This window comes from Lipotes vexillifer, unplaced genomic scaffold, assembly GCF_000442215.2.
Source record: "Lipotes vexillifer unplaced genomic scaffold, Lipotes_vexillifer_v1.1 scaffold333, whole genome shotgun sequence".
Classification (NCBI taxonomy): domain Eukaryota; kingdom Metazoa; phylum Chordata; class Mammalia; order Artiodactyla; family Lipotidae; genus Lipotes; species Lipotes vexillifer.
The window spans coordinates 668,820-739,096 of record NW_006790633.1 but is presented as its reverse complement, the minus strand read 5'-3'; the positions used below and the strand labels follow the sequence as shown (position 1 = coordinate 739,096).

At 43.9% G+C, this 70,277-nt stretch overlaps 2 protein-coding genes and 1 pseudogene across 2 annotated transcripts in view; all 3 read left to right on the top strand.

Moving 5' to 3' along the window:
* The first annotated feature begins 11,278 nt into the window (after window positions 1-11,278).
* Window positions 11,279-28,756, top strand: COIL (coilin). Its single transcript, XM_007463879.1, has 7 exons — window positions 11,279-11,540; window positions 19,451-20,549; window positions 20,673-20,759; window positions 21,250-21,297; window positions 23,190-23,259; window positions 25,847-25,935; window positions 27,807-28,756. Exons 1-7 carry the CDS (start codon window positions 11,296-11,298, stop codon window positions 27,915-27,917), a joined length of 1,749 nt encoding a protein of 582 aa, XP_007463941.1. The 5' UTR covers window positions 11,279-11,295; the 3' UTR covers window positions 27,918-28,756.
* Window positions 28,757-43,680: 14,924 nt separating this feature from the next.
* LOC103070762 (regulatory factor X-associated protein pseudogene) lies at window positions 43,681-46,466 on the top strand (annotated as a pseudogene).
* Window positions 46,467-53,491: 7,025 nt separating this feature from the next.
* The window catches only part of TRIM25 (tripartite motif containing 25), a 17,947-nt gene continuing 1,161 nt past the window's right edge, over window positions 53,492-70,277 (top strand). The window contains exons 1-8 of the mRNA XM_007463878.1: window positions 53,492-54,097; window positions 58,304-58,399; window positions 62,559-62,792; window positions 64,874-65,045; window positions 66,575-66,640; window positions 68,836-68,862; window positions 69,186-69,269; window positions 69,348-69,446. Coding sequence (XP_007463940.1) covers window positions 53,501-54,097; window positions 58,304-58,399; window positions 62,559-62,792; window positions 64,874-65,045; window positions 66,575-66,640; window positions 68,836-68,862; window positions 69,186-69,269; window positions 69,348-69,446 — 1,375 coding nt within the window. The 5' untranslated portion in view covers window positions 53,492-53,500. The remainder of the gene's footprint in view (window positions 54,098-58,303; window positions 58,400-62,558; window positions 62,793-64,873; window positions 65,046-66,574; window positions 66,641-68,835; window positions 68,863-69,185; window positions 69,270-69,347; window positions 69,447-70,277) is intronic.

The following is a 70,277-nucleotide window of genomic DNA, read 5'->3' as shown; positions in this document are numbered from 1 at the left end:
CTGGGCGGGGCCGAGCCGGGACGGGGGCGGAGCCTGGGCGTCGGGGCGGGGCCTGGGCGTCGGGGGCTGGGGCGGGTGGAGAGGCTAGCGACGTCTCGCGCGCCCTCTGCCCAGCTGGCCCACTAGGATCCCTGCAACGGCGCTCGGGGTGTTCTTTTTGCCCCACTACGTCGTTCTTTGCCGTTTTGGGGACAAGCAGAAAGGAAGAGGCGTTTAATGCATTGATTTGACTTGGGTTGTGCGACAGAACTGAGACGCTACAGAGAAATAACCACGAGGACCGTCCTTCCTGCCCCACCCATCTCTTCCTTCCCCAACAAAAGACCTGGCATTTCAAACTGCTGCATCTGCCCCAAATCAGGTTAAACCTGCCCAGCTTAATCTGGAAACTGTGGGATTCCATTTTCATAGATTTGTTCTTAAAATTATTTTTCTTATAAAATTACGAATATAATGGACGTTTTGGAAATTTGGGGGGGAAATTAGATACTACATAAACTGTTGAATTTTGGGATTTTTTTTCCTCTAGTCTTTTACGTTATCTTTTTAAATACGATAATAAAATTTTTTATTCTGTTTTTTTTCTCGATAATTTGTCATTGGCATAATTCTGTGTTGTTAATGATAGGGATTGAGTAGGATAATCAAATAGTTAGCTTAGAAACCCCGTTAGGGGGATTGTTGATAGGGAACTTTAGGGAGCTTTGGGAGACCACAGTAAGATTAATGATCACTCAAGAAAGTAATGGGAAAATCCTGAAAAACTGTGGGCTTCCTTGACTCATAAAGCAGAACAAGTGGTTTAGCATCAAAGCCAGATTGGCTTGCTTAACAAAATAAAGCTAGCTTGATTAGCAACAAAATAATGCAACAGAAGCATGAGACATGCCCCGGAACAATACAACAATGGTGGCAGGAGACCTATATCCTGCCCAGTGGTGTCATCAAGTTAATGACAACCGGCACGTGCTCTGTGCACACAAAAAACAATCATTTAGGGAAAGGTGACATATCAAAGTGAAAGGTCCTCATTGTACTGAGACCTGAAATAATTTTTCCAAAGTGCCATGACAGTCCTGGCCTGACTATGTAGGGACAAAAAACCCAATCTGGAGGAGGAACTGATGAGGAAAGCATGACATCTACTCAAGAAAGACAAAGAAGGTCTTCTCCCCCTCCTCTCTCTTCCTCTGATTATAAAAATGTAACCCACTAAGTACTCGGGGCATCGCAACGCTTGCCTGACTGCTTGTTAAGCCTCGCAAGCGTCCTATTCTAATAAATCACTTCTTATCTATCAGTTTGCCTCTCGCTGAATTCTTTCTATGCTGAGACATAAAGGACCGGGCCCCCTAAATAACACCTAACCGTTTCGTTAACATGACAACAGTCATTTTAAAGAGGCAATTAGAGGTTTGGGAAGGGGAAGGGAGGAAAAAGGATGGGAGAGGTGTTTTCTTGTGTGTGTGTGTGTGTGTGTGTGTCTAAATGTCATTTTTATTTTAGGGTGTACAGAATAACTCACCTCAGAGCTAGGAAACAAGATTGTGCAGGGCGGTATGAGGGTCAGGTTACTTCTAAATATTCTGCTTCAAAGGTGCACATGGCAAAACAGAAAAACGAAGTGCGTGTGACAACTCTCTCTTTCCTGTTCCCTTCTCTAACCTTCTGCCCCTGCAAGTAATTAACGGACAGATGTTTTCATCTGCAGCCTTGTGAAATGGCAGAGTGCTGCAGATGAAGGGGGAGGGTGCTGAGATTTGGGCTAGAGAAGAGAAATATGCAACCAGGTTCTCTTAAACTTTAGCATGGGATGCTCCAGAATGAGTAAAATCCCATAATGCTGGTATTGGGGATGAGCCTCTGGAGAAACATTTGAAAGATATTATTTATATAAAAGTTACACCGTTAGTCAAACAGAAGTAATGATGTAAAAAAGATTGTCCTAAACTTTTCCTAGCTAAACATTCAAAGTTGTTCTGTGTCGCCAGAGCCTCAAATACACTTAAACCCTTCCATAATTAGACTCTAGGGCTTCACTTTGTCACAGAAAAATAGCACTATGATAAGTATCTATATTTTGCCTATGGTATTTTCCATATTTGGGGTTATTTCTCTAACTATTGGCTGGTTCCATATCTGTGGATTCCACATCCGTGGATTCAACCAACAGGAGATCAAAAATATTTGGAAAAAATTCTAGAAAGTTCCTAAAAGCAAAACTTGAATTTACTGCATGCAAGCAACTATTTACATAGCATTAACATTGTACAGGCATACCTTGGAGATATTGCAGGTTTGATTCCAGACCACCACAATAGAGTCACACAGATGTTTTTGTTTCCCAGTGCATGTAAAAGTTATGTCTACAATATACTGTAGTCTATTAAGTGTGCAATAGTATTATGTCTTAAAAAATGTACATGTCTTAATTAAAAAAATTTTTATTGCTAAAAAAAATACTCACCATCATCTGAGCCTTCAGCAAGTCATAATCTTTTTGCAATAGTAACACCAAAGATCACAGATCACAAATCACCGTAACAAATATGGTAATAATGAAAGTTTGAAATATTGGCAAATTGTGAAGAATTACCAAAATGTGACACAAGATACAAAGTGAGCACGTTATTGGGAAAATGGCACCAATAGACTTCCTTGAAACAGGCGTTGCCACAAACCTTCAATTTGTGAAAAATGCAGTACCTGTGAAGCACAATAAAATGAGTCACGCCTGTATCTACAACTATTTACATAGCGTGTATTAGGTATTATAAGTAATCTAGAGATGATTTAAAGTGTATGGGAGATTATATGCAAATACTACACTATTTTATATGAGGGACTTGAGCATCTGTGAATTTTGGTATCTGTGGGGTGATTTGGAGCCAATCCCCTATAGATACTGAGGGGTGACTGAATATAACATTAAAAGTGTTATTTTTAAATCATGGGATGGGCTTATTCAGCAGAACTAATGGAGGGGAGGGAACTCCCTGATAAAATGACAGAGTAAAAATCAACTAGAAACTGTGGTTGATAAAAGGCAGGGATCAAAGGGATAAAAGGCAGGCATTAACAGGGAAGGGATATGAAATTTCCTGGGGGTAGTGGTAATATCGCACATTTTGATAGGTGTGTTAACAAAGAAAATTCAACTGAGTAAAAAAATTTTTTTTTTGGCCACGTCTTGCAGCATGGGGGATCTTAGTTCCCTGACTAGGGATCAAACCTGTGCCCGCTGCATTGGGAGGGTGGAGTCTTAACCATTGGGCAGCCAGGGAAGTCCCCTCAACTGAGTAAATTTTAAAGATCTTATTGGCTTTATTCAGTGATTCATGAATCAGGCATCGTTCAACCTAGCAGATAGAAAGGAGCTCCAATGTACAAAATGAAAGACTTTTATAGGTAGAAAGGAGCAGAATGAGGAAGTTATACAGACAAAAAAGTGGATTGGTTATTGCAAGTTTACTTGCCTTTACGGGATGGCAGGGGTCTATCAGGCAGATTAACTAGTGCTGAATAGGCAAATCCTGATGGACTGGTTTAAGATTCCATTTCTGGGACAGCCAAAACTGTAATTAAGTCTCGATTTGGTGATGTGGGGCTGAGCATAAGTGACTTCATTTGGGGCCTGTTGTCTTGTTTTTAACAGGTGTTTGGATTACAAAGATGTATATATTTGTCAAAACTCAGCAAACGTACACTTGATTTGTTCATTTCATAAGAGGCAAATTTTGCTTGAAAAGGAAAACAATTGTAAACAAAACTTCACCTTAGTTAATCATATGGGTTTGAAGTGTTTAGGAGGAAGTGTATGCAATCTTTAAAATGTATCCAAAATATACGATGGAATGATGGGTGGAAAGGGCAATGAATAGATGGATAAATATGTGACAAAGCAAGTATTATAGTAAGATGTTAATGGTAGAATACGGGTGGCAGGTATAAGGGTGCTCACTATATATTTTTTTCAAACTTTATATGTGTCCGGAAATTTTTATAATAAAATATAAGGAAAAAGCTAGGAAAAAGTAGGACTAGACCTCTGATGGATTGTAGAAGTCCATTCTTAAAATGCCTTAGGACTTGAAATGCATACTATTTCATCTGTTTAAGTTTTTGACGATATAAGCAAAGGCTAACCAAATAAGGGAACCCCCAAAATGCTCTTATGACACAAGAATCACCAAACAATGAGTCACTTACAGTGGCTGTGTAGATAAATGTGGTGTTAAGTATGGCACACTGTGAGTAGGTGCGCTATAATCTCCATTTTAATCTGGCCTTCAACACTGGGTGGTCTTTTATGAGGGCAAACACTAACATATCCCCGTTTCTTTACAGTTTATAATCACTAGAATCAAAGCAACAAAACACACCTGGGAACCAAGTGAAAGACTATTATTCTAAGAGCCAGCAGTAAAGTTCCTCCCAACAACTGGAATCGTCTTTGTTTAAGAAAAATATCTTTTTGAATGAAATAATGCCATTTGCAGCAACATGGATGGACCTAGAAACCATCGTACTAACTGAAGTAAGTCAGAAAGAGAAAGACAAATATCACTTATATGTGGAATCTAAAATACGACCCAAATTAACTTATGTATGAAACAGAAATAGACTCAGACATAGAAAACCAATGGATGATTAAAAAGGGAAAAGGGTGTGGGGAGGGATAAATTAGGAGTTTGGGGTTAGCAGATATGAACTACTATATATAAAATACAGAAACAACACGGTCCTACTGTATAGCACAGAGAACTATATTCAATATCCTGTAATAAACCATAATGAGAAAAAAGAAACTTATTGGTTCCTTGACATTAGGAGGTGGGAGCTGAGAGTATAGGGGCATGAGCAAAGGCAACAAAGAATTGCTAAACTGTGCTGCACAGGAGTTTGAGAGGAATTTGGTTTCCTTCTAGGAGAGGAAATAAGCGAGATAGATGAAAAGAAGGGGACTGTGCAGAAAGACCAGCAAAAGAGAGTTAAGACTGCAGAGCCAATGGAATTTTCTCTCATGGAGAGAGTGGCAAAGGCACATTTTTTAAGGTGATGCTTGTGCTTGTGGTTCACTTTGAACTTGCATTTCTGTGCTGTAAACTCGTCCTCTCGGGACAGATCAAAAACGTAATAGAGCTTTGGGGGAGGCAACAGGATTGGAAGAAATCTATTGGGAACTTATCTCAAAACTGTTTGCAACAATACTTTATTTTTTAAATTACGTGTTGGGGAAAGTTATAAGAAGCTGATGGAGGCTCATTGCCTGGGGGTTCGTTAAAGGCCTTCCCAGTGAATTGTTGGAGAATAAAGTACAAGGGGTCTTGGTTGGTCTGGATCAGAATGCAGCTACTGCTGACAAGCTACTAATTCAGGCTTCACTGCAGGTGGTGTGAATCCCGGGAAGAGGATTCGGCAGGCAGTCACATGATCAGATCTGCGGGGGGTGGGGGTGGGGTGGGGGTGGGGGTGGGGGGGCAGGCAATTTTGTTTCATAGTTGCAACAAAAGTGTTTTTTCTCTTCTTCAGGGCTAATTTCCTGAAGGAACTGGGCTAAAGGCCATAGCAATTATTTCCAAAACTCAAAAAGGATGATAGCAGGCAGGGAATCCTAACAAAGCCCCCCAGGCAAGGAGGAGGGAAGATATAAATGTGCTTGACAAAGCTGAGTGAGAAAGGAAAATATGAGAGAAGAAATGGACTAGAAATAATTCTTAGAAGCAAGGAAAACCCAGAGAGGCCAATGCTATTTTTCATGCTCCTTATTTTCAGCTTCAGTTTCTAAATTTAAATCCTGTAGGTGCAACAACAGGAACTCAACGCTATATGTGGGGTGTATCAGAATGCACCTTGTTTCTCAAATTTCCAAACTCAGATAAAAATAAATCAGGGACCAGAGACAAATGAGTTTGCTTGAGTCCATTCTTACATGTCAACCAGGATGGGAACTCCCACCAGTGACAGCAGCAAGGAGGAGCTTCTCTGCTACTTGCGCCTTCAGGTGTTAACATAGCCCAAGTAAGGAACTTGGACTTCAATCCCCACCTGCCGTACCTCCCCTGCCCCACCAGAGCAGTGTCAGAGAAAGACAGCTAAAACAGAATAAACAAGATCCAGAATCTCAGACCATAATATGAAAATGTTCAGATTTCAACTTCTTCAGTTTCATACCCAGAACCAGGAAGATCTCAAACTGAAAAAAAGACAATTAACAGATGCCGACACGGAGATAATGGAGATGTTAGAATTATCTGACAATTTTTTTTTTTTTTTTTTTTTTGCGGTACACGGGCCTCTCACTGTTGTGGCCTCTCCCGTTGCGGAGCACAGGCTCCGGACGCGCAGGCTCAGCGGCCATGGCTCACGGGCCCAGCCGCTCTGCGGCATGTGGGATCCTCCCGGTCCGGGGCACGAACCCGTGTCCCTGCATCGGCAGGCGGACTCTCAACCACTAGCGCCACCAGGGAAGCCCTATCTGACTAATATTTTAAAGCAGACAGGATAAACATGTTGAAATTGAATGAAAGAAAAGAAAGACTCAGCAAGGAAATAGAAAGTCTCAGCAAAGGAATAGAAGATGTAAAGGAGAACCAGAAGGAAATTTTATTTTATTTTATTTTATTTTATTTTTTAATTTATTTTTAACATCTTTATTGGGGTATAATTGCTTTACAATGGTGTGTTAGTTTCTGCTTTATAACAGAGTGAGTCAGTTATACATATATATATGTTCCCATATCTCTTCCCTCTTTGTCTCCCTCCCTCCCACCCTCCCTATCCCACCCCTCCAGACAGCCACAAAGAACCGAGCCGGTTTCCCTGTGCCATGCGGCTGCTTCCCACTGGCTATCTACCTTACGTTTGTTAGTATATATATGTCCATGTCTCTCTCTCGCCCTAACACACCTCACCCTTCCCCCTCCCCATATCCTCAAGTCTGTTCTCCAGTAGGTCTCTGTCTTTATTCCTGTTTTACCCCTAGGTTCTTCATAACATTTTTTTTTCTTAAATTCCATATATATGTGTTAGCATACGGTATTTGTCCTTCTCTTTCTGACTTACTTCACTCTGTATGACAGACTCTAGATCTATCCACCTCATTACAAATAGCTCAATTTCGTTTCTTTTTATGGCTGAGTAATATTCCATTGTATATATGTGCCACATCTTCTTTATCCATTCATCCGACGACGGGCACTTAGGTTGTTTCCATCTCCGGGCTATTGTAAATAGAGCTGCAATGAACATTTTGGTACATGACTCTTTCTGAATTCTGGTTTCCTCAGGGTATATACCTAGTAGTGGGATTGCTGGGTCATATGGTAGTTCTATTTGTAGTTTTTTAAGGAACCTCCATACTGTTCTCCATAGTGGCTGAACCAATTCACATTCCCACCAGCAGTGCAAGAGTGTTCCCTTTTCTCCACACCCTCTCCAGCATTTATTGTTTCTAGATTTTTTGATGATGGCCATTCTGACTGGTGTGAGATGATATCTCATTGTAGTTTTGATTTGCATTTCTCTAATGATTAATGATGTTGAGCATTCTTTCATGTGTTTGTTGGCAGTCTGTATATCTTCTTTGGAGAAATGTCTATTTAGGTCTTCTGCCCATTTTTGGATTGGGTTGTTTGTTTTTTTGTTATTGAGCTGCATGAGCTGCTTGTAAATTTTGGAGATTAATCCTTTGTCAGTTGCTTCATTTGCAAATATTTTCTCCCATTCTGAGGGTTGTCTTTTGGTCTTGTTTATGGTTTCCTTTGCTGTGCAAAAGCTTTGAAGTTTCATTAGGTCCCATTTGTTTATTTTTGTTTTTATTTCCATTTCTCTAGGAGGTGGGTCAAAAAGGATCTTGCTGTGATTTATGTCATAGAGTGTTCTGCCTATGTTTTCCTCTAAGAGTTTGATAGTTTCTGGCCTTACATTTAGGTCTTTAATCCATTTTGAGCTTATTTTTGTGTATGGTGTTAGGGAGTGATCTAATCTCATACTTTTACATGTACCTGTCCAGTTTTCCCAGCACCACTTATTGAAGAGGCTGTCCTTTCTCCACTGTACATTCCTGCCTCCTTTATCAAAGATAAGGTGACCATATGTGCGTGGGTTTATCTCTGGGCTTTCTATCCTGTTCCATTGATCTATCTTTCTGTTTTTGTGCCAGTACCATACTGTCTTGATTACTGTAGCTTTGTAGTATAGTCTGAAGTCAGGGAGCCTGATTCCTCCAGCTCCGTTTTTCGTTCTCAAGATTGCTTTGGCTATTCGGGGTCTTTTGTGTTTCCATACAAATTGTGAAATTTTTTGTTCTAGTTCTGTGAAAAATGCCAGTGGTAGTTTGATAGGGATTGCATTGAATCTGTAGATTGCTTTGGGTAGTAGAGTCATTTTCACAATGTTGATTGTTCCAATCCAAGAACATGGTATATCTCTCCATCTATTTGTATCATCTTTAATTTCTTTCATCAGTGTCTTATAATTTTCTGCATACAGGTCTTTTGTCTCCTTAGGTAGGTTTATTCCTAGATATTTTATTCTTTTTGTTGCAGTGGTAAATGGGAGTGTTTTCTTGATTTCACTTTCAGATTTTTCATCATTAGTGTATAGGAATGCCAGAGATTTCTGTGCATTAATTTTGTATCCTGCTACTTTACAGAAGGAAATTTTAGAACTGAAGAATACAATTACAAAAGTAAGAAGCTCAGTGATGGACTCTACAACAAAATGGAGGGGAGAGAGTAAATAATCAGTGATCTAAAAGAGAACAATAGAAAATTCGCAGTCTGAACAATTGAGAGAAAATAAAGTTAAAAAAAAAAAGAGAGCCTCAAGGATCTGTGGGACTATAATAAGACACCTAACGTTTAAGTGATTGGAATCCTAGGAAGAGAGGCTGAAAAAGTACCCAAAGAAATAATGGCTGAAAATGCCCCAAATTTGGCATGAGATATAAACCTACAGATTCTCAAAGCTAAGTGAAACTCCAGCAGGATAAACCTAAAAAAATCCATGCCAAGACACAGCATAATTAAAATTTTGAAACCCAAAGACAAAAAAAAAAAGATCTTGAAAGCAGAGAAAAATGACACCTTACCTATAAAGTAAAGACAATTCCAAGGATAACATATTTCTCACCAGAAACCACAGAGGACACACTCGAGGTTCCGATAATAGGGGGAATGGTGGTGTTTTGTGCATCTCCAGAAAGGAAACAAGACTAGCCAGGTAAACACTGCTTAGGTAACTTTCCATGTTTTGGAGTAGCAGTCTTCAAGCTGGGCGTAAATGTGTCCTGAGGAGTTGCACGCACTTTTTAAGGAGAGGTGGGCCTGCGTGGTTTTAAGAGAATTCAGTTCATCTCCCTCTTTCACTGGGACTCCTTCCTACAGCTGATTGCCTGAGAATGCGCCTGTGCACTGTTTCTGTTCTCCTCAAAGTGTCTTTCTTCCTCCTGACCCCATCCACATAGCCTTACAGCACCTACTGTACTTGTTTGTTTCCTCCAGCTATTATTAAATTTAGATTAACTTTAGGGAAACATGTAGTGGATTCTGCTGTAAATCATGTCCATAACAGCAATCATTCATACAAAAAATGTAACAATGCCCTGAACTTGAGAACCCAGCTTCATTTTATTGGGATTAACTCTTCTTTCTTAGATGTTGATATGCTCTTCCAATTCTATCAAATGAATATTTATAAACAATTGATTTCAACTATCAGATTAAATTGCTAATAAATCTATATGTAAGAGTTTTATATGGATGATTATATATGGATGATTTATATATAATCATCCATCTCTCTATCCATCTGTCATCAATATACAGGTCTTTGATCATAATCCCCATTTTTATGAATTGTCATTTTTACCCCCGTTTCATCTAAGTTTAGCGCCATAGACAAGGCACCTCTAATTGTAAAAGTAAGTGGTATAATAATCACATAATCTTAGTAGAGCCTTCCCAGATATTGAGAAAGTGAACAACTCTAGCGTCTGGGTAAACACTTTCTTTGAAAGTCAGGTGATTCCCAATTTTTTGTTTTTAACATTATTGAACCTAACTGAATTGTTGACTGAAGGAGTACTGAAAATAATTTTTAACGAACGATCTCTAGGTGATTTTAGCATGTAAGTTGGAAAGAGTTTTAAGGAATTGACTGATATAGCCAATAACATAAGTCCTTCCATTCTTATCTACTTACATAAATGAACATGTTTTCTCAGGGCGTCACATCTATAAAAACAAAAAATAGGTCCAGAATTGATGGGGAGCCCTGTCTCATTTAGCAATATCCATTCACAGAGACTTGGACTAATTAAAAAACCCCACACAGAGCTCCATTTATTTTAGTAATAGATATGGTCCATGTCCATTTTATTTTCTCCATTTAATAATTATGTAACAAAATGTGTGGCATTTTATGCTATTTTGATCAATTGTGTACCTCTAATAATAGTAATAACTCAATCCAGAAGACCTAGAGCATTAAGGTCACAGGAAAATAAAACTTAAAAAAAATTTTTTTTAACCTATCTATTGACTTCAAGGTATTAGCCACGTACTTAGTCCAGTGACCCTGGGGAAGTTACTTAACCTCTCTGAACATTTTGTTTTTTTTTTAAATCTTCAAAATGGGAATAATAATAGCTCATAATTCATACCTTTGTAATGAAAACTAAAGGAGTTAATATACTATGTGGAAGAAATGGAATGGAAATTCAAGTGATGTAAAATTTCTGATTCACTTACCTAAGAGTTAATAAGAGGACGTATTTTTTATATTTAAAAATTTGCATGGTGGTAGGTATTAAACTGCTAAGGTATTTAAATTCCACTGGATACTTTTAAAAGAGTGATTAATGGTTTTATTTTAAAATGTCAATATTTACAATACATTAGGAATTACATCTTTTTCAACTCTGTATGATGAAACATTTTGTAAACTAGATGCATTGGGAGTTATGTTTTTGAAATTATTTTATGTATATGAGCAAATATCTTAGAAGACCACAGCTGAGCAGTGCTTGTTTATCTAGAGAGTTGCCTAAATTCGGACCCTACGTAGGGCTCCGCAGGAAAGGAATAAAGGCATTTTGCTTATTCTCTTCCCTAGCCCTGTTTTGAGCGGACCTGAATCAATCCCGCTCCGCGTCCTCGTCATTCACAAAGCCTGAAGCAGCCATTTGCCACCAACAGGTGGCACCCGTTAACAGGCTCCAGGGGGCGGGCCCCGAGCACGCCTCTCGGCGGCCCCGTGGAGTCTCTCGGCTTCCGTTGCGCATCGAGCAAGATGGCAGCTTCCGAGACGGTTAGGCTACGCCTTCAATTTGATTACCCGCCGCCAGCCACCCCGCACTGCACGTCCTTCTGGCTTCTCATCGACTTGAACAGATGCCGAGTAGTCACGGATCTCATCAGTCTTATCCGCCAGCGCTTCGGCTTCAGTTCTGGGGCCCTCCTGGGCCTCTATTTGGAGGGGGGGCTCTTGCCCCCCGCCGAGAGCGCGCGTCTGGTACGAGACAACGACTGCCTCAGGTGCGCGGGCGGGAGGGGGGCGCGGCGGGGGGGCGCCGGGGACGAGCCTGCGCACGTCCGGGGGCGCCTCCGGCGTCTGGAGACCGCGTGTGGGTGTGGGTCCGGGTGAGGGTCGGGGTGAGCTGCGGGGGGGGGGGCTGTCAAACTGCACTTCCGTGAACCCCGGAGATTCTGATTGGTCCAGTCAGGTTTGGGGCTCAGGAATCTGCATTGTAACGAGCATCTTTTCCCGGGAAGCTTCTAATGCAGAAGGTTGGTGGACCACACTTGGAAAAACCCTGATCTTGGGTGTGGGCAGGGCCCGCGTTTCTTCCAGCCTTGACTTAGCAAGCGCTCACTTAGCCGGGCACTGTGTTAGGTGCGCGGGGTGCCGGCCGTGCCTGAGACCCGGCCTTCCCCTGGCAGTTCGCAGGGTCAGGTGCCGGAGACCCAAGCAAACGGACCCGCAGTCATGTTTTCTTCACCACTTGCAGCGTGTCCAATCTCAGAGCTCCTGCGATACCCCCTGGGACTGGTGGGCGTCGTTCTGTGTCTCATCTGGGTTCACTTAAATAGGTGTTTGGAACCTTTTGGGTCGTGAATTGGGAAACAAAATAGTTTTAAATACGCTTTTGGAAGTTTTAAAAGATGATACTGAGATGAGTATCAAGGAGCAGTTGTGGTGTAAATTGCTCACTTGTGGCTGATTTATCTCAATAAAATGGTAAGACATGATTTCAGTTCGGATTCATATCTTGGACTGATTTATTCAGGGCTTCTTTTTAAAAGCTTCATCTACAGTGAAAAAAATTCTAGAGTTGGGAACCAGGCTACTTACTTCTGCTTGCCATTTGTTGCCTGTTGAATATTCCTTTCTCCAGAGTATGTCAGATTCATAAGATTTCTTCAGAGCATCAGGGAATTTAAGTTGGAACAACTGCTACATCTTTGAGCATATGTGTGTCTTTCTCTCTTTTAAAAGCAGGAACACTGATTTACTAATAATGTTTAGATGTTTCCAGTGACAATTTGAAATAATCCAAGTTTCAAAAAGAGGTCTTTTTCCTTTTTATTCACTGGGAAATAGACTCCATTCTCTCTGCAATTCAGGGACTATTTAAATATTGCAGTTGTAAGGACTGCATCCTCTCCTGTTAAGTTTACTTTCTGATCTGTTCCCTGTCTAATGAATTAATAACTTGCTGATGGCTAACTGCAGTTACACTTCATTTAATGAATCGTCTGGAAATTAGACTCTTTATAATGAAGTCAACAATGTCAAAAGCAAACCATGAAAGCTGTGATGGGAAATAAATACAGCACAATGGCAGGCAGAATTCCTCCTAAACACCAGAATGAACGATCGCATATGGCAAGAAATACCTCTGCAGCTAGCTTCAGTGGTAAATGGGGAAGACCTTAGGAAAGAGTTGAATTTGGAAAAGTTTTGTACGTTTTCGTGGTTTCACGTCCATAGTCATTCTCTGTCTTCCCCTGACACTTTTCTTCAGAGCTACAGAAGAAAACAGTTTCTTTTCTCAAAGGTACCCAATATTGTTGGAGTAGACCAAAATAACTAGTTTTGTGTTTCTGTATATTATCTTCTTGTGTCATGTGGAGTGGATAATTATCTGACTGCATAATCATACCAGGTTTTGCTGCTAAGTGCAGAAGATGGTTGAAAGGAAGAGATCATCGTGGAACACAAAGGGTCAGGGAATTTCACAGTACCTTGAAGGTTGGATAGCCTCGTACAGTTGTGGAGGCAAAAGCTACCCTGACTTGGTGAAGGGATGAGTTTGACCAGCAGAAGAATTCTGTTGGGATTGCCGGGAGTGCTGAGAGAGCTCTCACGAGGAAAAGCGGAGCCTGGTTGTGGGAATCCTGAGAACTAGCCCTGGAGGCGCGAGCATCTCCACACTTGTGTGCCATGGCCACTTGCTCACAGCCCCTTCTTTTGAGCCCCCAGTCTCTGACTTCCTCTGCCCCCAGGCTGCTAACATGGAGCTCCTCAAGGCGGTCTCCATCTCCCCTGGGAGAAGGAAGTGCTCCCATTTGCCTGGAGCTCCATCCATCTGCTGGGGCTGCTCTAACAAAACACCACAGGCTTAAGCAACCGAAATTTCCCTCTCACAGTTCTGGAGGCTGGAAGTCCAAGGTTAAGTGTTGGCAAGTTTTGTTTCTTTTTGAGGCCTCTCTACTTGGCTAGTAGGTGTCTCTCTTCTTACTGTGTCCTCACATGACCTTTTTTCTGTCCTCAGAAAAAGGCACGTGACCTGGTGTCTCTTTGTGTGTCCAGATTTTCTCTCTCATAAGGACACCAGTCAGATTGGATTAGGGCCTGCTCTTAATGGCCTCATCTTAACTTGATTACCTCTTTAAAGGCCCTGTCTCTAAATACAGTCACATTTAGAGGTACTATGGGTTAGGGCTTCAGCATAAGAATTTTGAGGGGACACAGTACATCCCATAACACCCCCTGAAGAGAGCTTCACAGAGGCCTGGCTGCAGCACCTGGAGAGCGACCAGCTGGAGTGAGATCTCCCTGTTGAAGAGTCATTCTGTGAGGAAACAGAATGCCTTCTCTCCTCTGTCACTCTTTTGACTCTGTGGCATTTAATACTGATTATTAAATGCTGAACATTAGAGATGAGCTCTCATTTCATGTTGCTGTAATCAGTGGCTCCTTGGATAGCCAGCCAAGCCCCTCTTGGCATGTCTATGAGGCTGGCAGTGGGAGTGAAGAAGACAGAGCGTCTGAGCCAGGCTGAGGGCAGTTTGGTTTCCTGAAACCTCGGGAGCCAAAGAAGATACTTGCCATTAAGGCTGCCGATCCTTATGCAGCTCTGGGTCTCTTGACGCTCAATCTCGTTTTGTAGCGTGCTGATGGTTTTGGGGATATAGAATACTGAGAGCTCTTCTCTCATGTTCAGGAGTGTGTTTGTCCAATGCCCATGGGTGAACAGAGACCAGTGGAAGTTAGGCCTGGGCTGCTTTCATTGTGGAACATTGATAGTCCCTTCCTATTCTTTTATTAAAACAAAGCAAACAAAAAGGCTTATTGTTAAAAAAAAAATTGTACTTCAAAATAGTTCAGGGTACAAAATCCCTTATTTCTTTTCTCACGTACTCTTCCTACACCCCACTCTCCAGAAGTATCCTCAGTTAAATTTGGAGTGTCTTTTCCATACATATGCAAACATATATACTTACACTCTTTAAATACACATGTCATTATCATATACATTTTTTCCTGCACCTCACTTTTTTTTACCTAATGTATCTTGTGTATCTTTCATTTTAGTATATACGATATGTGATGCAATTGCCACGTCATTCTTTTTAAATGCTATATTTTTCCTTTGCATGGCCATGTTAATTTATTTAACCAGCCCCTTATTAATGGACATTTTAGGTTGTAATCTTAGTTTGACTGGGCTTCTATAATAAAAATACCATAAACTGGGTAGCTTATAAACAACAGAAATTTAATTCTCACAGTTTAGAGGCCGAGGAGCCCAAGATCAGGGTGCTGGCAGACTTATGGTCTGGTGAGGGCTTGCTTTCTGGTTCACAGATGGTACCTTCTTCCTGTGTCCTTACATGGTAGAAGGGGACTAGGGAGCCCTGGGGGTCTCTTTCATAAGGGCGCTAATCCCATTCATGAGGGCTTTACGCTTATGATGTAATCACTTCCCAAAGGCCCCATCTCCTAACACCATAACATTGGAGGGTTAGGATTTCGACATATGAATTTGGGGGGAGCACCAAAGCATTCAGCTCTTGGCAGTTGTCATCTGGTTTTCACTGTTACATATACCGCTGTGGTGAGTATTCTTCTGTATCTTTGTGTACTTGGGCAATGATTCAGTAAGATACATTCCCAGAAGGGGTACTCGTTGGTCAAATTTTAAAATTTGATAAATACTGTCAAGTTGGCCTCCAGAAGAGTTGTACAGGTCTGTATTTATGCCAAAAGTATGAGTTACTTTTGTTCAATATTGTGCGAAAGGTAAGAGAGCAGAGTGATTAAGAGCTCAGGGTCAGGAATCAGAACCCTGGATTCAAATCTTGGCTCTGTGACTTAACTGTGTGCCCTTGGTCAGGTAACTTACTTCTCTGAAGGTGGTAATGCAGGGCACTGCAAGCAGCAGCTAGACAGGAGGGAGGCTGCAGGGAACAGGTGGGACCCAGAGAGATTGCAGATCCCTGCTTTCACCCTCTTTGTTGAATTTCACCTCCATTTGATGGGACAAGTTCATTAAAAACCCATCAACTCCTGCCCTCAGAGGACTAACAACATTCACTGTATTAATAAAAATTAGAGCTAACATTTAGATAGCACTTGCTCTGAGCCCAGCACGGCTCTAAATATATATGATAGCTCATTTGAGTACTATAATTAGTACTGTTACCCCCATTTGTACAGATGGGAAAAGTTGAGGTAATGATATTTTAAAATTTTAACTAAAGGCAGAAGAAGGATTTGAATCCAGTCACTTTGGCCTTGGCAGGCAATGGCTAGTGGGAGTGGGGAGGTGTCAGGCAGTGCGGATGGGCATGTCTGTATTTATGTATGATAGAATCCTAGAGGTGAACTTGCAAATTTAAAGGGAATACCTTGCATTTTGATACTAGTGCCCAGTTTGCCCTGCAGAGAGTTTGAATGAACAGTGGAGAGTCTGTTTTAAACATTTCTTGGGATCAAATCTCTTTCATTGCTAATTATACAGGTAATTCACTTTTCTTTGTAAAAGGACAGCTACATTCACTTCCGTTTGTAAAAGGACTGTTACATTTGTTGTCTGTGATCCAAGTGGGGAAATGAAGAACATTGCCAGGGAAAGTGTCCAACCTGAAAAGAATGGTAACTGAGCAGACCCAGGTGAAACGTTTCTTGTTCTCTGGATGGTGTTTTGTTTCTCAGTCTTAATATGTTCCAAACTGAAATTATTCTCTTCAGGAGTAGCAGATAGTGAGGCTGCAGCAATCACAGGTCAAGTATCCACAGATCCATGATCTTCAGAATGGGTGAGGTGATGACAAGAGCTGCTCTTGAAAGCATGATGCTGTTGTAGGCTCCTTTGAAAGCCAGGCGTCCTGCCTACACGGGATGCAGCACGTGCAGTGTTCCAGTGAATTAATGAACCACAGTGACTGAACAGAAGGTCTTGCATCCATTTTCAAAGTGTGATGGAAAGTTTGGTACTAATTGTCATCTCAGAATTGAAACTTGAATCATAGCATTGCTACAAGTAAAAACAAAGTAATCAAGAATGTTATGGAAACTTCCATATCCAGGAAGTTCCTAAGTATTTCTTAGATTCACAGGATGCCAAACTAGCTTTTGCCCGTTTAAGAATTACTTTCTTGCTGCTAGGTGCCAAGGTCCACAGCTGAGAATAGGGGGTAGTGAGTTTTATTTAAGTCCCTGCTCTTTCAGAGTTTTATTTCTCTCTTCATCCTACTCCTGGTATCAATAGCTTTTATTTTATCTTCATTTGTATGTGTCTGTGTATTTGTGTATTCTGAAGAATAATTGAGGATTTTTTTCAACTACCACATTGAGATAAATCCACAGGATTACTATACCTTAAAAAAATTAAAGAATGCCTATACTCTATCTTATTACTCACCAATTATACTTTATTTTCTATTTTTTTAAAATAAATTTATTTATTTTTGGCTGCGTTGGGTCTTTGTTGCTGCGCACGGGCTTTCTCTAGTTGTGGCGAGCGGGGGCTACTCTTTGTTGAGGTGTGCAGGCTTCTCATTGCGGTGGCTTCTCTTGTTGCGGAGCACGGGCTCTAGGCCCGTGGGCTCAGTAGTTGTGGCTCCCGGGCTCTAGAGCGCAGGCTCAGTAGTTGTGGCACATGGGCTTAGTTGCTCTGCGGCATGTGGGATCTTCCCGGACCAGGGCTCGAACCCGTGTCCCCTGCATTGGCAGGCAGATTCTTAACCACTGTGCCACCAGGGAAGCCTTGTACTTTATTTTTTTTTATTTTTTATTTTTTTTTTTGCGATATGTGGGCCTCTCACTGTCGTGGCCCCTCCCGTTGCCGGACGCACAAGCTCAGCGGCCACGGCTCACGGGCCCAGCCGCTACGCGGCTCACGGGCCCAGCCGCTACGCGGCATGTGGGATCCTCCCAGACCGGGGCACGAACCCGTATCCCCTACACCGGCAGGCGGACTCTCAACCACTGTGCCACCAGGGAGGCCCGCCTTGTACTTTATTTTTAAATATGATTGTCCACATCTTTCCCTGGTCACTAAAAGTACTTGATGAAAGATACAGCTGGATGTAAATGTACTGAAAGAATAATGTATGTTTTTAGGAGACATTTTTAAAAAATAAATTTATTTATTTTTGGCTGCATTGGGTCTTCCTTGCTGTGCATGGGCTTTCTCTAGCTGCGGTGAGCGGGGGCTACTCTTTGTTGCAGTGAGTGGGCTTCTCATTGCAGTAACTTCTCGTTGCAGAGCACGGGCTCTAGGCATGTGGGCTCAGTAGTTGTGGCTCACGGGCTCTAGAGTGCAGGCTCAGTAGTTGTGGCTTACGGGCTTAGTTGCTCCATGGCATGTGGGATCTTCCTGGATCAGGGCTTGAACCCATGTCCCCTGCATTGGCAGGCAGATTCTTAACCATTGCGCCACCAGGGAAGCCCCAGCAGGCATTTTTAAACACCCACTATGTGCTTGACATTGACGACACTCACTCAGCTCTCTGTCACTGGCCTGTGCCTATTAGAATTAGCTGTTGCCGGTTCATGGAGGAACAGAATTCCTTTACTATAGTGAAATGATTTTGGATGAACTGTATATTAGTCAGAGTTCTCCAGAGAAACAGAAACAATAGGAGATGATATAGATATAGACATAGCTATAGCTCTAGGTACAGAAATGAGATTTATTATAAGGACCTGACTCATGAGATTATGGAGACAGAGAAGTCCCGAGATCTGCAGTCGGCAAGCTGGAGACCTGGGAAAGCTGATGATAAAGTTCCGGCCCAAGTGCAAAGGCCAGGAAAGCAGATGGTGTGTTTCAGTCTGATTCTTAGTCTGAGGCAGAAGTTCTTCTGACGTCCTGGCTCAAAGACAGGCAGGCAGGGAAAGCGGATTCCCTCTTGCTCAGCCTTTTATTCCGTTCAGGCCTTCAGTGGATTGGGTGAGGGCCATTCACACTGGGACCATCTGCTCACAAAGGCAGTCTATTTAGTGTACAAATTCAAATGTTAATCTGATCCTGAAACACCCTGACAAACATGCCCAGAACAATGTTTAACCAAATATCTGGTCACCCCAGGGCCTAGTCAAGTTGGCACATAAAATCAGTAATCACCAGATGTTATGGAATTTTACGATGGCTTTCAGTACACCAGAGAACATAAATTATAAATTGTTCAGTGTTTTCCTAAATTTAAACAAAATAAAAATGAAATCTGATTTTTAAAAAAGTAGATTACAGTTAAAAACAAAAATGGATAGTTAGCATTATCATCATTTAGCATAGGCACATAATGTAGTGGAAAGATTGTGAATGTTGACGTTACACAAACATGTTTGAATCCTATTTCTGTGGCTTATTAGCTGTGGATCCTGGGCAGTTACTTGTCTGAACCGTAATTTTGTGATCTGTTTTAAAATGAAAGATACTTACTTCATGGTGGTGTTTAGATGAGAGAAAATCTATAGGAAATGTTTAGGATGCAGTAGCTGATCAATAAATAAAACTAGTCATTTGAAAGTTGACCGTAAGTGATGCCATATAGGCCATTTTGTTAAAAAGAGTCTTTTGTCCTTAAGCGATTTGACATTTTTTCATTGCCTGATAACGGTGACACTTTGCAGTCCTCTTAGTATATAACTACATTCTGGAGACATGCTTATGAATTACTTACTAAAGCTTTCTCTCTTGTTCTTTTGATAGAGTTAAATTAGAAGAGAGAGGAGTTGCTGAGAGTCCTGTAACAGTTAGTAATGGTGATAGTACTCGTTTATTACCTAGAAAAGCAAAGAAGCGGGCATTTAAGTTGGAGGAAGATGAAGAAACCGAACTAGATTACAAAAATTCAAAGAAGCGTTGGAAGAGGCATGAGAACAATAACAGTGAGAAGACCTTGGATCTAGAACCCAAAGCTGTCACAGATCAGAGTGTGAGTAAAAAAAACAAGAGGAAAAAGAAAGCCACATGTGGTGTAGTGGATGCTGATGGTGGAGAGACAGAAAGAAAATCACCAAAGAAAACGAAGAAATGTGAATATAAAAAGCAGGCAAAGACTCCCAAGTCTTCTAAAGCACAGTCAGTGAAAGAGTGGACCATCCTGAAGTACAGCCCTCCAAAAGGTCCTCCTACTAGAAACAGCCTCGTGAAAGCCCAAAGAAAAGGTGGCCCAGGCATTCGTACAAAAGAGAGTCCCGACTCCTCCTCAGAGTCTGAGTCTTATCGTGAATCAACCAGTGATGGTCTCAGCAATGTCGTCTTGGAGGTCACACATTCCCCAGAGAAAATCTCGACTGAAGTTTCAAAGGAAGGATCCTCTATGAGAACCACAGCTGCAAACAAAGGGGCTGCAAAAACTGGTTCTAGCCCCATCAAGGGCAAGACCTCCAGAACATCATCTTCTAGCTCCGACTCTAGTTCAGAGTCAGATGACCAACGTGTGATGTCAAAGAGTACCCCGGTGTGTACTGCAGATTTCTTAAAGACTGTAGGTCTCTTTGCAGGAAAACGTTGTCCAGGGCCATCCTCACAGGTTCCAAATGCAGCTGGATGGAAGCAGTCAGACTCAAATGGTGGCAGACAGGCCCTTGGTCCTCCTCCCAATGTGACTCTCCCCATCACTTTGGGAAGAGGTTGGAGTAGGGGAGAGGACCTTCTTTCTTGGAAGGGAGCGAGGGGTCGGGGTATGCGGGGCAGAGGTCGAGGACGAGGGCATGCTGTTCCCTGTGTTTTAAATAGAAATGCTGATTATCAGAAGCAACAGCAGTTGAATGAAATGGTGACAAACTCATCTACTGTTATCCAGGTAAGTATTATTTATCGTGAGTTTACCTCTTCCCCTTTCCTCACGTAGTGTTCCTGGAATTGATGTCATGGGTTCACAGTTTCTCAGTAGTAACAAAATCACATGACTAATACTGTTTTTCAGAATCCCATAGAGACACACAAGAAGGACTACAGTCTCTTACCGCTTTTAGCAGCTGCCCCTCAAGTTGGAGAAAAGATTGCATTTAAGGTATATTTTTAAAAAACAACAATAGTTACAACAAAAAAGATTATTCCCCCCTAAATAAACTTACTCATTAACATGTCAGGTTACATTTATATTTATAATTTAATATAATTTACATTAATAAAAAATTTATTAAACTACTTTATATTAAATCATATTTATAATAACTCTTCCTGGATCATATCTTTCGTGTTCTCTTGCCTAGCATGTAGTAGGTGCCTAGTAATTGTTTTCTGAATGAGTAGAAATGGCTCAGCCTGGTGTCTGGAACATAGCAAGTGCTCAGTAAAAAAAGCCTCTACATATCACCCCAAAAGCCTCCGAAACCCCCCCAAAAACTTTCCTACTGGAACCCCTGTTTTGCCACAGGCTCATGGTAGGGCTCCCAGAGAGGCGGAGTGGGCACCCCAATACTGCATGTTTTGTTTTCTCAGGAGTAGGGGAAAGGAGCCACAGGGCATGTGTATTTGTGAGTTTTTTTCTTCTTTTTTAGCTTTTGGAACTAACATCCGATTATTCTCCTGATGTTTCTGACTACAAGGTAAGGTTCTTTATTTTAAAGTAATCAAATGTCAGTATATTAAAGAAGCTAAAGCCATGTTTAATACTGCTAATATGGATAATATGGATTTTTATGGAGTAAATAATGTCATAAAGTAGAAAAAATATTTTCAAAATGTAAACTTCTTGATAGTATCCCTTTGAAGTCTCCCAATGTTATTTTTCTTAATACTTGGGAAGAATATATAAAATGAGAATGACAAATTTAATTTTTTTTATTACTCATTTATTTCTAATCAGCTTAGATACACAGAGTTATTTGAGTACCCCTCTCCCATGATCCTAAACTTTGAAAGAGAAAAATAGATAGCTCTCAGCCAGAAAATTTGATTATTTTCAGCATAGGAATCTACTTCATATATTTGTGAATTACTACTGGTTGTTATCATCTAATATGGTTTGTTTTGCTTTACCAGTTAACCACGGGTAATTCACAAATACTGTCCTTGGAATTTACTCACTTAATATTTGTATGGGACTTCATGTTGGCATATGAACTTTATCACAGTTCAGTAAAAGTTTGACTCAATCAGTAATTACATGTTTCCTTCCCTTTCTCACCCATTCAAAATTTTGCTGAAAATCTTGTTAAAATGCATACTTTCTTATTTTGATGTGAGATTCAGAATGTAAGTTCATTTTTTTAAGGGAATAATTGATAACGTTAATATAGTGATACAGATAAGGTATGAGAAGATTTGATTCAATCTGAGTTGATCCCTAGGTAGCCTTTTAAAATCTTGGTAAGAATCTTTCTTCAAAAGCAGGCTAGAAGAAGAATCAGTTCATGAAGGGATTTGGTTGGTTGGTTCTGGGTAACTGGTGTTTTATCATCTTTTTCATCTTAGCCCCTTAATATAGGTGACCACATAACTTACATAAATCAGAACGCTCATGAGTGAAAAGGATGAATATTGTATTAATAATTATACTGAAAGGAAATGTAAATGGACCTGTCTTGGGCAAACCAGGATGTTTTTTCACCCTACCATAGATGACTAATTTAATTCTGTGGTACATGAGGAAATGGAGATAAACATGAATTGGTATGTCCCACAGCCTCTACCAATTGTTGATTCTAGATGATATTGATTTTTTTTCAAACTCATACTAAATGGATGTTGGTCATTATAGTTATCATCTTGGCGAGCTATTTGCTTACTTTATTTCCCAGTGTTTTTAGAACTTTTTTGAAGTTGCTTTCAAAACCGTTTCGAGGGTGAAAATCAGTACCACTTTTTTGCTTTGATGTCAAGTACTTTTGTCCAGCTAGATCATCAGCTTTATTCATTAAGCTTGTCTTTAAAAGTCAAATCTACCTTCAAAGAATGTAGTCTCCTCAGCCCCTAACCTGTCTCATTTGTATCCGTGGAATTTTAATTTATGGAGGTGACTGAGTGATGACACAGAGAAGTCAGTGCTACTGAGAAAGGAATTTATTACTTACATTTCCCGAGAGAAGAGGGGGATGCCACACCAGGCAGGACCACAGGGGACAGTACCTGGTTGTGGCTGGGAGGCAGAAGCAGGAGGGAGGAGCATTTATTGGGGTTTCCTTGGTGTAGGCAAGGCAGGGTGAGGGAGACAGCTTAGGATCAGCTAGTCTGAATAAGTAGCAGGCTGTGGGCTATAGGGGCTGTCCCTGTTTGGTACCTGCTCCTGGGATGATTGAGACCAGGGGAAATGCTGGCTTGGTATGTGGGAGTTTTATTTCAAATGCATGTTGATTTATTTAAAAACTTTTTTTGTTGAGATAAAACCCACATAACAAAACTCACTATTTAACTGTTTTAAAGTGTGCAATTCAGTGGCTTTAGTATATTCATAATAGTTGACATGTTGTCTTTTGACTTGAACTTTTGTTTTTGAAAGGAAGGAAAAATATTAAGCCATAATCCGGAGACCCAGCAAGTAGACATAGAAATTCTTTCATCTTTACCTGGTGAGTGTTCTAGAAAAGAATTTGGCAATGTAGGCTCTTCACATCTACACTGGTTTCTAAACAGCTTTCATACACAGGCGCTGCTGTCTTCCTTGGCCCCCATGGCTGCCTGGCGCTCTGCATACCTCTGTCAGCACAGGGTGGCCGGGAGGGTGGGTGCTGCACTCCCACAAGTGGAGGTGCGTTCCCAGAGCTGTCAGGCGAGTTGTTCTTGTTACTGTAGTTATGTAATTTCATAAAATTACATAAACTGATGAAAATTGATGGCCAAAAAAATTATGTCTGTGAAACCTAAGTTGAATGCTGACTCAGGATTGTTACTGAAAAATTTGCTTTTGAATTATATGTGGTGGGTCAGCTATAAGAGATTGGGAGGAATTTGGTAAAAATCTGTGAAGAGTCTACACAATTGTGTTGCTAGCTTTTGTATTTTTTAATTCTTGCATCACTTAAAAAAAAAACCTCAAAACTCAAAAATTGTGGAAATTGCATATATACATTAAGGATATGATTTATAAAAGAAAGACAGCTCTAGTTGGTGGACTCATAAGACCTGCTAGCTCTGTTTCAAAAGATTGGCAAATTAACATACTTCTGTGTGTCAAGTCAAAATAAAATGCGTAAAGTATAAGTGTATCCACACGCTCACACATTATTTTAAATGGTTCCCTGCTTTATCCCTGATTCACCCCACCCATTATTGTTTCTGAAATCCTGGAATAAGAGGGCTTTTACTGTATATGGCTTAACTGGGGTTGTGTTTGCAGGGGTCTCTGGCCAGGGAGTAGAGGAGATCTCTTTTTCTTTAGCAGACTCTAAGGAATTTATTATTTTCTGTTCGTGTTTAAATAAGGTAGTGAGTAAAAGATTCAAAACTCCAGTACATAGAAATCATTCAAAAAGGTTTTTCAGAGAAACCCCTGGTCGGGGAACAAAGATCACACAAGCCGTGCGGTGCAGCCAGAAAACACACAGACACACACACACACAGACACACACACACACGCACCTTCCACTGGTTTTCCAGCTTTCTTCTGATTAGGTTTCATTTGAAGAAATCCCCCTTCTTTGGAGTGGTGGACAGAGGTTTGTCCATGATCAAATTTTGTGGACACAGCCTGATCACTTCTTGTCAGGTGATTGACAGTGATGACATCCAATTAGAACTTTTCTTCTGGGGAGCATCAAGAAACACTTTATCTGTTTTCTAGCAAAAGTACAGGTAGTCCTCACTTTGCATGGTTCTAATATACATGAATTTCAGTTACCATGATTTAGTTAAATAAAACCAGCTCCCCGGTGACATTGGTATGTTAACTCTTAACTGTAAGTAACTGTATAGAGTACCGCTAGCTCTCCCGTCCACAAATCACTGCATAAATAACACATGGCCATATGATTAGTGACAAGTCACATCACTTCTTTCAAAGTCTGTTGGTGGTTGGTCACTGTGCATCTGTTACTCAATTCCCGTAACACAGCAAAGTGTGTAGTTGTGCTGCTTCCTTGTCTCTCAGTGACAAATCCACGTAACACTTTACAAAAATGGATAATTGAAATAGGGAATTGGCCAACAAAGATGAATGCACAACAAAGAGACCAAAAGTGATAATGCTAAAAGCGACACATCCAAATGGAGTTTGAGTGAAATCATAGAATAAGTAGCTCACTGTGGGCATGTTGACATTGAGCTTTATGTGAGCTTCTTGACGCCAACGAGGAAAGTGGTGATGATGAAAGGGATGAGGATGTCCTAGAAGTGACATCAGCAAAAAAGAAACTCTCAGAGCTATTGCATGACGTTAAAAGCTCAAGGAATAACACACTGAGAGGAGTATGACAGTTACGTAAGGCGTAGAAAAGACTCTCACTCTGTACTGTGGTTACATGACAAGAAGATGAGCACTGCTTAAACTACCCTTGATAAGTTTCTTACAAAGACATAGAACACTTTAATTCTCAGTATTTCTGTTTTAAATTAGATCCGTGTACTACATAAATAGCAGTTGTAGTATTTTTTCATTTCCCTATACAGTAAAGGTTTTAAAGTTTTGACAAAAAATTTTAAAGATCATGAGACAGTCATAAGTTTTCCCATTGATTAAGATTGTTTTGCATGATTTCGGCCTGCATGGTCACTTTAACGGCCCTGCCCTACCATGTAAAGTGAGGACTGCTCTGTTACCAAGTAGTAAGCCTGTGTGATTTCTGAGGATACAGCAAGATATAAGAACTTCGCAGAATTCACATTACCTTCCCTTGTTGAAACATACCAGCTATTTTGGGGATTATCTCGTGGTTACACATTCTTTTCCGGGATTACTAGTGGTAGCGGATCAAGCTCATTTCTTTTTGATGAAGGAAAGATTGTCACTGATCAGTAGCCGAAAAGCTCCTGTCTTTTGATGCAGGGTTTTCGAAGGCTCTCCCGTCACTGAGCACTCCAGACTTTCATGTGTGTCGCCAGCCTCCACATCAGTGGACAGTGTGTTTGTGGTTGTTTCTCTAATGATACGAATTCCCCGGAGAGGAACATTTCACTACTGGGAAATGACTTATTGTCTCTCCTTCTACCGTCTGCTTTCAGCCGTGAAAGAACCTGGAAAGTTTGATTTGGTTTATCACAACGAAAATGGAGCTGAGGTAGTGGAGTACGCTGTGACGCAGGAGAAGAGGGTAGGCGCGCTTCTCTTCTTGGGATTGGCTTGGTCGTCCACTCTCTTGACTGGCTACTGGCGGCCCGGAAGGTGACACTGCAGCTTCCTGAACTGCCTGTATTAAAATCATAAAGGATCTCAGCCTTGGGGATCTCTGTCGTGCCTTACAGGGTGGCTGTAACAGTGCCAAGTGCCAAGTTAGGGTGCCATCTTTTTTTTCTTTGCGGTACGCGGGCCTCTCACCGCTGTGGCCTCTCCGGTTGCCGAACACAGGCTCCGGACGTGCAGGCCCAGCGGCCACGGCTCACGGGCCCAGCCGCTCCGCGGCACGTGGGATACTCCCGGACCGGGGCATGAACCCGCGTCCCCCGCATCGGCAGGCAGACTCCCAACCACTGCGCCACCGGGGAAGCCCTAGGGTGCCATCTTGAACATCAGAGAGCCTATAAGACAAGATGCACAAATAAATCTTATCTGAGAGTGTACAGTTGCATAAAATCAGTTTTGGGAGTTCCCTGGTGGCCTAGTGGTTAGGATTCTGGGCTTTCACTGCCATGGCCCTGGTTTAGTCCCTGGTCAGGGAACTGAGATCCCACAAGTCATGTGGCATGGCTAAAAATCAAAATCAGATCAAATCAAATCACAGTTTTATAAGGGTGTCAGTAGAAAAGAGTAGCCTTTTAAAAACAAAAGTACACATAAATGTACAGCTTGGGCGATTTTCACCAATGAACATACCCCATGTAGCAACCAGCACCCAGATCAAGAAATAGCACATGAGCAGCCCCTCCAGAAACCTCCATCACGCCTCCCTGCACTTACTACTACCTCTCAAATGTTAACCATGATTCTGACTTAAAACAGCACAGGTCATTTTGAAGAATGACGTAAAATGATGAATCTGTCTTTTGATTTTGTTTCAGTCCTTAAATTTCCATTTTAGGAAGTATATGGTTTAGAGCTTTGTAGGCAGACAGACTTCCAGAGTTGCGGAAATGGCTGCCTCATTAGAGTATGGTAGCATTAAAGTGAGTAGAATTTATATTTAAGAAACCACTTCTTAAGGTGTTTATACTTGAAATGTTATGATATTATTCTGAGTTTTAGTATTGCAGAGTCACGTTTTATCTGAAATGTGAATTTGTGGAAACCCTAAGCAGACTGTATGTTTTGCTTTGTCTTTGGGGTAGATGCCACTCAGGGATTTACTCCAAAAGCACATTTTTAGGGTCTGTGGTGGGCTCAGAAGATTTTGCCCAGTCTCCTGTGCTTCTCCATTTGCAATATATGCAGCCCCGCTTTTTTGTTGAAATGTATTCTTGGAAACTACATTGGAAAATTAAACGTTGAAGGCTTTCTTCTTGGAGGCCTTACTAAACAGCAGCCTGAAGTAGGGCCTGTAATTACCTTTTTTGACACTAGATGGCTCTCATTATTCATATGGCCAATGTTAGCTTTGCTTTCTCTTGGTAAAATGTGAAATACCTCCTGTTTTTAGGCAGCACAGGAAAAGAACTACAGAGCTGCACAAAAGGGCATCAACAGCATAGTGATAACCTTCCTGGGCCACATCTGCCTCCCGGGAGGCCTGTGGGCTGCCTTTCCACAGAGGCTTGTTGGGCAAATCCTCCTGACCGCTGTGTAACCAGCTACCCTCCCCATACAGCCCCTGCTCTAAATCAAAGAAAGATGAAGTGTGTCTGCTGTAAAATTTAACTGCATTCTAGGTAAACAAGGCCTCCTACCCTAATTGAACTGAGTTTACTGGGACTCAGATTACTCCAGGTCTTCAAGCATTCTGCACAAATGGAAATTGACTTTTTGAATGACTAAAATTCATACGACCTCAAAATGAAGTCTCTAAACTGAATATTTTCTGTTTTTCCTCAGATCACCATTTTCTGGAGAGAATTAATTGATCCAAGACTGATTATTGAATCTCCAAGTAACACAAAGTGTGGAGCTTCCCTGAGTATGAGCTCTCCACCTCACGGTTTATAAATGTCTTATTTGTGAAAGTGACGATAACTTGAACTTTTTTTTTTTTTAAAGAAAATTTGAGAGTTATACGCATTTTTGGTTATCTTTACCGCATAGGAAAAAATCTACCTCATCATTTAAAATAACATGGGTGTTGCTTTTTTAGACCTCTTTTTTTTCCGCAGGCTTAATTTTAGTAACAAAATTCAAAACGTGACATTGTTCAGGCATTGTGTATAGAGCAGTATGTATGGTTTCTTCTCTTTTTTATTTTGTTTGACCATCAAGTAGCCATTGTCAGTAGGAGTTTATAATACCAAGTACAAAGAAGTGCTGCATTTCTTGTCTCAGTAAGTTTTATTAAGTAATATTTTAAAATGTGAAAGCATGTTACTTGACTTAATTTTTTGACATTTAAGATGTTCCATTCAATATGGAACATCTTATACATTTCAAGTATTTTATACTTGTAATTGTCAAGAGTTAACCAGTAGTTGGGTTTATTGCAGACAGTGAGTTAAGGAATCCTTTCATACTCTTTTCAGCTTTCTTTAAAATGAAGGATTCTTAGGGCCTGTGGAGGGCAGTGGAAATAAGTATGTGTGCCTGGGGAGGAACTGGGGCTCCACTCGGGGGAGGGGATTTACTGTGGGCTCAGACCAGGGTTATCTTGCTACAAGATCCCGAGCCACCTGGCTGAGTGTGCTGGAGTTAGGATCGTGAACAGAAACTTCCTTTTCTGTTATTATTCAGCACAGAACTAAAAAGGCTAAAATATATAGTGTGAAAATTGTTTTCTTTTCACAAAACATCAGATCCCTCCTTCAGCTTTGCAGATTTTAAATAAAATCATATTGAACTAAACTTCTGTGCTGAGTCATCTTGTTCGGTTGAGTTTTGCAAATTGCTGTCTTGTTTTATAATAATGCAAAAGATTAAAAATTTCTGGAACAAGGTTTGCCTTGACTAAAGACTCTGGTGTTGCAAGGTTTAGTCCAGTGGAGTTTGTTAGTTTTGGGAGCTATTGGACCAAAGGAGATGCTGTCCGGTTTTAATTTGCATGACACTGATGTGTATCAAAGTGTGTATTTATTGATTTGAGAGGTGTGACTCCAGAAAGAGTGAGATTAACACGAATGATGGAATCTTGGCACTGGGTTTCTTGTGTAAGCATGATTTCTTTCCAGGGTTTGGAAAACAATACAAATAGTAAAGGCCAACAGGTGCATGAAAAAAAAATGCTCAACATCCCTAATCTGGGAAATGCAAATCAAAACCACAGTGAGATATCACCTCACACCTGTTAGGATGGCTCTTATCAAAAAGACAAGAAATAACAATTGTTGGAAAGCGTGTGCAGAAAAGGGAACCTCTGTGCACTATTGGTGGGAATGTAAATTGATACATCCACTATGGAAAACAGTATGGAGATTCCTCAAAAAATTAAAAGTAGAACTACCATATGATCCAGCAATTTCACTTGTGGGTATTTATCTGAAGAAAACAAAAACACTGACTCGAAGTCAGAAAGAGAAAAACAAGTACCGTATGCTAACATATATATATGGAATTTTAAAAGGCGGTACTGATGAACCTAGTGGTAGGGCAGGAATAAAGACACAGGTGTAAAGAGCAGACTTGAGGGCAAGGGGGCGGGGGAGGGGAAGCTGGGATGAAGTGAGAGAGTAACGTTGACATATATACACTACCGAATGTAAAATGGATGGCTAGTGGGAAGCTGCTGCATAGCACAGGGAGATCAGCTCAGTGCTTTGTGACCACCTAGAGGGGTGGGATAGGGAGGGTGGGAGGGAGGCTCAAGAGGGAGGGGATATGGGGATATATGTATATGTATAGTTGATTCACTTTGTTGTACAGCAGAAACTAACACAACATTGCAAAGCATTTATACTCCAATAAAGATGTGAAAAAAAGCAAAACACTAACTCGAAAAGATATGTGCACCCCCATGTTCATTGCAGCATTGTTTACAATAGCTGAGATATGGAAACACTGATGTCCATCAATGGATGAATGGCTGAAGAAAATGTGTGTGTGTGTGTATATATACATACATATATATATATATATTATTCAGCCAGAAAAAAGAATGAAATCTTGTCATTTGTGATAACATGGATGGATCTTGAGGGCATTATGCTAAATGAATTAAGTCAGACAGAGAAAGACAAATAGCATATGATCTCCCTTATCTGTGGAATTTCAAAAAAACCCCAAACTTACAAAGAACAGATTGGTGGTTGGCAGAGGCAGGGGCTGGGTGGTGGGCAAAATGGGTGAAGGGGGTCAAAAGGTATAAACTTCTAGTTATAAAATAAATAAGTCCTGGGGATATAAGATACAGCATGGTGACTGTAGTTAATACTGTATTGTATACTGTATTTGAAAGTTGTTAAGAGAGTAGATCTTAGAGATTCTCATCACAAGAAAAAAATTGTTACTACACCTGGTAACTAGACTTTTTGTGGTGATCATTTTGCTATGTATACAAATACTGAATATATTGTACTCCTGAGACTTACGTTATATGTCAGTTATACCTCAGTTTAAAAAAAAAGATAACTACTAAACATTGACTAGACCACAGGAAAGTGTTGACCTCAGGGTGTCTTTTCGTCAGATTATAATCAGTCTATTAGTCACCTTTTCCCTGTATGGTGGTGGTTTTCAAACTGAATAGCAATCTACTAGAAGAGTCATGGTATTGATTTAGGGGGTCATGACCTGCATTTTGAAAAATGAAATAGAATAGAAAAATAGTGTACCACATTTAGTAAATTTCAGTTTGCTTTATGAAAGCCGTAATTTACATATAGCCATATGCCATATCCAGGTGTCCTGGATCACCATGTAAAATGTAAATGTATTTCTTACTGCTCGAAATCAGACATAATTTTCAGTTGTGGAAACTCTAAACAATACCGTTTATTCTAGGAGTGACAGAGAAGAGGACAGGTGAAAACATAGGTGCTAGGCAAAAAGCCCATGCCAGGGACTGAATGTGCCTCGCTGCTCCTGGGCTGGTGGTCCAGAAGCACGGTTCTTGATGCCAGCCAGTATTATTCTAGGATTATTCTCTGGGCTCAAAGCAGTGACTCATCTAACTCCTCTCAACTCAGAATTGAATAACTTGCCAAAGACCACCCAACCAGAAGAGGGAGAGTCTAGTGTCATTTCAGAGCAGGATGGTGGCTGTCCCTAAAGAGGCTCTGTCTTGGCCTGAGTGTAAGCAGCACCAGGGTGCCTGCCTCACATTTCCCCCTGCTGCCTTTATCCTTGGGAGCTCATGTGAACCTTCTGGCTAATTCCCTTTCTGGCCCCAGGGCCCAGTTTTGTCCATCTTCAGGTTGTCTCCTCACCATTTAGTTCTTTTTTTTTTTTTTTAAATCAAGTGTTTATTGTTTTGGTTTGGATTAAAAATTAAAAAAAAAACAACAGCTTTATTGAGTTATAACTGATATACCAAAAACTGCACATATTTAATGTATTCAATTTGATGAATGCACACAATTGTGAAACCATCACCACAATCAAGGTAATAAATATCTGTTACCTCCACAAGTTTCCATATACTTTCGTTTTTGTAGTAAGGATACAACATGAGACCTACCCTCTTAACAAAAATTTTAAGTGCACAATACAGTATTGTTAACTATATTGTACAGCAGATCTCTAGAATGCATTCATCTCACATAACAAACTTTATACCCATTGAACAAGAGCTCCCCATTTCCGCTAGCTCCAGTCTCGAAACCACCATTCTCTGCTTCTATGATTTTGATTTTTCTAGATACCTTATGTAAGTGCAGTCATGTAGTATTTGTCCCTCTGTGACTGGTTTATTTCTCTTAGCCTAATGCCCTTTGGTTCATCTATGTTGTCACACAGGCAGGATTTCCTTTTTTAAGGCTGAATAATACTCCATGGTATGTATTACCACATAATACATACCATGGATGGACACTTAGGTTGTTTCCACATCTTGGCTATTGTAAATAATGCTGCAGTGACCGTGGTCACTGTTAAGTTCTAAACTGTTTTAGCTCTCAGCTGTTCAACTCTATATAGCAAGGCTCTGACCCTGACTTGGTCCAATTTCACACTGGGTCTTTTTCCTCTTCTTGTGAAACCTTCAAGCTCTCCAGTTCAACTCACATCACTGATATGATTGGTCTCCTCTTTGCTGTGCTCATCTTGGACACTGTGATAGTAACTTCATCACCTGTTAACTATTTTTTTTTTTTTTTTTTTTTGCGATATGTGGGCCTCTCACTGTCGTGGCCTTTCCCGTTGCCGGATGCGCAAGCTCAGCGCCCATGGCTCACGGGCCCAGCCGCTCCGCGGCATGTGGGATCCTCCCGGACCGGGGCACGAACCCGTATCCCCTGCATCGGCAGGCGGACTCTCAACCACTGCGCCACCAGGGAGGCCCTGTTAACTATTTTTTAAGCTACTTCCAAACCTGAACCGGTTGGGTCATTCACTCCCTAGTCCTTTAACTGTTCTGAAGGGATGACGTCACAAAAACTCTGCACTGGTGAAAGAACTAGCCTGCCGGAGATGTAGGCACTATTTGAGTCCAATTTTCTTTTTTTTTTAATTTTTTTTAAAAATTATTTTACTTTTTAAAAAAATTATTTATTTATTTTTGCTGTGTTGGGTCTTCGTTTCTGTGCAAGGGCTTTCTCTAGTTGCGGCAAGTGGGGGCCACTCTTCATCGCGGTGTGTGGGCCTCACTGTCGTGGCCTCTCGTTGCGGAGCACAGGCTGCAGACGCGCAGGCTCAGTAGTTGTGGCTCACAGGCCTAGTTGCTCCGCCACACGTGGGATCTTCCCAGACCAGGGCTCAAACCCGTGTCCCCTGCATTGGCAGGCAGATTCTCAACCACTGCGCCATCAGGGAAGCCCTTGAGTCTAATTTTCAATTCTTTATTTATATCTAAAATCAGCTGTTCCAAACTTTCTCCTGCAAACCGCCCCCCTCCATGTCAAACAGACAGCTCTTGCTGTTGACAAAGATGAGGAGGGTGGTTGGTCATGCCCCTCTCCTTGCTCTCTTCCCTTCACAGCAGTGACTGTTCTGGGTTGGTTTTCTTCCCTGGTGACTGATCTCAGTGCTTGCTTGCAAGGCCAGCTGTATCAGCCTCAATCCAATCAGGAGAGAGAGAGACCACATGGTAATTCAACCAGAGAACTACTAACTATAGCAGGGGCTGGAGTCATATATGAGGGGCAGCCACAATCCCTGGGGTTGAGATAGAGCCCACAAGGAAGAGTCTGCCATACCCTCACCCCCTGGGTTGTGATCAGACCTTGTTGGGAGGGTTGCTGGATATCTGCCATCTTTCAAATCCTGACGCATTTAATTATGCAGTATTTTAAAATTACACTTATTAATACTACCAAGCGCCTCATCTCATCAGAAAAGTCTTTAAGTAGTGGGAAGCTATCAGCTCACTATAGCAGATAGGAGTTTTCCAAAATTCTAATTTTTGCTTGAAAGCTCAAAGTTTTTCATTGGCAACTAACACTGTCAGTTGTTCTTGAAGTGAGAGGCTCACTTCATTCATTGTCAAGACAATGTCTGCCAATACCCATGTCAGAATGACCACTGATTTTCTGTCTGTACTTATTTCAAGTAACACTGGTGTTCCCTGAAAAATGGGGCAGTCCATCTCACAATGGGACCAGTTGCACGAGTGGTTTTCCTTGAGACAACTGCCGTACTGCAGTATGCTGTGGAAACTGTGCCTTTAAGGGTCACGACTTAATAACAGTTGTCTCTGCTCCATCAGGGACATTCTTAAGTGCAACTGGCTTTTTTTTTCTTTCCTACTGTGAGTGAGGCCAAGGATACCACTGACTAGATTGGTGCTCAAGTGCAGCAGTCTGTTGCTTTTGCACCGCCATTGCAAACATCAAGATGTGAAAAGACAAATGGTGTCTTAGGAGTTTTGACCTCACAGACCCCCCCAAAAGCATCTAGAGGACCTGCAGGAGTCCACAGACTACATCTGGAGAACTGCTGTCATAGTGGAAAGAAAACGGGTTTTGAAATCCGAGTTGGGTCCTCATCTGAGCTGGGTGACAAAGGGTGAGTGTCTTCATTTGTAGAATCAGACTAACCTACCCTTAGATTTATAATGAAATGTTAAAGTAATGCTTGAAAATGTTACATTCAGAAAGTATTGGTCTACTCTTAAGACTTTAATAAGACTCAAAAGAAGCTAATTAATCAACTCTGGCGAATTCCCTGGCGGTCCAGAGGTTAGGGCTCCTTGCTCTTACTGCCGAGGGCCTGGGTTCGATCCCTGGTCAGGGAACTTAAATCCCACAAGCCGTGTGGAGTGGCCAAATAATAATAATAATAAACTCCAACTCTGGGACTTCCTTGGCGGTCCAGTGGTTAAGACTCTGTGCTTCTACTGCAGGGGGAAAGGGTTCTGTCCCTGGTCAGGGAACCAAGATCCTCCATGCCACGCAGCGTGGCCCCAGAAAATAAATAAATAAAAATGAAGTAAACTCCAACTTAAACTTCAGAAAGAAAAGTCACTACTGAGTATTAGCATTGGATATTCTTTAGGTGGATTCATTTCACTTTCAAGTTATATTTAGGTATCCTGTTTTAAGATGTTCATTCTAAAGATTCACTGCCTAAATGAGAGTGGGGTTATAGTGAGCAGCTCTTTAAACAGTTCAGGCACCCCCATGGGAATGGGTCAGCCAGGAGAATGTCATCTCTTCCGTGTCCCAGTGGACTCAAGGGAGAAATAGGACTCAAGGGAGAAATAAAGCTCCTGTCTGAACTATGAGTCTTTTTTTTTTTTTGCGGTACGCTGGCCTCTCACTGTTGTGGCCTCTCCCGTTGTGGAGCACGGGCTCTGGACGCGCAGGCTCAGCGGCCATGGCTTACGGGCCCAGCCGCTCCGCTGGGATCTTCCCGGACCGGGGCACGAACCCGTGTCCCCCGCATCGGCAGGCGGAGTCTCAACCACTGCGCCACCAGGGGAGCCCTGAACTGTGAGTCTTTACTGGAATCTAAGCATACAATCTTCGGTCATTGTAGGGTCACAAAATGTTAAAGCCAGAAGCCACCTTTGGAATAATGAAGCCCAACCTCCATTTTACCCATTTTACCCTGAAACGGCAGACTCAGCGTAGGTGAAATAACAGAGATGCTTGTCGTTAGAACATGGGTGCTGGAGTCTGATGAACCAGGTACAGTTCTGCCTTGTACTCTTCTTAGTAGTTTTTTCATAAGACAAGTTATCTAACCTCTCCAAGCCTCGATTTCCTCATCACAATACCCACCAATAGGAGTGTGGTGAGGACTGAGTGAGAGAATAATGCATGTAAAGCATTTAGCACAGGCCCTGGCACATAGTAAGCGCTTGATGAGACATTAGTTATCATTTATGTTTCCATTATGTGACTTGCCCAAGGTCCTGCTCCAAATTTTTGGTAGCACTTGAACCCCCTTATTTTTAATTTATTTTCACCTGTTAGAAATAACTTGTGTCATATTTCATAACATATGTGTCATGTTTAGATTTTCTCTAATTTCCTCTTGCAGGTAGGAGGAAGTCAGTCATCTAATTCTCATCAGTGATGCTTTTTAGAATAGGAGGCTTGGAGATTTCTGCGCATCCACCCATTATCTGCAAACTGTTGTGTCATATTCTAATGTTTGAGTGGTACAGCTTTTCTCCCAGGGCTCTAGCCACTTAGAACACATGATCTCCACTTTCAAAGTGGTTATATTAAGAAAACAACTCAGGTGGTTTTTTGTTTTGTTTTGTTTTGTTCCAGTTAACAGAAAAGTCATTCGGAGATGAACCAGTGAGAGATTATGGGAACATTAAGTATAATGAAACCCCAGAAAAAATGCATTTGGGATATAAGGGGATTGGCAGTTTGCTCTGCAGGACACACAGGCTGGTAAATTTGTTTACCTTGCCATAATGCTACCCCATGTGTTAAGTGACTGGATTGGGGCAGGGTTTGGGGAGGGTTTTACTATATGAAATGTGGCTATAAGGTAATGTCTGAATTTTTTTCTTTTAAAAAACAAACCCATCATAACAGAGTCCAAAGGCATTGGTTGTGTTGGTTACACATCTCAGCCAGCAAGTTTCCACTGAACCAGGTCGGTTTCGCTGAGATACAGCCTCAGGGTCAATGGCACAGACCACTCTCTCGGCTCCTGGGTTTCAAACAGGAAAGGGTTGAGATACAGCCTCAGGGTCAATGGCACAGACCACTCTCTCGGCTCCTGGGGTTCAAACACTAAGGGAAAGGGCTCAGCAGGCTAAGCCAAGACCTTGCTGCTCCCTGGGTCCACACATCAGCAGCGGCCCCTTCCTGGGAGCTGATTAGGAATGCAGGGTCTCCACCCACCCCAGACCTGCTGTGTCGGAAGTTGCATTAACCAAACCCCAACCCAACAGGGGACGCGTGCACAGGAAGATCTGCCAAGTACTGAGGCAGAGGAGGACACAGGCGGAACGCTGGCACTGCCCTGCCCATCAGACTACTCAAAGGGACTTCTGCTCGACTACACCTGCTCTCTGCTGTGAAGCTTTCTCTTGGGGACTGACCTGGCAAACCTGAGATTCTCTTTCATTGCAGAGGAAAAAGGGAGTGATGCAGCTACTACAACTGGGGGCTGGCTCAGGGCTTTCAGAGGCTGAATGTTTTATTTGGGCCAGGACTGATACATTCAGTGAGTGCTGTGAGCAGTGCTTTGTGACCTTTCTCACACAGGGGCTCACATAGAGAATTATATTGGTAGGGCATACGGGGAGAAGAAAATGACGCTGTTAGTGGCCAGAGGTGACCACCCATGGGTTCTGACTGGCCCAGAGCTGTGGGGATCCAAGTCTTGGCACACAGGTGCCGTGAGCCCTTTGGGCACCTGACACATTTGGACACTGTTTCATGACACAGCAGTTCATTCAGGAGCAGGAAATGGACCCAGCATGGCCTGAGCAGCTCTGAGCAGCCCTACCACCATGCTGGCCCGGTCATCCTCATAGCCTAGGAGGGGCCACTGCTGCCATTCTGGCCCCAGACTGAGACCCACGGCTGGAGATGAGAAGATCGTGACAGGGAAGTTTGGAGAATAGAGGTGATGACGATAGCTCTGGGCCCGATGTTTTTCTAAGCACTTTACATGTGTTAATTCATTTACATGAGATAGGAACTGTTAGTATTTCCTTTCTACAGAAGAGCAAACTGAGGCACAGAGGTTAAGTCCCTTGCTTGTGATCACACAGCTAGCAGATGAAGGAGCCGGGGTCCAGATCTAGGTTGTCTGCTTCAGGGTCTGTCCTCTTAACCACTAAGCTCTACCGCCTCCCCAGCAGTAGAAGGTTCCAGGGAAGACATAGATGCAGTATTAAGTGAAAATGAAAATTGTAGCATATAATATATTTATAGAGTATATTTCCCATTTGCATTAGAAAAGAGGTTCCTGATACAGGATATGGATAAAAATATTCTGGAAGGACTTCTGTGAAACTTAATAGTGGTCACCTCTGCACAGAGGGACTGATGGACGGGGGCTTTTCACTGTTTTAATCCTTCTTGTCTGTAAATATATTGCCACAAGCATGCCATACCTGTATAATTTTGTAGTAGGTTTTAAAGGGATATGGTATCAGTAGGAATGTTACTTAGGAAAACATCAGAAAGTGGAACTACTGGGCAACAGGAAGGACAGAAGTTGTAGGGTTGGGGTGGGCGCGGGGAGAGAAGATGCAAAAGCAGCTTAGTGATACAGGCCCTGATGGATTTCCAACATGGAGTAAGAAATGTACAGCAAACCTTGACCGTCATAGATGTTTCTGTCTTCCTGAGGCTCCACGGTTACCCCAGGCGAAGGGGGAAAGAATAAGGGATCTGCAGTTGTCCAAAAGCATAACCCTCTGTGGGGGCGGAGAGCCTGGGGGACACCAAGGAAATGTGACCCAGGGCCTCAATCACGGTGCCTCCGCAGACATCCAGATCTGGCAGTGGCCAGTTGCCAGCAGCTGATGGGGTGTGGCCCCACCTCCCCATCACGTGGTTAGTAGCTGAGCAAGAAGAAACAAACAAACAAAATTCCACTGTTAGGAGCTGAACAAACGGTTTGGAGCTAAATCTCTTAAGAATGTGCTCTTGCAAAATCATTAGGTTAAAAAAAGCCAAGCACAATTGAGTTCCAGAATGTGTTTTTGGCCTCTTAATAGATAATTAGAATAAGCTGCTCTGTGTGCAACATGAATAAGGGTCTTGCTGCTTTTTTTTTTTTAATTTCTTTATGATAATAACCAGTGAAATATTTTTAGTTTTTTTTTTCCCTTTCATATAAATCCAAATGTATGATGTGTCATGCATGGTCATATTAAGATTTTTAACAACAATATAGAAATAGGAGAAATATAGGTAACGTGCTCCCCCTTTCCATTTTTTAAAACAAATGTTGTCTTATAAAACCCTTGGATTTCCAAACACTTATTGCATTAAAGCTGCCAGTCTGCCAACCCTCTTTGGATCTCCTTTTGGGCAGCAATCTAGAGAAAGCTAGTCAGATAATTAGAGTAATGACAGTGATAAAAATATGGCTAATCTTCTATTTTGAATTCCAGATTTAATTTCTGGAAACAGCCAAGTTTGGTGGACAAAGTGGAGATACCATCTTTGTTTCCAAATGAGGTACAACTATAATATAATGTCCCTGATTTTACTGTGGGTTTGAAGGACAGCCACAAACACAGTTTTAAATACCTTGGTTTTAAATACCAACTTTAGAGAATTTCTTTTGGCTCATTTAACTGAAGGAGTATACTAACGCTCTGATCATACCCTCAAGGTGGCTTTTTGCAGGTCGCACACCCTCAGAGGCCACGGCGATTTAAACTACTGAGGGCTCCCTGGCAGACAGGAGCTAAGAACAATAGATCAGCAGAGTTGGAGCCCTGCTTTCCAGTCACAGTACTGCATCTGAGCAATGATCTGGCTCCTAGGATGGAAGAGAATGGATGTGACATTGCACTCCAGCTGACCTTTATCAGTTATTGAGTTCTTACTGTTTTAAGTGCTTTACATACCTTCAGTCATTTGATCCTCACAGAAACCCTAAGTCAAGTTGCCTCCCTTTTATGGCTAACACACGGAGGCACCAAGAAGCCAAGTAATTTGTCCAGAAAACACACAGAATAAACGGCAGATTTGGGATTTGAAACCAGCTATTCTGAGCTCCAGAGTTGGTGTTGGTGTCTTTGACCACTGTGCTATACCAACAAGAATCTTAAGCCGCTTAAGTGTGTATTTCGGAATCTTATAATGTAGGTTGTTGGGGTTTTTTTGTTTGTTTGTTTTTAACAGATGTCTCATATAAAAGTCATAGGAACTTGGACAAGTCACTTAACAGCTCCGAAGAAACGGGGAGCTTAAGAAACAGGGAGAACGCAGACTCAGAGTTGTGAGGGTTCCTAAAAAATTGATACAAAGCTCCTGGTATATAAGAGGCACACCCGGCCATTTCCTATAGAAGAAAGGTAAACTATAGAAAATACTGTCCACTTACTACTTACTTTTTTTGGGCGGGGGGCACATTATGAGAAGATTAGTATGATTCTAATTTAATGTAATAACATTTTGCTTAATGTCATGAACCATCATTCTTCTGTGGAAATAAAGTTGATAAAAATCAACCATTTTCCCTATTTCTAACATTAACTCCTTTTTGTTCACATCATTCAACTCATTTTAAAAATTATATATTTTTCTTCTTAAAAACAACATACACATTGTAAAAATTTAGAAAATGCATAAATGATAAAGAAGAAAAATGCCCATAATACATTTACCCACAAATAACTAAACATTTTGATGTATAACCTCTTTCTACACAGAAATAAATTTAAATGAAACAGGATCAAATTGTATATACTCTTCTGCAAGTTGCTTTGTTCACTTAAAAATGTTATCATGGGGCTTCCCTGGTGGCGCAGTGGTTGAGAGTCCACCTGCCGATGCAGGGGACACGGGTTTGTGCCCCGGTCCGGGAAGATCCCACATGCCGTGGAGCGGCGGGGCCATGGCCGCTGAGCCTGCGTGTCCGGAGCCTGTGCTCCGCAACGGGAGAGGCCACAACAGTGAGAGGCCCGCATACCGCAAAAAAAAAAAAAATGTTATCATGTTGTAAGCTATTATATATACAATGGATAAACAACAGGGTCCTACTATATAGCACAGGGAACTAATATTCAATAAACTGTGATAAACCATAATGGAAAAGAATATAGAAAAGGAATATATATATATATATATATATATATATTATATGTATAACTGAATCACTTTGCTGTATAGCAGAAATTACACAACAGTAATCAACTATACTTCAAGAAAACCAAAAAGGAAAAAAGAAAAAACATTAATATCTAGAAATATAAAATCAATACACGCAAATGGCTATTTAACCTACTCCCAAATGATGTTGCTATATAGTGATTAAAAACTTCACCTAGAATATCACATCATGGCTAGAACAATAGCAACAAAAAAGAATATAAGTAAATATAACAGATGCAAAATGATGGTGTGTCTTTGGTCTTTCTCAAAAGAAAAAAAAAATGAGAGATGGGGAAACAAAGTAAAAATATGTTTTCCCCAAATGTTTCATAATTTTTAATAAAAGATTTTAGCAAACTGTTTTTCTTAAAATGGAATTAAAGCTAGAATAAAAATACAATCACCTCAAAAACTAAACAAAAAAAAAAGTTATCATGAAAGTATTCCCCCATGTCATTAAATATTCGCCTATAGCATCTTTGTGAAGGTTTGTATACTGTCACATCACATGGATGTATCAATTTACTTAAGCAGACCTTTATTACTAAATGTTTAGATAGTTTCCAGGTTGCTGTTATTATGAAAAAAAGCCACAATGAATATCATTGGGGATAAAATGCATAGAAATACAACTCATTTTTTTGTTTTTTTTTTGTGCTACGCAGGCCTCTCACTGCTGTGGCCTCTCCCGTTGCAGAGCACAGGCTCCGGACACGCAGGCTCAGCGGCCATGGCTCACGGGCCCAGCCGCTCCGCGGCATGTGGGATCTTCCCGGACCGGGGCACGAACCCGTGTCCCCTGCATTGGCGGGCGGATTCCCAACCACTGCGCCACCAGGGAAGCCCCACAACTCATTTTTAAAATTAGTCTAAAGCACACTACTCAGGATGATAAACTCCTGGGCTCTAAAATGCCCATCGTGTTTGTTTGTTGTTAAGCAATTATTTGATGTTTTGAATTCGTAGAACCATTGCTTCCTCTGTGAGTCCAGTTAAAAGAATGGGCTAATGTTCTAAGTATAAATGAACTCTGTCCAGCTGTAGATGGCTTCATAACCCATGTAAACAACACATTCTCCTGGAAATTCCCTAAGTGTGTTACATTTCCTTTAGCTGGAGTTCCCTTTAGCATTTTTTTAATCCAGCATCATTTTGACTCCTAATCCATTTTTCAAAATAGACTTTCTTTCTAGAGCAGTTTTAGGGTCACAGCAAAAAACTGTACTGTGGGAGAGTTCCCATCTATCCCCTGACCCCACACATGCAACATCAGAGACCACAGTGGTACATTTGTTACAATTGATGAACCTACATAGATACATCATTATCACTCAAAGTCCATAGTTTATGCTAAGGTTCACTTTGGTGTTGTACAGTCTATGGGTTTTACTAAATGCATTTACTAAATGTATAACTAAATGACACGTACCCCCCATTATGGTATCACACAGAATAGTTTCATAACCTTAAAAATCCTCTGGAAACCACTAATCCTTTGTAGAGTCTCCATATATTTTGCCTTATCCGAGAAGTCATATAATTGGAATCATACAGTATGTAGCCTTGGCTTCTTTCACTTAGTAATACACATTAACTTTCCTCCATGTCGTAACTTGATGGCTTATTTCTTTTTAGCACTGAATAATATTCCATAGTCTGGATGTACCAAAGTTTATTTACCCATTCACCTACTGAAGGACATCTTGACTGCTTCCAAGTTGTGGCAATTATGCATAAAGCTGAAATAAATATCTGTGTGTAGGCTTTTGTGTGGATATAAATTTTCAGCTCCTTTGGGTAAATGTCAATGAGCATGATTGCTGAATTGAATGATAAGACTATGTTTAGCTCTGTAAGAAACTGCCAAACTGTTCCAAAGTAGCTGTACCATTTTTGTATTCCCAGCAACAATGAAGGAGAATTCCTGTTGGGTGTTGTCAGGCTTCTAGATTTTGGCCATTCTAATCAATGTAGACTGGTATGTCTTTGCTTTAATTTGCATTTCCCTGGTGACATACCAAGTGGAGCACCTTTTCATATGCTTATTTGACATTTGTATATCTTCTTTGGTAAAATGCTTGTTCAGGTCTTTTCCCATATTTTATTTGGGTTGTTTGTTTTCTTATTATTGAGTTTTAAGAGTTCTTTGTATACTTTGAGTAACAGTCTTTTGTCAGCTGTGTGTTTTGCCAATATTTTCTCCCATTCTGTGGCTTGTCTCCTTATTCTCTTGATCTTAATCCATTTTTAGGATTAGAAGATAGAGTGGGAAAAAACTGGAATAGGAGACAGGGTGGTGCTGGATTATCCAAATGGTGGGCTAGGCCTAAGCTTAGGGCCCCAGTAGAAAGGAGCATCAAAAACATGAGAAACAGGGACTTCCCTGGTGGTCCAGTGGGTAAGACTCCATGCTCCCAACCCAGGGGACACATAGTCATTGGTTGGGGAACTAGATCCCACATGCATGCCACAACTAAGAGTTCACATGCCACAACTAAGAGTCCACGTGCCACAACTAAGAAGCCCACATGCCGCAACTAAAAGATCCTGCATGCCACAACGAAGATCCAATGTGCTGCAACTAAGACCCGGTGCAGCCAAAATAAATAAATATTAAAAAAACAAAAACTAAAAACATGAGAAACAAAAAGTTCTGAAAGAATCTGATGTCAAAAAAGACAGAATAGGGGACCTCCCTGGTGGTCCAGTGGTAAAGAATCCATCTTCCAATGCAGGAGACGTGGGTTCGATCCTTGGTCGGGGAACTAAGATCCCACATGCCGCAGGGCAACTAAGCCCGTGCGCCACAACTACTGAGCTCACACTTTTCAATGAGAGTGCCTGTGTGTTGCAATTACAGAGCTCCCGTGCCCTGGAGCCCGAGCACCGCAACTAGAGGAGAAAACCCACATGCCACAACTAGAGAGGAGCCTGTGGGACACAATGAAGAGCCTGTGCCACAAGAAAGATTCCCACATGCCTCAACAAAGATCCTGCGTGCTGCAACTAAGACCCTACGCAGCCAAAACAAATAAATAAAATAAATAAAGAGAAATTAGAAATGAGAAGATAAATTTTTTAAAAAAAGTAAAAAAAGACATAATAATGTCCACCTCTGGCTATAACAGAGTAATTGGCACAAGATTCCCTCTCATTGAACAACTATAGAACTGAACGAGATATGTGATGCACCTTTTTTCAAGCAAAAGATGGTTGGTGTAGGGGTATGATACTGGAGAGATGAGAAACATGTGAAGTAAGCCTCACAATCGTTGCAGATTTCTTCTGTGGTGCATGGAGGTGAATCCTAAGTGGAAGGATGGCTTGCTGAGCTGAGGGGGCAGGGAGTGGGTTACTGGGCTACTAAAGCAGTTGAAAATTGGGCGCAGGTTATTAAAGAAGAGGAAGTTGCACAGGAATTCACCATGGTCCCTGGGTGAGGGCTAGGCTGCACAGGCACAGGGTGAGGTTCTGTGAGCCCTAGCAAAGAGGATCTGTTGTGGGCTGAGAGCTGAATGGTGATACTAGAGGTTGTGCTGTTCTGAGCTGTTCTGAGAGGTATTAGTGTCTGGCCAAGCCAGAGTGCAGAGACTTCTATGAGCACTTTGGACTTTCAGGTGAGACTCCAGAAAAGACATAATTTAGGAGTCAGGAATATGTCCTAGTTTAAGGGCTGAGCCCTAAGACTAAAGTCCAAACTGAGGGACTTCCCTGGTGGTGCAGTGGTTAAGAATCCACCTGCCAAAGCAGGGGACAGAGGTTCGAGCCCTGGTCAGGGAAGATCCCACATGCCGTGGAGCAACTAAGCCCGTGTGCCACAACTAGTGAGCCCACAAGCCACAACTACTGAGCCCACGTGACACAACTACTGAAGCCTGCACACCACAACAAAGAGTAGCCCTCACTCTACCCAGCTGGAGAAAGCCTGCACGCAGGAACGAAGACACAATGCAGCCCAAACTGAAATACACCCACTCTAATAAAGAATAAAACCAAGGCTAAAATGGCCAAAAGGATATGCCTGTAATTTAACTACCTACCAGAACAAAAATTAATACCCTTTAAAGGAAGACAATGTAATCCAGACTTCTTAAAATATATCACCCACAGTGGGGACTTCCCTGGTGGTGCAGTGGTTAAGAATCCGCCTGCCAATGCAGGGGACATGGGTTCGAGCCCTGGTCCAGGAAGACCCCATATGTCGGGGAGCAACTAAGCCTGTGCATCACAACTACTGAGCCTGTGTGCCACAACTAGTGAAGCCTCTGCACCTAGAGCCCATGCTCCACAACAAGAGAAGACACCGCAATGAGAAGGCCACACACTGCAACGAAGAGTAGTCCCAGCTCGCCACAACTAGAGAAAGCCCGCTCACAGCAATGAAGACCCAACACAGCCAAAAATAAATAATTTATAAAAAAATAAAGTAAATGTAATAATATAATACTGTTAAAAGATAAACTGAGGCACATTAAACTTTTGAAGAGTTCATTGGAGCAAACATTGATTTGAATCAGGCAGTGCCAAACTGAAACTGGTTAGAGGGCACTCTACTGTCAGGAGCCAAGGGAAAAGGCTTTTACAGAGCAGTCGCAGGAGCAAAGCAAGGAAATTATTTAACTGGCTCTAGCTTGAGCAGTTGCATTATTTGGGAAAGTCTAGTTGGCTGTTTGTGACTGGCTGTTCTCAAGTTTTGATTTTTTACCCTTGAGGCATTTATAGAAATTGACTCTGGCTTAGGTTTTGGCTTGCTTACTTTGGCTGCCAAAGCATTAGAGCCACCCTAGTCTAATGACTTCCTTGTTAATGACTTTCACGATAGTGTGGGGTTTATTATGTATGTCTATGTAAAATACATGACAACAATAGCAAAAGAGGTGGTAAGTAAAATTTTAATGTAATAAGATTCTCATATTTTACACATTCATTCATTTAATATATGCATTCTAAATAGACTGTGATGAGTTAAGGATGCAAATTATAATCCCTAGAACAACCACCAGAAATGTAATTGAAAGACGGGATAGTTAGGGAGTTTGGGATTGAGATATACACAATGTTATATTTAAAATGGATAACCAACAAGAACCTACTGTATAGCACAGGGAACTCTGCTCAATATTATGTAACAACCTAAATGGGAAAATAATTTGGAAAAGAATAGATACATGTATATGTATAACTGAATCACTTTGCTGTACACCTGAAACTAACACAACATTGTTAATCAACTATATTCCAGCCCCTTTTCCTCTCGCGGGTCCCAGGTCTTGGTTTGCTAAGTGCACTTGGGCCCGGCAGGTGCTGAAAGGTTGGGGTCGTGGACCCTCGCTAGGTCTCAGCAGCACGGAGGTGCAGGCTGTCGCCGAGGGCGCGGGGCCGACGCCGCTAGCGGGGCGCTCCGCCCCGGGGCTCCCGCCCCTGCCCCCGGCCAGGCCCTGGCTCCAGCCCCCGTCCCGGCTGCGGCCTCACAGTTTACCCTGCTGGTGATGCGCCCCTGTGGAGAGCAGGACGAGGCTGCGGCCGAAATGCGTCCTGCGGCAAGCTCCGGCCCTGGGGTGGGGGGTGGGGGTGGGGGGGCAGAGCCAGAGCTGGCAAGCCCGTTCGGTACCTGTCCGAAGTGGCGGGGGATGGCGAGGAGGAGGCGAGGGAAGATGAGACAGACCTGCCGGACACTTCGGACCCCGGGGGGGGGAGGCGAGAGCACGGCTAAGTTGGGGGGACTGGAGGACGAGGAGACCCACTCTGGGGGAGAGGGCGGCAGCGCGGGAACCCGGAGCCGGGGCAGCGGCGGGGGCCTCATGAGCAAGACCTGCACCTACGAGGGCTGCAGCGAGACCACGAGCCAGGTGGCCAAACAGCGCAAGCCGTGGATATGCAAGAAACACCACAACAAGATGTACAAGGATAAGCACAAGAAGGAGAAAAGTGACCAGGCCCTGAACCTGCAGTGCGGCCGCCCGGACTGGCAGCGCGTGAAACGTCAAACTTGAGGAAAGTGCAGATAATATACTCTCTACTGTTAAACAGAGAACAGGATCTTTTGGGGATCAACCTGCAAGACCTACTCTTTCAGAACAAGCGTTAAATCAAAAAAGACTTCTTACTAAGAAGTCCAGAAGTGGTGCAGTTTTTACAGAAACAGCAACAACTATTATATTGGCGAGTTTTGGAGCAAAGACAACAGCAGTTTCCAGGAACATCAGTGTGAGGGAATTTATCAAGAAGATCTACACGTTTTTTTCATCTTATTGTAGTGGGTGGATGTATTTTTATACTAAAGATAAATGGGGTAAGATTTGCCAGTAGAAGGTAAACAGTCATTTTCCTGTGACTGTATGTGTGCATTTGGGGACAATAAGTTTTGCACATTGTGCATCTAATCCTTTCAGATCACTGTGGTTGTGAAGAAATCAGCTTGTCTTTCCAAAGTAATATTTAATTACAATGTTTTTTTAAACAACGTGCTCCTCTTCAGTCATTGTTACTGAAGGTAATGAATCTGTGGGAGTCAGATTAATAGATTAAGAGAGTTTAATCTTGGATCTCAGTGATTCTCGTTAAGGGGCAGTTGGAAACATATGCGTATGTTTTTGCTTGTCACAGCCACCTTGAAAACTGCTGGTTTTTAGTGAATAGGACAGGAATGCTAAGTGTCTGGAATGGTCCCCCAGAGCTAAGAATTATGTTACATGCAATGCCAATAATCCTCCTGTTAAGAAACACTGAGAGCTATTTGTGATGATAAAATGTAGTTGGGCACCTAGAATTGGGTTCTTGTAATAACCTTTTCTTTGCAGTCAAGACTGGAGCTGTCAAAGAGGTAAGCATATTTTCTGTGTTTAAGGAAAGTGATCACTGTTAAATAGCTGTGAGATTAGGATGTGCATCTCCTTTCAGAGATATGCTGGTAAAACCCGAGAGGCATTAACCAAGTACCCTGGAATGAATGCATCTCCTAAAGTTGGCTTCTCTACTTCTTGTTCCCTATTAGTGTTGCTCTTATTTAAAACAGACAGTCCTGTGTGTAGAATTTGTGAACAGTACAAATGTATCTCATCCCACCAGTGTCAGGACAAAATTACTTTTTTTTTTTTTTTTTGCGGTATGCGGGCCCCTCACTGTTGTGGCCTCTCCCGTTGCGGAGCACAGGCTCCAGATGCGCAGGCTCCGCGGCCGGGGGGGTCTTCCCGGACCGGGGCACGAACCCGTGTCCCCTGCATCGGCAGGCAGACTCTCAACCACTGCACCACCAGGGAAGCCCAAAATTACTTTTTTATACTCATTTCTTTTTCAAAAAGAGATCCTGAGTATAAGAATAACACTCCAGCATTTTCTGTGTTTTTCAAAATTGAGCTATTTTAAGATTGTGTTATTCCTAAGTAATGTTCAAAGAGTGATGGGTAATCTGGATAGATACTTTTCTTGTATTTTCTCCTAGGAAAACTTTTAAAAGGCAAAGCTTACCAATAAGAGTATCAAATCAAATGTCAAGAAAGTATTTCGTTTTAGGACAATAAATGCATGTGTCTCAAGTTAAACTTGTGCAAAAATTTGTTAGTTTCTTGGGTTTTAAACTCTGAAACATATCAAGTTAAACTTAGTTATGGCTGTTCTAAGATGTACTTAAGGAGAGAAGGAATCTTTTTGTTCATTTTATTTATTTAATTTTGACTGCTTTCGGTCTTCGTTGCTGCATGCAGGCTTTCTTTATTTGCAGCTAGTGGGGGTACTCTTTGTTGCGGTGCATGGTCTTCTCATTGCGGTGGCTTCTCTTGTGGCAGAGCATGGGCTCTAGGTGCACGGGCTTCAGTAGTTGTGACTCACGGGCTCTAGAGCACAGGCTCAGTAGCTGTGGCACACGGGCTTAGTTGCTCCACGGCATGTGGGATCTTCCCAGACCAGGGCTCGAACCTGTGTCTCTTGCATTGGCAGGCGGATTCTTAACCACTGTGCCACCAGGGAAGCCCTCTTTTTGTTCATTTTTGACATATGTTTTATACCTGCCTATCTGTGCACAAACGCTTTTACCAGAATTATTCATTAAAGTCCAGTTATTGACCTTTGGAAAAAAAACAACTATATTCCAATATAAAATAAAACGTTAAAAAAAGAAAGAAATAGAAGTATAGGCAAAAGGCCAATAAGAGGAAATGAAAATGAAATGTACAGCATATTGGATTAGTCCAAAAGAAGACTGGAAAAGGGGAACAAAGGGGAAAAAAACACAAAGAGACACCAAAAAACAAGTAGCGTTCTGGTGGACTTAAAATCAATAAGTACGTTAAATACAAATGGACTAAACACACTAATTAAAAGGCTGAGCTTGTCAGACTGCATAAAAAGCAAGACCCAAATATGTTCAGTCTACAAGAGACACACTTTATACATAAAGACACAGAGAAATAGAAATTAACACGTTAGGGCTCCCCTGGTGGCACAGTGGTTGGGAGTCCGCCTGCTGATGCAGGGGACACAGGTTCGTGCCCCGGTCCGGGAAGATCCCACATGCAGCGGAGCGGCTGGGCCCGTGAGCCATGGCCGCTGAGCCTGTGCGTCCGGAGACTTGCACCGCAACGGGAGAGGCCGCAGCAGTGAGAGGCCCGCGTACCGCAAAAAAAAAAAAAAAAGAAATTAACACGTTAGAAAGCTATACCATGCAAGTAGTAAGATAAGAAAACACTGTAACTATATTGCTATTGGACAAAGTAGATTTTAAGAGAAAGATTATTCTGAGAGATAAAGGGGGACTTTCAAGTGGTTAAATAATAAAAAAATACATAAAACCCTTAATGTGTACGTACTTGTATTAGTTTCCTAGCGTTGCCATAATAAAGTACCACAGACTAGGAGACGTAAAACAAAAATTTATTCTCTCACAGTTCTAGAGGCTGGAAGTCTGAAATCAAGGTATCGGAGGGCCACGCTTCCTCTGGAATCTGTAGGAAAGGCTCCTTTCTTGCTTCTTCCTAGCTTATGAGGATTTTCTGGCAATCTTTGGTGTCCCTTGGCTTGCAGCTACAGCAGTTCAATCTCTGCCTTCAGTGTCATCTGAATTTGTCTTCACGTGGCATTTTCCTACATCATGTTGAATTAGGGCCCACCATAATGACCCCATCTTAATTGATTATACCTGCAAAACTGTATGTCTAAATCAGGAGTTAGGACTTCAACATATATTTTGCTGGCTGCCAAAGCATTAGAGCCACCCTATTTTGGGAGGATATAATTCAATGCATAATAGTGCCTAGTAATAAAGCTTCACAATACATGGGGGGAAAAAGGGACAAATACAAAGTGAGAAATAGACAAGTTCATTATCATATTGAAATTAACATCCTGTCAGTCTCAACATATTTCAAAAGACAAACATCTGAGATAGTAGAGCTGACTAAAATGGAATTATATTCGAAATTAATAACAATAAGATATACTGGAAAGCACTAGATAGTGGGAAATGAAGCCATATCTTTATAAGTAATTACAAAGAAGAAATTATAAAGGAAATTAGAAAATATTGGGAATGAAATTGATAATGAAAACACTTATCAAAACTTGTGGAATACAACTAAAACAGTGCTTAGAGGGAGATTTATATTTTTCAACACCTATATTAGACAAGAAGAAGGTTTAACAGTAATGATCTCTGATGTTCCAGCTTAATAAACTTGAAAAAGAAGAGCAAATTAAACCAAAAGCAAACAGAAGGAAATAATAGATATGAGAAGAAATCAATGAAAAAAAGAGCAGACAGAGGAAATTAAAGCCAAGAGCTGGTTCTTTGAAAAAAATTAATAAAATAAGTAATCTATTAGACGGATTAATCAAGAAAAAAGAAAGAAAACACAGATTACTTAAATCAGGAACGAAAGAGGGGTTACTACGACAGTGTCTACTGACATTAAAAGAGTAATATGGGGCTTCCCTGGTGGCGCAGTGGTTGAGAGTCCGCCTGCCGATGCAGCGGATGCGGGTTAGCGCCCCGGTCCGGGAAGATCCCACATGCCGCGGAGCTGCTGGGCCCGTGAGCCATGGCCGCTGAGCCTGCGCGTCCGGAGCCTGAATTCTGCCTCCATAAAAGAAAACTAGCAAAAATTGTCAGGATCAACTTTTTCAGAACTCTGTAAATTAGCAAAAAGCTTGCAACAATTCAGAAAAATGCTTATTCAAAGAAAGTGGTTGAATCTTGGTAAGAAGAGCAAGCTTTGTGGGGTTTTAACTTGACCTTTTCCCATTACCCCCACCCTAGCTCCATGGTAGTCTTAAAAACCAATAGTCTGCAAATAACTCCAAGCCCTTGGAAAACACTGGGAAACGTCTTGGTTTTAGGCACTTAAGGAAATCCTTATCTAGTCATTAGCTGATCATGAAGCTAACCAAGCAGAGAGTTTAGAGAAACACATGATGAAGGATACACACTTTATGGAATTAATTCAGAAGTCACTAAACAAATAACAACAAACAGCCACAACAACAAACCCTAGGAAGGGGGGAATCTGGTGTCCACAGTGCCACATTGTATTACTTTAAATGTCCATGTCCAGCTTTGAACAAAAAATTGATGACAATTGGTGATACATACAAAGAAATAAGAAAACATGGCTCATATAAGAAAAAAAAATTCAACAGAAACTGTTCCTGAGTAGGCAAAGATGTTGGACTTTCTAGACAAATACTTTACAACAGTTATTTTAAATATGTTCTAAGAACATTAGGAAATCATGTCTAAAGAAATAAAGGAAAGCATGAGAATGATGTCTCTTTAAATAGAGTATCAGTAAGGAAATAGAAATTATTATTATTTTTTAAAAAGAACCAAATGGAAATTCTGGAGTTGAAAAGTACAATAACTGAAATGAAAAATTCACTAGAGGGGCTCAACAGCAGATTTGATCAGGCAGAAGAGAGGATTCATGAATCAGGACATAGATCAATTGAGATGATTCAGTCTGTGAATCAGAAAAGAAAAAGAATAAAGAAAAATGAACAGAGGCTCAAACATCTGTGAGACATCAACAAGCTCACCAACGTACACATGATGGGAGTTCCTAAATGAGAGGAGAGGAAGGAGGGCAGAAAGAAAATTGGAAGAAATAACAAAGGAATAAAAAGAGTATATTAGAAAATACTTAACACAGAAGAAGGCAGTAATGGAGAAACTGAAGAGCAAAAAAGATAAATAACATAAAAGTAGGTAGTGAATGGCAGATGTAAATCCTACTTCTTAGTAATTTAATGTAAATGGATTAGATGCTCCAATTAAACGGCAAGACTGGCAGAATGCACAAAAAACATGATCTGACTACATGCTGTCCACAAGAACCACACTTTAGTTTCAAAGACACAAATAGGTTGAAAGTAAAAGGAGACAGCATGCAAATAGTAACCAATAAGAAGATAGACCACATTTGGGTCTCAATAAATTTAAAGGACTGAAATAATACAAAGTATATTCTCTAACCACAGTGGAATGTATTTAGGTAGGTCTTAGTAAATATCTACTGCATAGAATTTGATAAACATAAAGTATGCCCCTCCTAGTGTTCTTCACTGGCTAACCAGCCTTTTTAAACTTCTCTGCCTGGAAGGAGAGTTCTACAAGCCTTCTGGCATGAGTCAGGTCACCCTGCACACAAGAGCTAGGTCAGAGGGGATTTCATAGTGTTCATTTCCTGGAAACTGCTCCCCATGAAGGTGGGGCAGCATTTTATAGTAGGAAATGCTTTGCTTCTGGAATCAGACAGTCTGGATGCCAATAAACCTTAGGCAAGTTATTTAGTTTCTCTAAGTCTCAGTTTTCTCATTTGTACCATGAGATAACTATACCTCAAAGATTTAGTGGGAGAATTAAATGAGGTACTAAACAGATAAATACATAAATCTTAATTTCCTACCCTCCTCATTCTTCTGTCCTCATTCTTCTCATGCAAATAACAACATAATTTGAAAGAGAAGAAATGGGGTAGAGTCCTGGAGGAATAGAATTACTATTATTATATTACTATAGTAATTACTATTACTACAGGAAAAGCGGGAATTAGGATATTAAATAAAGCAATCCTGAGCTAGTATCCCAGTCCTATTTTGTATAAAATACGTGACCCTCATCTGTAAAATGATATAATGACTTCTGTCTTGTAGTGCTTACAAGGATTATAAGAGATTATACGGATATCTATGACTTGTCTAGCACCCAGCAGGTGCCCCATAAATGGTAGTGATCACTATTAGCATTTACCTTGTCCTCCTTTTTGCTGCCCACCCTATCCCCAAAGCAAACTCCAGCTTATTCCTCCCAAAACACTTTCTCTTTGCTCCCCATCCCCTCTCTTGAACACTTCTCCCTTATTGTACACCCACTTTACCTGCACCCAGGCCAGAGCAGGGAGGGAAACAAAGCTAAAAATAAATGAAAGAAAATAAACAATTTTGAGAAAAATGTTTCAAAATTATATTTGTGTGTGTGTGTGCACGGGCAAGTGTGTATGTATGTGTGTGAGAGGAAAACTTTGTTAAACTGGGATGAATCCAGTAAAGTAGAAATGGAAAATAAAATAAAATAAAAAGCATGTTATATCGGCGGCATGGAAAGAAATCACCAAGTTTAAGCCTGAGCGTGTGGGTGTGTGACCATGGGCTCCAGCCTGCAGAGATTGTAAGCCGATACGCCAGCGACCAGGACCAGGGAAGAGAAAGGAAGGAGTTAAAAAAAAAAAAAAAAAAAAAAAAAAAAAAGGCAGTCAGTCGTTTACTGTTCCTGCAGTTATTTTTTTAAGACCCTGTCCTGATAAGACAGCCTTGCTCGCGGGGGCGGTGCGGACAACTGTCCGGATGAGTTCTCCGAAGGAAGGTACCTGCCGCCGGGGCTTCTGTGCAGTAGTCCCCTCACTCCCGGGACCCGGGGTTCACCACGCGAGGCGTCAGTTTCCACATCCGCAGAGTGGCCGCAAGAACCCCCTGGTGGTCGAGACGCTCGTCTGAAACCCCGAGCCCAGCGCCCCGCACCCAACCATCGGAAACCACCGGGGTACGAACGTCGCAACTCTCACGTCAGCAACCCCAGGGGCCCAGCGCGGCCCGCCCCACCCCGCCCCACGCTCCCCGCCTACCCCACGTGACTTCCCGAAAGGCCCGGGGACCGCCCCTCCCGCCGCTCAGTTTCGTTTCCTTGGCGGCCTCCGGGCGATAGTGAAGCAGAAGCAGCCGCGGTTCCAGCGCGTCCCGTCGGGTTCCCCCAGGAGCGCCATGGCGGAGCTGTTCCCCCTGGCCGAGGAGCTGTCGTGCTCCATCTGCCTGGAGCCCTTCAAGGGGCCGGTCACCACGCCCTGCGGCCACAACTTCTGCGGGTCGTGCCTGGAACAGACGTGGGCCGTCCAGGGCCCGCCGTACCTATGCCCGCAGTGCCGCACTGGCTTCCAGACGCGGCCACAGCTGCACAAGAACACGGTGTTGTGTGCGGTGGTGGAGCAGTTCTTGCAGGCCGAGCAGGCCCGTCCCGAGCTCCCCGACGACTGGACGCCGCCCACCCGGGCCCCCGCCCCCAATTCGGCCGGCCAGGTGGCTTGCGACCACTGCCTGCAGGCGACCGCCGTCAAGACGTGCCTGGTGTGCACGGCCTCCTTCTGCCAGGAGCACCTGCGGCCGCATCTCGACAGCCCCGCCTTCCGGGACCACCCGCTGCAGCCGCCCATCCGTGACCTGATGCGTCGCAAGTGCCCCCAGCACAACCGGCTGCGGGACTTCTACTGCCCTGAGCACGGCGAGTGCATCTGCCACGTCTGCGTGGTGGAGCACAAGACCTGCTCGCCTGCGTCCCTGAGTCAGGCCAGCATTGACCTGGAGGTAGGGATTGGCGGACGAGGGCCCAGAGGGGCAGCCTGGGCCTGCTGGGTTGTCCAGAGGGCACCACTGTGGGCATCTTGGCCTACTCGGATCACCTGGGTGCGGGGGATGGGCCTTGCTGGGCCTGAGATCAGGGCAGGGGCATCCCCAGGGTCCAGGTAGAAAGGGGCTGGGAGAACATACAGCCCTTCTGGATCATTCCTGGTCCACCTTCTCTGCCCCTGCCCCTGTCACCCATTATACGGAGGGACGTTGCTTGCCTTAAGCCTAGCACTTGTCTGACATGTTTAGTACAGGGTTTTGAACATCAGATATGAGCGCTAGAGGTTACCTCTGTTCACTCAATAAATCCGGGTAGCACGCAGGAAGTGGTATAATTAGTTATTTACAACTGAGGAAATGGAGGTTCAGAGAAGTTAATTTAACCTGAGCTAACCCAAGTGGCCAAGTGGGCATTGGGCCCCCAGCTGGTCTGACTCCACATTTGCTGTTTCTCCCTATGGACCAGCCTCAAAGCCAAGTCCACAGAGTTCAGAGCATGGGACATTCCTGAGGTCATGTGAGAAAAAGCCTTTGGTGAGCCAGAGACTTCCAGTGACCAGGGAGGACGGTTATGGGTGGGAGGGTGGGCAGAGTCCCAGGAATCCCTGGATAGGATGCACAGCCAAACTCCTGCACCATAGCGCCCTATATACTTCCTGTGCCACTTTAAAGCACAGGACTGGCCCTCATCAGTAAAGTGAGGAGGTGGGACTGGGTGGATTCATTCCTAAGGGGCCTTCTGGGTCTGTGATGATTTCAGTGGTTTGGGGATCATAATTTCCCCGTGTGGACTCCAGGCAGAGGCTGAAAAGGTGTAGTCTAACTACCTTTCATTGTATCAGTCTGAGCTCCAGAGTGAAGCCTGATTTCCTTTCACTCTCGCAGTGCTGTCAGGGAGAACAAGGGCTGTCCTCGTGTCATCAAAGGAGATATGAGGCCTGTGGGAGGTTTGCGGTGGCGCCAGGGCCAGGGTGAAGGCTTTGCTCCCGTCCGAGCATGCCTCCTCCCTGGCCTGGTCTCCTTCTCCAGTCTGAGTTGGGATTCTGTGTACGTCCTCCCTGAGTCACAGAAGTCAGACCGCAGGCAGTGCCTGACAGTTGACTTTGGAGGTACCACCATCTCAGGCCCAGACTACCTGGGTCTCTGCCTGTTGCAGGAAAGAACCTGCCTGGCCTGCGGAGGCTGGAGCCCTGCTCTGCCCCACATCCGCTGTGGTTCAGGGCAAGTCACTGAGTTCTCTGAGCCTTATCTTCATCTGTAAAGTGGGATTAGTAGCATTCCCTCCCCGCCTCCGAGGGTGACCAGGAGGCTCCGGAGGGATGAATTGTGTGGGAAGTGCCTCATAGGCAGGCCCCAGGGTCAGGCTGGTTGATGCGGGCTCTGACCAGAGCTGGATGTTGAGATCTGGGTTTGAATTCTGGCTCTACTTCCTAGCTAGGAACTCAAAAAAAGGGCACAATAATAGTACCTATCTCAGAAGGTTATTGGGAGGATTAAATGAGGTGTTCCATAAATGGCGTTTTACAGTTCGCTGATGCTCCATAGAAGTGCCACTATCATTTCTGTTACTCAGAAATTCCCTGAGGAGAGTTTGCCGCATGGAGGGTGTTAGGCTGCCCAGATCGTCTTTGCCTCAGGATGCATGGCTCTGAGGACTAGGGCAGCCTGGCTCCTATCGAAAGACCCTGCTAGAAGTTCTTATCCAGGAGGCTGAAGGCAAGTAGGGGCAGAAGGACCCATTTCCGCCTGGTCTGGAGCCCCAGCTCCCTCTCAGCCTCCAGGGCCTGGAGCTGGAGTCTGCGCCCAGTTTATTTGTATGCCATACATGCTTGGCTTTTTAATCCTTTGAACAAGGCTTTCCTGCCATCTCTCCCCTTCCCCTCGTTGTCCTGGCTTGCTCAGTCCTTTAACCTGTCTCCTTTTCCAGCCCTGCTGCTGGTCAGTACTGGTGGCAGAGCCAGCCCAGCTTGGCCCGGTCACTGGTGTGGGGTGGACTCAGGACTCTGGTGGTGCCTCCCACGTGGAGGACCCAAGTCCCCAGTCTGTAAAGGGATCCTCAGAACTTCGAAAAGTTCTCTACCCTTGATTAGGGGATTGTCGCTGCTGTCAAAGTCCTTGGGTGGCTTTCCTTTCGTCATCTATAGCCCTGTGGACCCCTGTCTACCATCGGGGGACTGTTGTATGCATTTGATTAATGGTGGGTAAAATCTTTCAAAATATAGGGTTCAGGGGTGTACTACTAAGAGTGAGTCTTGGAGGTGAAACATTTGGCGGCCCCCAGGTATTCTGAGGTCTCTTCCAGCTCTGAGACCTGTGAGGCCAGATCTGCCCGGGCCTGGCCTTCTGCCTTTGGCCCACAGTTCATCTTGGCCACTGTTAGAGACCAGGTCAAAGGGCATTGTCACAGAAGTCACATCTGAAACACTATCAATGACTTGGGCTTTTGGGGTTGAGTTAGTGTGGCCTTGGTCTCTGCTTCTAGCCTTTACATGTGACTCTCTCTGGGTTGTTCAAATCCAGAGTCAAGGTCAGTGGTCAAGGTCAGAGGCAGGGAAGAGGAAGGGAGGGCCAGAGTATTGTTGAGCCAGCTAGTTAGGGGACATACACTTTTTTCTAGAATTTTCTTGTGTGCTCAGTTTGGACACAAGTCTGTAATTGTAACACCAGGATCTTGTAACAGTAGTTAATGGCGATGTGACCTAGGGCAAGCCACTTAATTACTCTGTGCTTCAGTGACCTCATCTGTAAAGGGGGGATAACCCTCTACCTCCTAGTGTTGCTTTTAGCTTTACATAGTTAATACATGGAAAGCATTAGAACAATGCCTGGCTTGGAGTAAGTACATGATAAACACTAGCTGCCATTAGGGTAGTGGTGGTGGTGATTTTCCTACCCATTTCTATGCCCCAGCATTTCACCTGAGTAGGGTGAAATTGGATATTGATTATGAAAATTTATGGCAACACTCAGAGGCGTTGGGTGATATTAGCTTCCACTGTGCATAATTTACCTTTGTATCTGAAGGCTAGGGGCCTAGCAATTCTGAATCACCTTAGTTCAGTTTCAGGGACTGAACTGTCAATGGCTGGTTTACTGCTGGTTTGTCCCTATTCCTAGGGTGTAGCCCTTGGAGGTCCCTGCCTGTGGGGCTTATCAAGTGAGCCTTGGACTCTGATTTTTGTCCACCTGCTGCTCCGAGGCTGACAGAGGCCCTCCCAGCTGTCTTCCGGAACTGGCAGATGGCTCTGGGAGAACAACTCCCGATGCCAGGCTTATCTCTCTGGGTTTCCTTCTTCTGGATCTTAATTACATAATCCTTCCCTGCTTTCTTAGCTCCCCATGGGTTTTTAATAGATCCCCCTCCCCCAATATTTTGTCTGCTTTTCTGGTTGTTTGCAGTGGGAGGCTTGTTTTGTACAACCCCGTCTGCCACTTTCTGAAGCAGCTGTCCCAGCTCGTTCTGTCTGTGTGAGCTTGACCACCTTGCTGTCCTCTTTGCCTCAGTTTCATCATCTGTAAAATGGGTGCTAGTGAAGAAGCGCATAATAATCCAAGCTGAAATTTACTAAGGCCATTTGTCCTGACTAAGATCCAGGCACTATGCTGAGGACTTAACACTGCTTCAGTTAATTCTCCTACTAGCCCCGCGGGGTGGGAACAGTTGCGTTGATATCTATTTCATGGCCAAAGAAACAAGTGAGAGACAGTTGGAGAGCTGGGTATTGAGTCTGGTCTGTCTGGCTCCAAATCCTATCCTTGTAACTTCTTTACTGTCCAGTTCCCCTGACAGGATGAAGGGAGGAAGTAAATATGAGAATGCTTCAAAAAGCTACAAGCAGGGACTTTCCTGGCGGTCCAGTGATTAAGACTTCACCTTTCAGTACAGAGGGTGTGGGTTTAATCCCTGGTCAGGGAGCTAAGATCCCACATGCCTCGTGGCCAAAAAACCAAAACATAGAACAGAAGCAATATTGTAACAAATTCAATTAAGACTTTAAAAATGGTCCACATCAAAAAAAAAACTTAATAAAAAAAAAGCTACAAGCAGGTGAGACTTGGGGTGGTGGAAACGCCTGTGGGATAGACTTGAGGGCAGTCGCTGGTGTTGGGTGCTAGTGGGGGGCTGGATGGGGTATTTTCTCACTCGGTTTGTTTTCTCCGCAGAGCAAGTTGAGGCATAAACTGACTGTCACGTACAGTCAGAGCAACGGGGCGTCAAGAGCACTGGAGGATGTGAGAGCCAGGCAGCAGGACGTGCGGGTGAGTGACAGGGCTCCCCGCCACCAGCCTGGCCCTGGAGCCTCCCTTCACCTCTGGGGAGGAAGGACAAGGCTCGTGTCAGGTTCACTCACAGTGTCAGAATTCAACTTCAATCTTGCAGAACATGCAAAAAGCTATGTGCCCAGAGAGATCCTTCACAGACTCAAAGCCCACCTAACAAGCCCAACCATTAAAAATTAGGGTTAAAATATAGTAATATAAAAAGTGGTTATGATTTAAGGGGGAGAAAAACAGGAAGTAATTTATTTTTTAAAATCTATTTTTTAAAAGTGTATTTGTTTCTAGGGCGACTGTAACAAGTTACTGCAGACTTGGCTTACAACAACAGAAATATGGTCTCCCACCCAGCTCGTTCTGTCTGTGTGAGCTTGACCACCTTGCTGTCCTCTTTGCCTCAGTTTCATCATCTGTAAAATGGGTGCTAGTGAAGAAGCGCATAATAATCCAAGCTGAAATTTACTAAGGCCATTTGTCCTGACTAAGATCCAGGCACTATGCTGAGGACTTAACACTGCTTCAGTTAATTCTCCTACTAGCCCCGCGGGGTGGGAACAGTTGCGTTGATATCTATTTCATGGCCAAAGAAACAAGTGAGAGACAGTTGGAGAGCTGGGTATTGAGTCTGGTCTGTCTGGCTCCAAATCCTATCCTTGTAACTTCTTTACTGTCCAGTTCCCCTGACAGGATGAAGGGAGGAAGTAAATATGAGAATGCTTCAAAAAGCTACAAGCAGGGACTTTCCTGGCGGTCCAGTGATTAAGACTTCACCTTTCAGTACAGAGGGTGTGGGTTTAATCCCTGGTCAGGGAGCTAAGATCCCACATGCCTCGTGGCCAAAAAACCAAAACATAGAACAGAAGCAATATTGTAACAAATTCAATTAAGACTTTAAAAATGGTCCACATCAAAAAAAAAACTTAATAAAAAAAAAGCTACAAGCAGGTGAGACTTGGGGTGGTGGAAACGCCTGTGGGATAGACTTGAGGGCAGTCGCTGGTGTTGGGTGCTAGTGGGGGGCTGGATGGGGTATTTTCTCACTCGGTTTGTTTTCTCCGCAGAGCAAGTTGAGGCATAAACTGACTGTCACGTACAGTCAGAGCAACGGGGCGTCAAGAGCACTGGAGGATGTGAGAGCCAGGCAGCAGGACGTGCGGGTGAGTGACAGGGCTCCCCGCCACCAGCCTGGCCCTGGAGCCTCCCTTCACCTCTGGGGAGGAAGGACAAGGCTCGTGTCAGGTTCACTCACAGTGTCAGAATTCAACTTCAATCTTGCAGAACATGCAAAAAGCTATGTGCCCAGAGAGATCCTTCACAGACTCAAAGCCCACCTAACAAGCCCAACCATTAAAAATTAGGGTTAAAATATAGTAATATAAAAAGTGGTTATGATTTAAGGGGGAGAAAAACAGGAAGTAATTTATTTTTTAAAATCTATTTTTTAAAAGTGTATTTGTTTCTAGGGCGACTGTAACAAGTTACTGCAGACTTGGCTTACAACAACAGAAATATGGTCTCCCACAGTTCTGGAGGCCAGAAGTCCAAATTCAAAGTGTCGACAGGGCCACGCTCTTTCCGAAGGTTCTGAGGAAGAATCCTTCCTTGCCTCTTCCGGCCTCGTGGCTCAGGCATTCCTTGGCTTGTGGCTGCATCACTCCAATCTCTGCCCCTATCTTCACATGGCTTTCTCCGTCTTCTCCTCTTTTGTCTCTAATAAGGACACTTGCTATTGGATTAGAGCTCACCTGGGTAATCCAGGATGATCTCATCTCAAGATTCCTACCCTAATTACATCTGCAAAGACTCATTTTCTAAGTAAGTTCCGAAACGTGGACATATCTTTTGGGGGGCTGCCATTCAACCCATTACAGGAAGTATAGGAAAAAAGACTGGAAGGAAATATAATAAAGGAAGAGTGCAAGTGTTGGAGTGGTAGAATTAGGGATATTTTTTTCCCTCTAGTTTTTTTACAGTTTTTATAAGGTTACAATGCTTTTATATTGAGAGAAGATTTGATTTTTAAGCATCCTGGTCTGGAGCTGCAGCATTCAGTTTTATTGCCACAGCTGTGGCTTAATTAGTTGAAATCTGGGTTAGAATACTAGCCTGTGTTGGCAGGTCTCTGAGCCTTAGTTTTGAAGCAATCACAACTTCTTTCCAGAGGTGAGTTATGAGGCTTAAATGAAAGGATGCACATGAAAATACCTGTATCAGTTGGGGGGCAGGCTAAACTGCTGTAACAGAGATACCCCTCAAAATCAGAGGTAAATAAGATAGCTGTTTATTTTGCTCCCTGTGACAGTTCAGGTGAGGAACCCAGGCTAGTGGGACCTGAGCAACCCAGGCTACTGGGATGGCTCTGCTCCATGTGATCCTTCAGAGTTCAGGATCTTCACTTTTTATTGCCCTTCCTCATCTCTTTGGTTGCAGCTGGGTCACCAATACATCTTTGCTCTAGCCTGTGAGAAGGGGGACAGGGAAGGAGAGTGTTGCCATTATCACTTTTGCTCCTGTTGGGAGCAGTTTGGTCACATGACCAAGCCCAGCTGCAGGGGATGCTGGGAAGTGTAGTCTGTGGCTGGGCAGCCACGTGCCGGTCCAAACTCCAGGGGGTGTTCTCTTACTGACGGGAGCAGAAGGAGGATGAATACTCAGGGACATTGGTAGTCACACTGGAGATGGCAGGGTAAAGTGTTGGTTAAAGAAATAATTGAATTCCCGGGACTTCCCTGGTGGTCCAGTGGTTAAGACTCCTTGCTTCCACTGCAGGGGGCACGGGTTCAATCCCCAGTCGGGGAACTAAGATCCCATATGCCGCGCGGTGTGGCCAAAAAAGAAAGAAAAAGAAATAATTGAATTCCAGTCTTCCTATCCCTCTTATGTGTGTTTCTGTCACGTTTGATTCTGAGTTATTGAGGTTTCCCAACATGTAAAGCGGAACTGCAGCTTCTAGAGCAGTGCTGTCCACTAGAAATATAAAGTGAGCCTTATACTGTATATAACTCTAATTTGAATAACACATGAAATTAATTTTAATAATATATTTTATTTAACTCAGTATATCCAAAATATTATTTTAATCAGTATAAAGTATTAATGAGATATTTCAAATTCCTTTTATTTTACACTTATAGCACATCTTAACTTGCACTAGCCGTAGTTCAAATGCTCTGTAGCTACATGTAGCAAGTAGCTATGGTATTAGATAGCGCAGTTCTAGAGGAAATTTTCTAGAGCAGCTTCATACCCTTTAAAAAATTACTCATGAACTGCTTTCCAGCTTAAGAAATAAAATATCGCCATGGAAGATGAAGCCCCTGCTTTGCTTCTCCCTTTTTATATCCCCCTTCCTCTCTTCCGGAAGTAAGCACTATCCTGAATTTATCCATTCCCATGTGTTTCCTTATACTTCTAACATGTATGTATGTATTCCTTTGGCAATAAATACTACCGTTCTGTTTGTTCCTAACCTTTATGTAAGGAGCATCATGCTGTATGTCTTCTTCTACGAGTTGTTTTTCCCTTATTACTCTTCAATATTCCATCCTGTGAATAATTTTCCGTCTTCTATTGATAGACATTCAGGTTGTTTCCAGGGTTTTGCTAATTCAAACAGTGCTGCTTAGAGCATTCTTGTGTGTCTCTTGGGCAGGTTCTGAGATTTTTTTTTCTTTATTTATTTACTTGGTTGCATGGGGTCTTAGTGGCTGCAGGTGGGCTCCTTAGTTGCGGCTCCAGGACTCCTTAGTTGTGGCTTGCCAGCTCCTTAGTTGTGGCACGTGGGCTCCTTACTTGCGGTTCGCGGGCTCCTTAGTGGTGGCATGAGAACTCTTAGTTCCAACATGCATGTGGGATCTAGTTCCCCGACCAGGGATTGAACGCAGGCCCCCTGCATTGGGAGCACAGAGTCTCATCCGCTGCGCCACCAGGGAAGTCCCCAGATTTTTTCTAGAGTATATTCCTAGACTGAGTTGCTGGGTCAAAGGGTATGAGCACCTTCAAATACACCAGATCTTGCTCTCCAAAGTGGTTGCGTCCGTTTGTATTCCCATGAGGTATAGGAAAGGGTTCCTGGCGCTCCGTGTCTCAGGCTTAGCTTTTTTGCCAGTCTGATGGCTGCCCTCTTGTTTTGGCTTCTCAGGAGGTTGCACACAGGAAGATGGACCAGCTTAGACAAGAATACATGGAAATGAAGGCTCTCATTGATGCCTCAGAGGCCAGCTCCACACGAAAGATAAAGGAAGAGGAGAAGAGAGTCAACAGCAAGTTCGACAGCATTTATCAGATCCTCCTCAAGAAGAAGAGTGAGATCCAGACCCTGAAGGAAGAGATTGAACTTGCCCTGACTAAGGGGGACGAGTATGAGTTTCTGGAGGTGGGTCAAGATGAGGACGTTGAATACTCTTTCCGCCTAGCGTCATGATGTTGACTGTAGGTGCATTGGGGCCCTCGAGGAGCTGAGGCTGTATGAGGTCATGGGAAGCATCCCTGAGACACACGCTGTGTTAGTTTTCTACATTTCGTGACAACTTACCACAGACTGAGTGGCTTAGAAGAACATCTGTCTGTTACCTCACACTTTCTGTGGCTCAGGGCATGGCTGAGGTCTCACCAGGCTACATTCCTTTTGGAGCTCAAGGTTGTCTTCCAAGCTCACACTCTTGTTGGCAGAATTCAGTCCCCTGTGGTGCAGGACTGGGGTCCCCATGTCCTTGCTGGCTGTCAGCAGGGGCCAGCCGCAGTTCCTAGAGGCTGCTGTGATTCCTCGCTGTGTGGCCCTCTTTCGAGTTGGCAGCCGGCTTCTTCAAAACCGGCGGAGAATTTCTCCCTCCCTGAAAGCCCAGTTCCTTTTTTAAGGACTTTTACCTGATTAAGTGAGGCCCACCTGGGAGAATCATCTTTTTGATTAACTCAAAACCAACAGATTTGGGATCTTAATTACATCTCAGTATTCCTTCAGTTTTCCCATGTAATGTAACCTAACCGTGGAGTAATATGCTTTCATACTCAGCGTCATGCTCATACTCAGGAGGAGTGGATGTGTAGGATGTGTACCCGGGGCAGGCAGGAGTCTTGGGGGCCATCCTAGCATACTGCCTACTGCATAGGCCTCCACCACTTCCCTCCATCCTGCCTCTGCACAGCCCCTGGAAGTGTCTCTCTAAAGCACAGGCACCACTCCCCGCCCTTTCTGACTTCACATTCCCACAGGGCCTCGGTGACCAGCCTGCCTTTGCCAGCCACCCCCTGCCCATGCCCTTGTGCTCCACCTACAGCAGAGTACTCCTCAGATGCACCGGGCATTGGGAGGGAACGCCGTGTCTGGCCTCTGCCTAGTAAACCCTGTCCTTTGTCCAGGGCAACCCCAGTTCCCCCATCTTCCTCAGATCCCGTTATTCTGCCATTGCCGGTGATCTGGAGCATGTTACCTGCCTCTGCTCTTGCCCTCGACAACGTTGTTTTAGATGTGCTTGTTTTCATGTCTGTTTAAAAGGCTGTCAGGGGACTTCCCTGGTGGTCCAGTGGTTAAGACTCCGTGCTCCCAACACAGGGGGTGTGGGTTCAATCCCTGGCCAGGGAACTAAGATCCCCCATGCCACACAGCGTGGCCAAAAAAAAAACGCTGTCAGCTCTCTTTTCGGGCGGGGCCCTTCATCCTCCTGGCATGTCCAGTGCACGGCAGAGTGTCTGGCACGCGGCCGATGTTCTGCGGAGGCCCATTGATTGGGTGACGTGCTGCTTTGACACGTCAAAGGCCCAGATTCCATGTTCAGGTCCTGAGGAGGGATAGGAGTGCCTGGCAATCTTCTCTTCTCTGTTCGGGATCTTCTAGCCACACCTAGGCCGGATGGCATTAAGTTTCATCTCACGTGCTCATCCCTGTTTGTTGACCTAGCCGCCTTGAGCTCTCACAGAAGGATTCTTAGTCCACATCTGGCCCTCTTGATACTGTGTGACATGATTTGGTCTCCAGGTTTGGAACCTTCTGTAAGATCCGTCTTTTTCGTTGGATATGTGGCTGAGTCCTGCAGCCTTCCAGGCATTCCTGTCTATTTTCAGGACATGTGTCAGAGCTGGTCCTGGCGGGATGGAGATGGTGACGAGTCTCCTATATTTCTTCAGCCCCAGCTGGAGGGGTGGGAAGAGCCTGATCTGTGGGCGTCAGGAGATCTGGGTCCCAGCTTTGTCCCTGCCACTAATTGGCAGAGGTCCTGGCAAGACACTTGTCACTTTTGACTTCAGTTTTCCCGTTTGTAAGGTGAGGGACCTTCCAGCTGCAGATCGCTGTGTCTTGAAGTGGCACTTTAACCCCCAGTGACCTCTGGCTCTAATTTGAGAGGCTGATTAGACTTAGTGCCCATGGGCACAGGGAAGCTCCTTCTGGGGTTCATGAGGCCTGAGCCCAGGCCCTGGCTTCACCAGAGCGGCCTGAACTAAGCCCCTGGCTTGTTGCAGAAAGCGGCAAAACTGCAAGGAATCACAACGAAGCCAGTCTACGTCCCCAAGGTGGAGCTGAACCACGAGCTGATAAAGGGTGTCTGTCAGGGCACCTCTGAGCTCAAAAATGAGCTGAAGCAGTACCTCAGACAGCTCCAGGACAAGAAGCCTGAGGAGCTCATCATCCCAGGTAACTATTAGCAACCTCCTGTGCCTTCCACTGGGACCCCTGAAATGGGATGTGTCCTCTCAGTGTTTTGGGGTGGGAGAGAAATCTTGATCTGGAGCATTGGGGCTTGAGTTTCAGGGGTTATAAAACATCTGCCCTCCATCTAGTAGGTAGTGGGGAGTTTTTGCCTCATCCTGAGATTGTAGCTGTCCTTCCTAAAATATTTTTGGGGGCTGGATGTTATGAAGGGTCTTTCTAGATAGGCTTCTTTTTGTGAGTCTGAGGTTGGCTCAGATGGGTTGAATGGATTCTGGGTTGTCAGTGTTATTTGGTAGGGAAGTGGCTAGTTTGGGGGTCAGAGAAACATGGAATTCCTCCTTGATACCCCCTGCCCTTCCACTTATATCCAACCCATTGTCGGATTTTGCTTCTTAAATATCTCCTGATTCAGTCAGCTGATTTCACTGCCAGCCTCCATTCACCTGCTCTCCATTGCAATCACCTGTGGCAGCTTCCTAATGAGTCCCTCTGCATCCACTCCTGTTGCAGCTGGAGAGAGCTTTTCAGGATGCAAATCTGATTTCTTGGCACCTTCTCCCCTGCCTCCTGTTCAGAGACTTTCCATTGCTTTTAGATTGCAGACCAGACTCTTGACCCTGGCTGTCAACCCCTGCCTGGTCAGGCCCCGTCTGTCTCTTTAGCCCTGAAGTTACCCCCTCCTCCCATACATCCCTCTGCACTCTACAATTCTTCAAATATGTTAAGCTTAAAAAAAAAAGAAAAAAAAGTGAAGCTTCCTGCCACAGGGCCTTTGTACATGCTCCCCCACAGCCTAGAGGGCTCAGACTCCAACATCTTCACCAGGTGACTCCTGTCACCCTTCAGAGATCAGTTGAAACATTACATTTCTCAGCAAACCTCCCCTGTTGCCACTCTTGCTCCTCAGACCAGGTTGCCGGGTCCTCATCATCCCGTGGGGCCCTTAGTGCACCTGTCATTTTCCTCTTCCTTGCCATTCCCGTGTGTCTCCCCCACCACACTGTGATCAGTGAGGGCAGGGGCTGGGTCTGTTTTCATCCAACACTCTCCCCAGCGCCTGGCACAGAGGGGAAAGCTATTGATGAATTAGCCCTGCATATTTGTTTTCCTGCTATGTCAGTGATCACTGGTCTGGGGACGGAGGGGTGAGAGGAACCAGAGGGAAAGGAGCTACCACGACATGCCAGACATCTTGATCTCACCACCACGAGCGAGGGGAGTCATCCCCGTCATACGTCGGAAGAAACCAAAGCTCACAGACGGTTCAGAGGTCATGGAGCTGGGTGCTGGTGGAGGAAAGACTCCACCCTGGCTGTATTTTAAGGCAGAGAAAAGAGGGAACACACCAAATTTGTCTTTCAGTTATCTTGTTTCTAGTGCTTGTAAATGATCAGATGGGGAAGGTCAGTGGAAATCAACTTTGTAAGCCCTCTCCCTGCCTGCTGACGGCGGGGCTGGCTTCTAGGCTTGGTTTGGAAGAGCCGCATAGACTACCCTCTTCTCTGGCACAGGGGGCCCTGGAGGACATGACCTGCCGCACATGCCGAAACCCTCACGGCCTATGAAGAAGATCCCAAGTAAGTAAAGTAACCCCACCTCTGTCCCTGGGGCAGCAGCGACTGTGGCAGGTGGTGCTCGGGCTGAGGCACTGGCAGGCGTCACGGCTCCTTTCAGTGAGGCGCAGCCCATCCCTGGCTCCGCGGGGCCCGGGCGCACCTGGAGGCAAGTGCTGCCTGACCCCACTGAGGGGAGGTGGCAGGACTGTTGCAGGAGCCCTGCTGGGGCACGCGGGAGGACCGGCCATCAGCACTGGATATTCTGACTGCCTGGAAGAGCAAGATGACCGAAGCTGGCTTGTCTTGAGAAATACTTACGATGCCCGAGTTCTGGCATTTGGGGTGACCCCCTGAGCAGAGGCTGAGCCTCACCGTAGCCCAGTGCCGTTCAGCCTCGGGTTGGGATGTGTTTCTGCCATCACAGAGCTCTTCAGCCTTTATTCTGTGTTGCCCTCCTTTGCTCTTACCTCTCAGGCCCTTTTAGACATTTTTTTCCTAATCACCCCCATCCAGGAAATGTTAATACCACACATATGATATATCTGTTTATATACTGTGCTTTTATACATAAAAAGAACAAGTTTTTTCCATCCTTCTCTCCCCCTCACCTCCTAAGAATCAATTTTTGCTCCCCCTTGGGAGTGGGAAATCACCCTTGTTGAGATGGGGCTGGGGTGAAGAATGGTCCTCAGTTTCCTCATCTATCAAATTTGGACCATAATGATGTCCACCTCATGGGATTATTGTGTGAGGTTCACATGGGACACTGATGGTGAAAGCTCTTTAAAGGACGGGCATATGTCACCGAACTGTTGGCCAAAAAGTCAGTGAGGACGGAGGAGGGCTGCCCCCCATTGGGTGGTTGGGATGAGAGAACTCCGGGCTGGTTTTTGTTGTTGTTTGCTTGGTGTTAGTGTTTAGTGGTTGTCTTTGGCAGACAACTGTGTGGTACCAGTTCCTGAGTGGAATGGGGTCGGGGACTGGGATGCCCGGGACAGGTGAGGAGGGAGCCATCAGCGGAGCCTGAAAACGTGGAAGGGCACCTTGTGTGAAGGGGGAGGTCCTGTAAACCTGTGGCCTTCTCAAGGCACAGCCCCTGAAAGCCTCCTTCCCGCTGCCCCACTTCGTAAGCCCCATTCTTCACGTGAGTGAGCTGTGGTGGGGGCTGAGGTGGGGAAACACGCAAGGAAAGGGTAGGCTCATCACTGTGGATGAGGCTCCTAAGAATTGTGATGACTGGGGAGGGGGCCCTTTGCCTGAGGCCAAGGTCATAGTCCGGGGTCCTGCCAAGATGCTGGTCCAGGGGCAGTGGGCAGGAGAGGAGCAGGGGGGAGATGGGAAGAGTGAGAACGACTCCCGAGAAATACGGCTGTGAAGCGGGAGGAACGGGGAGCCAGTGGGGCATGTGGGACCAGGGAGGGTCTGGTGGGGAGGGAGCAGGGCTGGTCTGGAATGTACAGGATCCTGCAGGCAGGCAGGGATGAGATCCAAAACCCCCCTTGTCATTTCAGTGGTGGGGAAGGTGGCAGAAAGGGAACCTGAAATCTAGCCTGCTCAAACTTGAGCCCTCATCACAACCCCAGGGGCTTGTAACAGACAGACTTCCGAGCCCCACCCCCAGACTCTCAGTCTCAGCTGGTCTGGGTGGGTCTGAGAATTTGCATCCCTACAGCTTCCCAGGTGATGCTGATGCTACTGGTTTGGGGACCACACTTTGCGGACGGGTGTTTTAGCTAAACTCAGTTCCCACAGGCACACACTCGGGACACTTTCTAAAGACTATCGTGATACTTGGCAAGCACATTTTTTTGGCTGGCTCCCTATGTGGGTCTTTTTTTGTGTTTGTTTTTGCATTTTTTCTTCTGTGGAGATATAATTTAATACTACAGTAAAATGCCCACATCTTAAAAGTACAGTTAGATTAATTTTGACAAATGCATACATCTGTGTTACCATTACCCAAATCAGGGTAAAGATTTCCATTATTCTAGGAAATTCGTTCGTGCCGCTTATTAGTGAGCACCCTCCCTACCAAAACCATGATTCAGGTTTCTATCACCGTAGATTAATTTGCCTGTTGACCCCTTATATTTTTCAGGTTTAAAACATCCTAGCTTTATTTGTATGGGTCACATTAGTGCATTGATTGTTATTATTGTGTTTTGAAAGTGTCACTGTGTTTAAAATATGTTAATTCTGAAAATTTTCTTTTTCAGAAGAAGAAAAGAAACCCAAGAAACCTTGTAAGTTACGCCTTTCTGCATCTTTTTGTTTCTTGAGTGCCTGAGTGTAGAGCTAAATGCCAGCAGGGAAAGCTGAGCCATGGGCTTCGGGGGTCTGGGCTCGTGACTGTGTCCCGTGCTGGCAGCCAGGCCTGGGCCTGGAGGTGGCAAGTGTAAATGCGTAAGACCAACAGGATGAGTGTTGCCCTGTCCGGACTCATTGGTGTCGCCGTGGCTGTCCAGGTGTGTGTTTGTGGAAGCGGCTCTTGAGAATCAGTGTGGCAGGGAGTACAGGCCATCAGGTCACCCTGTCATGTCCCCAACTCATGTGTCTCCTCCCTCAGCCCCAGTCATTGTCTCAGCCAGTAAGCTTCCCACCTTTGGAGCCCCAGAACATTTAGTGGATCTCAAACAAACTGGCCAGGAGGGTGAGTTCCGGTGGGCCAGGGGCAGTGGGCTGCCCACTCTGAGTTTGTTCTGAAAACACCTCTCTCTTCTTCATCCAGCTGAGGCCAAAGTCCCCACCGGACCGTCGACCCCGGTGTCTCTCAAGGCCAAGGTGCTGGAGACCTTCCTAGCCAAGTCCAGGCCTGAGCTCCTGGAGTGTGAGTAGCTGCTGGCTTGCTTACCCTTGCCTCTGTCTAGCTTGGTCAGCCTCTCCCCTAGAGGACCCACTGTGCTCTACTCTGTCACATCCTTACCTGCTCCCCTCTGGCTTCCAGCCTGGAAGTGGTGGGAGTTCCTTCCTCCAGGCCAGCCTAGGGGCCACCCGCCCATAGCTTCACCCACAGAGCACCCTCCACTAGTGCTCACTTCCACGCAGTGGCCATAACCTCCCTCTGCAAAGTGCGCTCTGGCCCTCCTTTGCCCACAGCCACAGCAGGCTTGGTGGGGAGCAGTGGATGCCCGGTTCTCAGGCCGGCGCCCGAGAACCTCCCCCCACCGCCCCCCATTTGTGGAGCCCCCTGCGCTCTGTGATACAGCCGTGTAAGCAGAGGAAGTGAGTTCCAGGAACTTAGGATCTTAGAGGACATTTTCCCAGGCCATTCATTTTGCCCTGGCGGAAAACCAGTGCAAAGTATCCTTCCCTGAGCCCCTGAGCCAGGGAGTGGCAGATAACCCCAGTCCTGAATTCCCAAGCTAGGGATTGTCCTCTCTGCCTGCTGTCTCCCACTGGTCCAGGGTTCCCTGTGAGCAGAGGGGCAGAGATGGGTGTGTCCTGGGGAGGAGGTAGAGGGTGGAGACATCACTCATCTCCGCTCAGTCTTCGGACTTGCCAGAACTGGCTGGAAGTGTGCAGGAAGGGCGGGGAGGCCATGCTCCTGTCCCAACCAAGGAGTATATTCAGGTCATGGGTGACCTTGATTGGTTCCCCGTTGCAGCCGATTAAAGTCTAGGCCGCTTAGCTCTCTACTCGTGGCTCCATGTGCCCCGCT

Coding starts and splice junctions, on each gene's coding strand:
- COIL (XM_007463879.1), top strand. CDS start 11,296: ATGGCAGCTTCCGAGACGGTTAGGCTACGCCTTCAATTTGATTACCCG. Junction 20,550..20,672: donor ACTCATCTACTGTTATCCAG/GTAAGTATTATT, acceptor ACTGTTTTTCAG/AATCCCATAGAGACACACAA. Junction 25,936..27,806: donor CTGTGACGCAGGAGAAGAGG/GTAGGCGCGCTT, acceptor GTTTTTCCTCAG/ATCACCATTTTCTGGAGAGA.